At 43.2% G+C, this 71380-nt stretch overlaps 3 protein-coding genes across 9 annotated transcripts; 1 reads left to right on the forward strand and 2 right to left on the reverse strand.

The window, feature by feature from the left end:
* Positions 1–1457: 1457 nt before the first annotated feature.
* Positions 1458–6560, reverse strand: nutf2 (nuclear transport factor 2). The gene is made up of 5 exons (XM_037452231.2): positions 6453–6560; positions 5267–5388; positions 3887–3958; positions 3433–3531; positions 1458–2403 (listed from the first exon to the last, which is right to left on the reverse strand). Exons 1-5 carry the CDS (start codon positions 6526–6528, stop codon positions 2290–2292), a joined length of 483 nt encoding a protein of 160 aa, XP_037308128.1. The 5' UTR covers positions 6529–6560; the 3' UTR covers positions 1458–2289.
* Positions 6561–8521: 1961 nt separating this feature from the next.
* On the reverse strand, positions 8522–13447 carry tsnaxip1 (translin-associated factor X interacting protein 1). 3 transcript variants are annotated; one of them, XR_009956660.1, is made up of 11 exons: positions 13192–13447; positions 12835–12937; positions 12546–12686; positions 12359–12452; positions 11638–11834; positions 11346–11487; positions 10378–10544; positions 10176–10289; positions 9756–9859; positions 9443–9598; positions 8522–9232 (listed from the first exon to the last, which is right to left on the reverse strand). XR_009956660.1 is itself a non-coding variant. In XM_062563117.1 (11 exons), exons 1-11 carry the CDS (start codon positions 13245–13247, stop codon positions 9149–9151), a joined length of 1323 nt encoding a protein of 440 aa, XP_062419101.1. In that variant the 5' UTR covers positions 13248–13445; the 3' UTR covers positions 8522–9148. The 3 variants fall into 3 exon arrangements, 2 of the variants coding, with proteins under 2 accessions (XP_062419101.1, XP_062419100.1); XM_062563117.1 differs by having other exon boundaries at positions 9443–9566; positions 10378–10541; positions 13192–13445; XM_062563116.1 differs by having other exon boundaries at positions 9443–9566; positions 13192–13444.
* A 573-nt stretch (positions 13448–14020) lies between these two features.
* On the forward strand, positions 14021–40757 carry ranbp10 (RAN binding protein 10). 5 transcript variants are annotated; one of them, XM_037452271.2, is made up of 15 exons: positions 14021–14409; positions 21410–21521; positions 25968–26020; positions 32237–32404; positions 32530–32552; positions 33317–33501; positions 34019–34131; positions 34383–34554; positions 34715–34854; positions 34958–35177; positions 35652–35791; positions 35976–36127; positions 36255–36366; positions 36453–36594; positions 37564–40757. In XM_037452271.2, the coding sequence occupies exons 1-14, from the start codon at positions 14211–14213 to the stop codon at positions 36581–36583; spliced, it is 1920 nt and encodes a 639-aa protein (XP_037308168.1). In that variant the 5' UTR covers positions 14021–14210; the 3' UTR covers positions 36584–36594; positions 37564–40757. The 5 variants fall into 5 exon arrangements, with proteins under 5 accessions (XP_037308168.1, XP_037308170.1, XP_037308169.1 ...); XM_037452273.2 differs by having other exon boundaries at positions 14022–14409; positions 34961–35177; XM_037452272.2 differs by having other exon boundaries at positions 14023–14409; positions 35979–36127.
* The last annotated feature ends 30623 nt before the right edge of the window (positions 40758–71380 follow it).

A 71380-nucleotide genomic window follows, 5' to 3' on the forward strand; every position in this document is an offset into this window, starting at 1 on the left:
CTGAAAGTTTGTTCAAAAAATTCAGCTGTGTGCCATTTTCATTTACTCTTAACCACTAACACATCACAAACATTATTCAAATAGTGGTTGCAGAGATATACTTTTAAAATGGGTATGCAAATTGAGCAGAGGCCCAAAAAAATGGGAAGAATTTAACAGGGTAAGCTACTGTATTGGGAGTAGCTTTCTCTCTAACACACTAGTTTTATTTTGTCCAGCGGAGTAAAGTAAAAACAAACAATATCTGTTGATATCAAGGCTTTCCATCAGTAATTTATTTGTTACACTGTAATTTGATGTCCAGGTGTAAGAGCTGCTCAGTCACATCCCCGGGCTAACAGTTTAGTGGTTTACCGCTGAATATCCAGGGGCAAAAGTGAACTGCAGTCAACAGGCAGCGAGGCCCAATGTGGACGACATCCTAGAATCATTACGCAGCGCCGTGAGGGCCTGCCCCTGATGCGGCACTGACTGTTTATAGGTCATAGACACTAAACGTGTGGCCTACATAGAATCCCAGTGCACGTCCGTGGGTGCCCTGCAAATAGACCCACCGAGTGCAAAGGTTCATAATGTCTTTATTTTAATTTTTAATAATTCATAATGTACCAGTCAGAAGTTTGGACATACTTTCTCTTTGAATGAGTAAATATGTCTAAACTTTGACTGGTACTGTATAGACCTAGTGCTGTTAATAGTGGAAAAAACAGTGTTTTTAGTTTTTAGTGTGCTAATTACTGCTTTAAGAATATAAACGTTAAGCAGTCAAACCAAAACATTGGCTAGACTGCTTGGCTACCCGATTAGTAAGAGGAGGCCTCTATTACAGTTGACGGATTTTGTCTCCAAGGCTGAATTTGTTCTTAAAAATCTAAAAGTAGCGTCTCATGTAATATTCGATACCTGGCAGTGCCTTTTGTGGATGTAACACATTCATGTTTACCCAGAAAGTAGGGTGTGGTTCTGCTAACAGATACGCTTTAATTTCTTAGGTTGTCTTCCTCTGTTGTCAATGGCCAAGTCAGTCCTCTGATCTCAACCCAATTGAACATGCTTTTCACATAATTGGGATAAAACCGAAGGCAAATAGACTCACAAACAAGCAGCAACTGAAGGAGGCTGCAGTAAAAGACAAGGGAAGAACCCAGTAATTAGTGATGTCTACAGATGTAAGACTTCAGGCAGCCATTGCATTCGCAACCGTCTGCCCGATTACTGCCAAGAAAGTGGGTATGACTGTTAATTCCTAAAATGTTAATGGCGTGTTTTGTCCTATCCATTGAACTAAAGCTAAAAATGTATAGTTCAAAACAAATATAGACTGCTTCAGTTGAAGTCATTGGGAGTTTCATAAAAAGGAACAAATTTAGATAAATTGCGCCGAATCCTCGGCCGGGTTGGTGGTGGACAACGACAATCAGGTTAAGAGAATATCACGCATAGAAAAGGCCACACCATTAAGAAAAAAAGTCCAGGTTTTATTGTCTATCATGGCTGTAGTCCATGTTTACTGCCCGACATGTCTGCGTAAGAGAGAGAAAGACACATTGAGAGAGCGAGCGAAAAAGAGAGCGATAATATTCAGGAGCCAATCATACAGTGCGGTCAAACTTTGTACTCTATGACTCTTTGGTTTGCAAAAGCAAAACCAGTCATGAGAGTGAATCACGGCAAAGTGTAACAATCTTGTAAAAGAAGATGAAACTCAATTGAACACCAAGGCAACACACAAGTGGAATCTAAAAACAACTTATAACACGAGAAGTCAGACGCGATGGAAACGTCTCTGAACCTGAATATGGATCTACAAACCAGTCAAAACAGTGCTAACAGAAGGGATTTGATAGCAGTGGAGTTAACAGCAGAGTAGAATGGGGCTGATTTTAGAAGAGGGGGGAGAGAGGAGTAAACTGCGCCGGTCGACTGTTTGTCTCTGGTGCCGTGAGTGTAGATATTGTAATGGTGGGGGTGAGGCGTCCCGGCGTCATGCAGATCAGCAAAGTGGCAGACAGGGGCTTCAGATTGGTTGGTTGGCTGGCTCTCAGCGAGGGAACGAATCGCAGTTCTACTGGCTGGGGCGGTCTGTAAACCCACCTGGATGAGGTTCAGTGATTGACATCTAGAATCCGGCGTTTGCGAGAGTCAAGCAGGCGTAAATGAGACGGCAGAAGGGAGAGGCGAGTGTCCTCTTCTCTCCATCCCACACTCCTCCTTCCCCCTCCCTCCATACTTCACTCACGTGGTGTCCTCCACTACAGGCGCCCCTGCCCACCTGAGCGGGGAGGGGGGTTATCCAAAGTTGTGAATGGCCAGCCTGAACATGTCATTGGTGCACACCCACGCACTGTTAATGTTCTTCAGGAGGAAACTCTGATGGAAACCCATGACGGGGTCGTCGTCTACCTACAAACACAGAGAGAAACAGCAGGGGATCAGGGCACAGTCAGCAGTTCAATATCAGTTGCACACATCATAGTCAACAGACGTGTGATTCCGCTTTGCTAAGTGAGAGAAACAGCAATAAGGTCACTTTGACTGTCCTTAACCAGAGGACGTAAACGCTGGTGCACGGTTCTGCATCTTTATGCGCAGTCCTGTCGGACTCGTTTCAATTCATGGTTCTAAAAGGCTTGGGTGTTTTGCAAAGCAATTCACCGCCAGAACAACAGGTGGAGTAACTTTTTTGTCGAAGACGACCTAGAGAGTGGCGTCTTTGTGTGTGGACGTTGTTGGTTTGTTTGTTTATTTAATTATCAGATACTTTTTTCACGCCCTGCATCGCCACTGCTGCTTTTCGTCGCGGACATATTTGTCACGTATTTTCCTCCAGAACTTTGTACACCCCTCGACCGGCAAACCAACGTTTGCGGAGATCTCCCTCCATGAACTGGAGGCCATCCCCTCATCCTTATAGTCTGCCAATGACAGGTTGTATAAGTGGTCATATTTACGGATTTCTTCTGACAAAACCTCAAGTTGATTCATTCTCTTCAAAAATCTTCCTTTTAAAAATGGCGGTATTTATGCTATGAAACGGAAAATGTGAGTACGGAAAGGGTGTAGTTAGCAGACCAATCACAGCCTTACTTTTGACGCTAGTCTAAAAAGAATTGGTCAACGCACGCAAGAAGGGGTGAAAAAGGAGACAAGGGGCTCTTGCGTGTCCTTGCGTTTCTCTGAAAATGCAGAACCATAAACTAGGCCTAAGAGCTGCTAGCGAGTTTAAGCTAGCTGGTGCAGCCCAAAACACTTTAGGACTCATATGGTAACGAGTCTTTGCATGAGTGTTCCATCAATCTGTATTGTATTGCTAGTGCCCTTCTTTAGAAATGAGACCCTGCTTTTAGCGTTCTACAGTAAATGAAATGTATACAGTAAAACTGTGGCTGTAATAGAACAAGGTAAAACAAGGTGAATGATGGTGTTACTTACTTTTAGCTGTCCTACTACCATACTCAAGATGTTGCAGTCTGGTGTTGGCTGGTGGTCCTGCACTGTTATACTATGCACTATTTTTGGGAAGGGTAGACTCTGGCACGCACAGACAGGTAGGAGAAGAAACATAAAGGAGAAGGAGAAGGAATACAGTTAGCATAAACTTATTTTCAACTACTTTTATATACTAAAAATAATATAATGTGACAATAATAACCTAAAAAAATGCACTGTGGGCCTTTTACAACCGCAAAATGGTTACTTGACGGACCCTAGTTTACAAAGATTTTAGATAACATGTTACAGATCGTGCATGTAAATGGTTGTCCGATTACATACATTTTTGGATACAATCTGGTTTCTTGGTTGCACTTGCCAGTGTGTTTCTCAGTTGGGATCTCTGTTAAACATACTTGCCCCGTATTCAGAATATGTTACCAAATAAACTCACAATGAGCTTTCCAACGATTGCCTTTTTTCCCTGGAACTGCTGTCCTTCCCATGTGAGGCATGATTCGTCAATCTGTGCAGAGCAGAGAGGTGTGGGGGGGTGATAATCAGTTGCCAAGGATGCTTTTTTTAAAAACAATAATATAATTCATTAAATAAAAGGTATACCAAAAATGACATTAAAAAAAAAAACTCAACAAGTGGTAGCGGCTTTTCAGCTTGAGATTGACATGAGATACGAGAGTCCAGTTAGAAAGTCAGTGAGGTGAGTGAGGCGGTTAATAACATCAATTCTTTGACTGCTTTCCTTTAGCCGTTGGCTTTAGAAAAATTTCTACTCACTCAAAAAAAAGAATCCGATTTTGTGGTTGAATTAGTGGCGATTTTGTCTGCGGGCTGGAGCCCTGTGGTGTATGACAACTTCCTTTCAGTACTACTCTTTCTGAGACTTCCATCAACACTAGGATGTTTAAAAGACTAAAGTCTGGTTACACGCTCACATTTTAAGAGAATGTGTTTTTAGTCACACTGTTTCTTATACAACTAGATTTCTTATGGGACTCTCCCTGCCTGCACCAGGTGGAAATAGACTACAAGAAGAAAAGATTTTGAATGGTTAGAAACCCATATTCACCAAGTTTTTCAGACATGGTTAGCAGACTTAATCTCCAAAGAGTGACTAACAACCAATTCAGCCACCAATTCCGACTATCAGCGAAAAAAGGCAAAAATACATGTCATTGAAGTCATTGACTAAAAAATTAATATTAAAACTTATTTTAATCAGAACCACAAGAAAAAGACTGACCCCAGAATGTCTTTATAATCAACTTAAACCAAACGGTTTGGTAACAACTCTATTGCAAAACTCATTAATTAATTTTAACACATTTTCGGAAATTTGTCTGCTACAGTGAAATTGCTTCAAAAGTTGCCTGGTGGCCTTATTGGTAGAGTAGATTTATTTGTCTATTTTCATTAATAATTATTTTGATGATTTTGTGAAACGCCTCTCGGAGTCCAGCATTGCTCGTTTAGTGTGTCAAATTGCAAAGATAGTTTTTTTCTTACTGCCTTCACTTAAAGAAGTCCCACATGCTGGAAGTTGGAACAAGAGATAATTTTAGGCATTTTGGCTTGCGACAATGATGAAACAAATTTTGATTTTAAAATGATGGTAACAATTTAGTCCATTGACTAACTGATTGTTTTAGTTGATTATGTTGAATTGTTTAGTATAATAAATGTGTTATTCATGAGAACACGTACAACACTATTTTAAGCAGGCTCTGTCTTAAATTACATTGCACACCTAGTTTTGGACAGACTAAAGATCTTGTTGAAGAGTAAATGGACCAAAACCTTGTTCAGACGCACTCACATATATGGTTCCAAGTTGTGATCTGTCAGAGTCAAATAATTGATAGTAGTGCTGCACAAAGCTGGATCCTATCTGCTCCCACAGAGGCTGGTCCACCATTCTGAATGACCCTGCAACGCACACTGGGAACATGGAGCGACATAATAGGGGTGTAAGAAATATTCTATAAATAATTTACAAACAATACAATGTAAATTCATGATAAGCTTCAAGGTAGAGTATTTATTTAGAATGGCAGCAATACAGAGATGAATGCGATATCTACATTCAATCTCATGTTGTACTAAACTAGAAAACTATGAAGCTAACCTACGTGGCTCACACAGTTATCTATAAATAACTATATTCACTAAGGGGACTTAAATTGACTTTCTTTAAATTACAAACTACTTCCTTGAAAGGGTCAACAAAAAACGTTAACAAGTTCAAACAAATTAAACACTGCACCATTTAAAGAGCACAAAAACGTACGAGTACAACCACAATATAAAAATAAAAAAACATTAGAACAATTCACTAGTTAACGTTGGTTAGTTTTACCGCAGTGCTGCTCTGAAAGCTTAACGCTGGGTGACAGTGACAGAACGAGTCATGTGCTTCAACAGAACTATGCACTGTTACCGAGGAGGCAATCCGATATCTGACATCTTATAAAAGATCTAAATAGCAATAACGTCGGCTAAAGAAACGCTGGGGTAGACGCAGAGGAACATTAGCTTGTTTCGGAACGTCATTAAATGGGAAAGGTCTGTTAGCCGTTTGGCTAGTTAACGTAAGCTAACTAGCGTGCTGCTGCTAGCATGTGAGCCGTCTTGTTTGCTAACGTTAGCCTGTGTTGGCAAAGGCAGTATATACACTTAGCATGCTACCCCGCCGGCTAATGTTGGACGGGAGATACATTTCATTCCCAGGCGTTAACTCGCTGGCTGGCTGGCTTTCGTTCGCCATTTTCCTGGTTGCTAAAAATACCTCGTCTCAACCAAGTGTTGATGCTTCCTTCGGGCCCGCGCGAACAGCTACCCTACATAGGCGTGCCCAACGCTGGCCCTAAACCCGGTGGGAACAGCCAAGTAATACGTTGTACTCGTTCAAAAATCTGACTTCTTATCACTTTTTCTTTTTTGCAAATGTTTCAAGTCACTGTTCCTCAAGACGGCTTCTTAAAAAAGAATTAAAATAAACTTACCTCTAACCAACACCGAGGCCTCCTTCACGATGGCAAAGTGGAGTGTCCGCTTCTCTTTGGAGTCACGCTCACGCATTCAAAAGCCGGACTCGACCCGGTGGTTTGTGGGGATTGTAGTCTATTACATTTTAGAAATTTCTAGGCCTTACTAATAAAGCTGTTTGAATTTAGTGTATAAATAATAAGATGACATGGTAATGTTGTGTTTTTTTAAGGTGTGAAGCAAAACAGATATTTGATTATCTTATTATCTATGTCTTGTTGCATACATTTGCTTTTTTTCATATGGTTATATACAAATTCTAATAATCATGTCACTATTTTGATGTGAATTGTGATTGTGAATATGTAAATATTGGAAAGGTACATGACTATTCAACCACTCAGATGAACAAAATTAAGTTCTCCTCAAACAAGAGATTAGGTTAAAAAACGCAGTCCGAATGTTTATTTTGTTCTTTGTTTCTACTTTTCTTTCAATATTTATATTAATATACATATAAATTGCACATTCTTCCATATTGTTAACCTTCACATTGCACACTAAGAAATCATTGCATTACATGAACTTATAACTATGTATTGGACAGGATGAGGAGATTGTGTGGTTCACAAGGCTCTCTTAGTTGTAGTTAACTATTTTATATTGTTCTAAAAGTACTTTTTCTTAAATATGCATACAAACAGCACTTTGCCCTAAGCCTGTGCTGCTTGTCAGCAAACTCCTTGGACTTTGACCTTGGACTTCTATACTTTCCTCATACGTACCTCCCCCCTATTCATGTATGGGTAAATGGTTTGTGTGTGTGTGTGTGTGTTTTATACATTTGAATATTGCCACTCAAATAAATATTCAAATTTTGAATAATGTGCGTGTGCCTGAACTTGTGGTTCATGTCATTGTGAGTCCCGGATGACCGTGACTGTTTTGACCGCTTCTTTGTCCCTGTTTAGTCAGGTCATCAGAGCGTGCAGTTGTCATGGCTTTTGTTGCGCTTTTGCTTTTGTTGTGCGGAGTTTGTGCTCCAGTTTTTTGTGTGAGGAGTCTTCTCCTGTATTAGAAAATAACTTTAGCCATACTTTTTGGGTCTCTGACAATGCGTTTGACGCCCAACACATCGGTGTAGGAGGCTTCTGCATGCTATAGTGTAGTGGCAAGGAGCACTTGTTCCTCTTGGCAAGTCATCAAATCACACACTGTGGCACACAGGTCACTCTCTGTTCTTGCGCCATACCTCATGTATTGCCTTTTTTTCATCTAATTTCATTCAGTCATGTTGAGTGTTTTCTGTTTTATGTGGGATCAAGAGTTCTACGTTCACAACGTCAAACCCAACAACCACAAAACAAGTCATGGCTGGCCGTGACCAACGGAGGATTGTCTGGCAAGTGTAAGCCCAATTGAACTCTCAGCACTGCAGTTCTTTTTCTGTCATTTTATGCCGTTGTGCAGAGAAAGTATCTTTCAGAGATGGTTTTCTGTACCACCTGTTGACATGGCGACATATTTTCATGCAGAACACGCGCGTCTTTCAGTTAATGACTAACCATATTCATTGTGTGACTGTTTCTTGGCGAGGTCAGTTACGGATTATCCAGGAGTTTTAAAGTTGGAACTTATTGGGGAATAAACCAAAGGGTCTTGAGGAGAGTCCAATTGGAGTTTTTCTAGTAGTGGGATGTACGTTTTTGAGCTTCACATTTTTTGGACTGTGTGTGGTTCCTCGTGGTTTTTAGCCATCACAGTGCAAAGTCACCTGACTACTGCACAGACTAAAAACATTAAAACCCAAGGCCTCTATATATTCAACCAAGATGTGTGAATAATCAACTAACAAGTTCCAAAGTGACGACAGGTCAATGTTGTGTTCACAACACGTTTCTGCTGCCCCCAAGTGTCAAAAGAGCAACTATTTCCAGATTGAGAAATTGAATAAAAAAAGAATTATATGGAATAGTTTTTGGTTGAGTGTGCTCAGAGCTCTCAACACTTAGGAGAGAAAACAAAACAGGTTAGGTTTCGTATTTGGTTTAAGGAACAATTAAACGCTCAATACAGTACAATGTCCTGTTGAAATATTTATTTGACATTTTTGTAGATTGGTTTTGAGATAATAACCCGTTTCTGTGGCATGCACTTTAATTTTCAGCCTTTTTTACAAAAGCAATGTTGCTCAAGCTTTAAGAAATGAAAATGATCGTAACCAGTCAAAAGGCAAGGACACATTTTCTCATTCAATTCAATGAGAAAGTGTGTCCTAACATTACTACTTTATAAAAAAAAATATTTAGAAGAAACCGTAAAGCTGAAAAGAGGTTATCTTGGGTGGTCACTTTATCGAAAAACAGCACACATTCATTAATCTCTTCCTGCAGACCACGTGCTTCAAGGCCTTTTGAGGCGAGCCCGTTTCCACACTTTATGCAGATTCACCATCTGCACTGCTATCTGCTCTCAGGCTGTAAGAACTGCAACACACCAGAATGAAAAGTGTGGCTCGTTGGTGTTTCACAGGCTGTGGTGGATGTAAATATATATCAAATATATCATTATTTAGATACTGTCTTTGTAGAAGTACACATTTCCTGTTTCCCGTGTTCAATCTGATGAGGCAGAGGTTGTTAGAATTAAGGCCCCAAGTTGTCCTTGTACCTTCTTAACAAACAAAACATGAAATGTAACAAAAAACATTAAATCAGTCGCTGGCTGGACCGGAAGTTGATGCAGCATTTTTCTCTGACTCTCCTAGAGCTGGAGGTACGGCCCCATTTTCTGCTAGCTGTTAATAGAAATGGAAAAACAAATTGATATGCACTGTACATTTCCAATCACTTCTCTGGCTTCCAGCCACACTTATTGTAAATACCAAAATGTACCTCAATGTTATCTCATAATAAGAGCACAAAGGTCTGAGAGTGACTACAGATTCAGGCCAAATACCACAGTCGAGGAGTTATAGGAACTATAATCAGCCCCTGGTGGTACGTACCAGGCTGTGGAGCCTCTGAGTGGAGATGGTTTCATCGCTGTTGTCTGGGTCGCTTCGAGTGGAGTCCACAAGTTCATCTGTTCCCTGGTCTGACTTCAGAGGGAGCACGGTCCTCGAGGCCATCCTGTACAAACAAGTATGAACACAAAATACTCTCTTTTGACGAGAGAGAACAGACAATGCTGAATGATTTATTTGTAAAGTTTTCTTCTCAATTTAGGGTCAAATGATTGAGGCTGTTTGTCTATGTGAATAAATATCCTGTGACCGCAATTGTGTGTGTGTGGATCCGTTGGCAAATATTTTTTGGCACCTAAACTCCTGGACGGTGAGGTTGCCGCTCTCGGGGTCGTCAGAGTTGATTGGCTCTTTGAGGAGGTCGGACTGAATCTGTCTTTGAAACAAACTGCCCTCCATCTGAAAAGCAACAAACAGCTTTTTAAAGAAAACAGTTCTGGGAGAAAATGCTTTTTTGTTTCTAATTTTTCTACGGATATAATGAACAACATTGGCCCTGTGGATTAGTGAACTCCTTGTTGGTAAGCCGGTCTTCGTTTACCTTTGAGGAGAGCCAGGCTAAAGAGTTCCCTGTTTCCGCCTTTCATGCTAAGCTGTGGCCGGCTGAGCTGGCTGCGTTCCCTTACATTTAAGGTGTGCCAACAAACTGCTTAGCTTCCAATTCGGACACACAACCTAATAGCTGTTGAATAATGGGTGTCATGAAGTAGGCTACCTGCACGGCAACGGGGTCATGGGTCTCCATCTGGATGCTGCCTCTTTTATGGAGCTGCAGCAAGGTGTCGTACTCACTCTTCAGCTGGTCAAAGTCTCCCTGCAGCCTATTCATCTAGACGGAAAAAAACAATACCACGAGACTGTTTGAAAATCGTGCATTCTCTGTGTGTGTACATGCAGGTGTGTCTGTATGTGGCCACCTGTAGGAGGTTCTGTTTGTGTGTTTGTTCCAGGGTGTCCCAGTTGCGTTTCGGCACGACATCCCAATAGTCGGCCTTCATCTTGATGAGCTCCTCCTGGACTTCAGTCAGGTCTTTCCGACACACCTTGAGAGCAAGCTGCAGCTCCACACGGTCCTTGGCCCCTTCTTTCAACATGGAAGAAATACCAGAACAAAATAGGATGTACGTGTATTAGATTTCAAATTGTAGGTGGGAACTTATTCATAAAAAAATCCTAAAATGTAAGGTATTTTATTTTTATTGCGACCGTGAATGTGACTTGCTTTCTTGCAGATGGTTTCATAAAATCCAGAACGTACCGTCACACGCGGTACTACCACACCTTCTTTTTGAATGGATAAAACAGACTGAATAAAATGTTTTAATGAATGACCTTTATAGATGGTAGTAGGTGGGGCTTTTAACTTTGGACAAAGCCAGGCTTGCCGTTCCCTCCACTTTCCAGTGTTGGAGCTGTTCTGAGAATAATGACTGTAAGAAATTCAAAAGTGTGAAACTATCTGAAATCTGAAACTATTTATTTAGACTTTGAGCAAACCGCAAATTGTAAATCAGTGGACCGTGAACGTTTTCAATGATTATTAATATTTAGGGCCTTGAAATTGCCAGAATTCTCATTCTTATTATTTCGCCACTTCGATCGCACTTTTGGGGACTTCATCATGTTCAAAAACTCTTGTTTATTATTATTATTCATGTGTATATAATTCATAATTTGGTTACATTTCAGAAACTGGTCAAATGGGCACATCACATCCCAAGCAAAGTCTTCAATAAACTTTAAAAAAACGTAGTATGAAACCTAAAGAAACCTGGAAATATTAACTTTTGAAAAGCCTGCAACAGAGATGTAAAACAAAATTACTTTAATTAATAAATTGAATTTTAGAAATGACTAAGTAGTCAACGATCAGCTGCAGCTCTACCTGTGCTTTCATCGCTGGGATGGTCCCCCTTCACAGAGCCTCTTGTTAGATGATTGAGCTGACAGATCAGCAGCTGGCGAGCATCTCGCTCCTCCCGGTACTGCAGATACTGGTTGGACAGTTCAGACTGCAGGCGGTCCACCTGGAAAGAATAGAAGTAGCCTTTCTTTCGTGCTGAACCTCAGACAAAGCTTTTGAGATTAAGGGATCTCTTCCTGTGACTGTAAATAACTCTCATTTAAAAATAAGTTTAAAAATTCACTTGAAGGAATTTAGCATGTATAGCGCGTACCACTGCCTGCATGGCCTTTTCCTTCTCCCTCCTGGCCTCAATGTCCCTCTGCAGTTGCTGCTTCTCCCTTTTCAAGGCTCTAATCTCAGCCTGCTCCTCTGCCCAGCGAGCTTGAATCCTCCTGTCACAATCCTCTGTCACCAGCCTCAGGTGGGATCGGAGGGGCATCAGTTCTTGAATTTTATTTTGTTGATATACTGAACAGATGAAAAATCCATTAAAATTGTCTACGGTGAAACTTGCAGACTGTTTATGGAGTCAAATGAAAAGTAGAGCAACCGACATTCAACATCCTTCATGTAAGTATCAAGTATCTGGGAAGATGTTATCGGGACTTGCCAATATGTCACAAAAGGTATATAGGCTAAAACAATAGCTAATAGCATGATCAAAAGTACAAACTAAATTGACAAATTTTAATGTAGTTAATTAGAAAGACTCGCATTTTGTAATATTAGTGCCAATGACTGATGAACTAAAATCACTATTTTTTATTTTGATGCAGACTCAAAATAATTCAATATTTTCTATCAATAAATAGTACACTAGAAGATTGTGCAGGTTAGAGTGTTTCTGTGTTTCTGAAAGATTTGTGGTTTTATGTATGTTCCCAGTTTCCATTTTCTAAATTTCTAGCAGAACATTGTACCTTAATGGCTGCCTGGTATTAACCTCACATCAATAAAATCCAATTATCATTAAGAAATGAAAATGCTCTGACCTAAAGTGTTTTCATATTCCTTTTTGATGGCAGCAAGAAGCGGTTGGTAGGTTTTGAACTCTTTGATGAAACAACCAAAGACATCACGGTAGACCTGTGGCCAGATCAAGATATATTAGTATCCCCTATAACTGTGTATTGAATTTCCTTAGTGTTTTATAAGCAACAAAAAAACAAAACATGGCACCTGCAGTTTGAGTTCCTGGAATTTGGGCTCATGGGAGCCGATAGCATGGAGCTCCTTGTTCACGTAGTTTTCCAGGTGCATCAGGAGTTGAGGCTTCCTCCATGGGCCTGAATAAATGTAGCTGCTACCTTTCGAGCTAAACTACAGGGCGCCACACATGCACATTAGTTAGTTAGTGAATCAATTATCTTTGTAGCCAGCATGTTATAGTCCACTGCTCATCATTCATTAACCTGAAGTAGGCTATCTGCCATTGTTGAATGATTATCTAGTTACTTGGTTTTCTTACCTCTGTCACTGCAGGTTGGACAGAAACAGCCCCGGCACTTTCTCCTTCTTGTCCTTCCTCAGTCAGGAGCGTGTCATTTTGTACTCCATGGTCACATGTCAGTCTAAAAAAAAGATTTCAAAGATGCATTGAACACTGTAGTTTAGTTAACGCAAACTCTAGTAGCCCTGTTGGTAGCCAAATAATGAGCTAGTGAATTACAATATAATATGAAACATTTTAATAAGTTTACAAGGCTGCAATGTTTTTTATATTTTTTTATTCGAATAATATCCCAGATTTGTTACATATAATTTAAGAAAGAAAAAAACATTAATGTTAACTAACGTTGTATGTTTGGATATTTTAATGACTTGCCTTTGTTTTTGTGATGGTGTTAATGGTGGAAGTTTTACATCCTTATTTGGTGACATCTCTAGCGACTTTATTGAGGCTAGATAATAACGTTATAACTTCATATAACTCTTGTCCTGTAGATATTGTTGAATATGACCCGTCTAGCTCCAGTTTGACATTAGCATCACAAGTCACAACACTGTAACATGGTGTCCATGGTAACGAGGACGGACGACGCAGCAGGACCCACACAGCTGGCCGCGGCGCGCCTTGCTAGTATTCAAATTGTGAGAGACGAAAACTTTCCTTATAAAATAAATCATGTAGACTTTCTCCAACTATGGAAAACTGACGATTTAATTGTGAATGCTTCTATACAGCTGTCAACTCCGACTTTTACATGACAATGACTGAAATTTGATGATAACGACTTTCCATTTTATAAATATTTGATATGAACTGCACCTTCCAAAATGCCACAGTATAATAGGCCTAATATCCCAAAGCTAAAAAACACACACAAAATTCTCGAATCATTTAAAAACGTTTGAGGCACATATAGAAACATCGTTCTGTTGTTCAGGAGAAAACCATAGCTCTGTCAATTGATGTCCATGCATAGCAAAGCCTTAGTTCCACATGTTCCACATTCTCACGTGACACAGATGGTAACAATTCAGGGTCTAGTTGAAATGATATCACGTTAATGCTCTTTAAAAACGTTCAATAAAATGTAACTGCTGAAAAACTACATTTCCTAGCTGTCTCTCTCGGTGAAAGCCCTTAACCGAGATAACAGCGGCGGAACTGTGTAGTTCTTTCCAGAGACGGCCACACTAAAGCCAGCATGCAGCGGAACCACATTACCCAGAAGCCCCTGTCCCAGCCTACAGTTCACTCTGCTGCTTATCCGGGGATGTCACACCGCTGCTATTTTCTCCCCTCAGTCCTTCTCACTCTCAGCTTACAGCTCAAGCGGACTGACACGGGGCTTTGGATAGAAAGAAAAGGATACAATACGATACACAACAGGGGCGAACATGGCAGAGCTCGCAGCGGGAAGCCTGCCGTTAGGAGATCCTGCTTTTAACTACCAGGAACACGAACTGAACGAGCGGCTGAAGCGCCTCTACCCGGCTGTGAACGAGGAAGAGACCCCGTTACCCCGATCGTGGAGCCCCAAGGATAAATACAGCTACATTGGGCTGTCACAGAACAACCTGCGGGTCCATTACAAAGGTTAGAGAGCTAGCTAAGTCCCGATGGTCTGAGCAAGTAGCCACAACAGCTAAGAGGGTCTCAGCTTAAATCTGTCAATGTGCTGTTCGAGAGGGGGGGGGCGGGGGGGGGTCTCTTTCACTCCCATACAGTATGCGATTATGTTGAGTGTGCGCGTGTGTGTGTGTGTATGCGCACTCCTGTTAAATCTAGTCCGAGCGGCCTCTCCTGTAACCTTGCTTTGTGTCACAAATGAGCAGAGGAATGCCCAAAGTGGGGGACAGTGAACTTGCTAACCCTGACAGTTGGTCGTATTACCCCCCCCGCCCCCCCCCCCACGCTGAAATTCACCTTCAACAACACGACTCTCTTTTCGTTCGTTTACGTTCGTGCCGTGCATCGGACGTCCTCCATAGTTTGTACTCGAAGTGGACACTGGCAGCAGCAACGACGCATCGAGCTTAGCGAACTAATGGTATTTAACAAACAGGAGCTAGCTAACAGCTAACCGCTGTTCCCTGAGCAAATACAACAGTTAGCCCCGTGGCTAACGTCAGCTAACCGTGCTGTATTGATCATAAACAGCAGGACACGCTGGCTACAAGATGGATACGGGTCAAACTTGTTGTCAACACATTACGATGTAGCCATTGCTGTGGGCAATGCTGCGGTGGTTTAGTTTTTTTATTGACCGCAGCGAGCCACCAAAAAGAGAAGGGGGGGAAAAATAGCATTGTTTTGTTTCTCGTGTGATTTCAGTGGCGTTGTTCTAGAAGTCATTTCAAGAATTAGTAAATATATATATATATAATTTACCAAAGCCTGGAAGCAACTATTGCGGACTGTGTGTGTGCCCTGAGCTCAACAACAGTCTCCTGTCCAGCCTCCAGCGGGCAGCCAGCTCGCTTTCAACAGCTGTTGTGAGGGAGGAGGCCCGTGCGCATTGCATTAGGCCAAATCTACCCATCTTTCAATCAATCGGTCGGTATCGTATCCGATTTGGGTATTTCCCCAACAACGGCAACTTTAACGTTGCCCGTCAGGCGGCTCAATCGCTCATTTATTCAGCTAATCAGAACACCATGAGTAAAGGCCTCCCAGGCCTATCAACTGGATTAAAAACAAAAAAATACACTCCAACTCCTAAATCAAAAAAAAGTCCTGTCCACAGTCCTTTGCCGGCTCTGGTATTTTTTGACTAGCTCACTCTGCATCTCAGGCAAAGTCAAATCCCCACAGAGACATCGTGAGGCCTGCAGGCTGTTTACATCAGTGGAACATACAGAGGATGAGAGGATACAGGCAAGGCTCTGAAACCCATTTTGGAAAGCTTATTTGGCACCGACGTAGTGACGGTCCTGCGGTTTGAGAAAGACTGGGAAGGCCTTTTTTTATTTTATTGGTTCGAATCAAGACTCTCAGGCCGATTTGCCAGATATAACCCACACATTACTGGATGCATAATGCATCAAATCCCTGCTGTTGAATTTAATATAAGCCTGCGTTCGGTTTTATCAGTCGAGTAGATATTTTGGCTGCTGCTTTATTGATGTCTGTTGACGATGTGACAAATAGAAGTGTGACATATTTATTTTTCACAGAGCATTCCATTTTAATCAATACTATTGAGATCTATGCCTTCTCTCTTGTGTTTCCTTTGCACTCGTCACAGCTGTGGCATTGGCACAGAATGATGAATGGAGCCGTGAATGTCTGCAGATAAGACGTGTCCTGTCACGTTGGGGTTATTTCCGTCGGTCATTGAGTCTTTATGTCTATGAGAAATGCCCAGATTAAGTGACACTGCACAATTGCTCTGGGATGGTGTATAAATAGGTCTATTCTGGAGCGTGCAGGATCATTTCTCTCCTGATAGTTTTAGCTCCTGCTCTGTTCCCTCACCCTCGTGGTTTGAATGCTATTTTGACCAGTGTGCCAATTTTCTCTGTTCAAGGCCACACCGTGTCTACGTAGTCCTGCTGTGCATAGAGAGATTTGTATATCCAAATATATATGATATATATATATATATATGTATATATATATATATATTATATCTAATGTCAATGATATTGTGTGTTTGTGGTGCTGTCTGTGCCTCCTGTGAGTAGGAATGAATATATAGCGGATTGAAAGTTGAATGGCTACCATCCTGTGCATCTTTTCATCGGCGTCCACGATGACAAAGATGTTTAGAGACTTTTGATAGAATGAAAATTAAACCAAGGAACGTGAATAAAACCATGAGTAGGTTTTCTGTGGATTTATGTTGGAGAAACTGGCCTGGCACAGGAACTTTCTGGAGTCTCTGCTGGTTGACAAGAAACCAAGACTCCATGAAGCAAGGGACTACTGGTGCTATCTCCATTCTTTCCAGGGTAAACACCCCAGCCCCCCTGTTTAGCTAGGTTGCTGTCAAGGAGAAAAACAACAACAACAAAACAACAAACATGGCTTTTTGACACTGCTGTCTGATTTGCTAATGGTTGGTCCAGAAAGAGGCAGAATCAAAATCTATTGGGAGGAAATTTGATTAGTTAGAATTGCCTGAATTAAACAACGCCAGCAGTGAACATATCGAACAAGCAACTTCAGAGTTTAATGACCTGGCCTGGACCAGTTTATAGTTCACGGTATGGCTCTTTTTATTATGTCATGCTGCTAATCGTTTTATGTATTTTGGGCTGAAACCTATTCTAACATTGCAAGACAACCCCTGCAAGCTTGGGTTTAATTTGTTTCGGGCATGTGGCTTCAGACAGATTTTTGTGCCAATCGCTGCCTTTTATTAAATATGGGGCATGTTTGAGACATTGTCATGACTGGAGAGCGTCTAAAACAACCAAGATGGCTGCTGTGGTGTCAATATTAGAACAAAGTAAAGGGTCTGGTTCTTGCTAAAAGAAGGGAAAATCACCTTCACTTCTCAAGCTTTTAAGCTAAAGAGACACAATCTCAGCTTTTCGTCCTCATTTGTAATACTACTTTGCTTGATGTGTAAGTAAGATATTGTTTGCTAACAACTCTTTATGGTCAGTCATATGCAAATGTATTTTTTATTGCAACTTGTTGTACGACTGTCAAGGGGGCCACAAAAATCAATTAACGCAGCTTAAGCTTTTGCAATTGTGTCAGCGCTTCATTTTCATTCCAAAGCTGATAATTCACCTTCTCACGACAGGAACTATCAGATGCTGACCCTGATCCAAACCTCCCCGCGTGATGTAGGTCACGGCCTGACAAACTACATCCTCTAACAAAACCTTACATGCAATCTTTAGATCAACAAAGAAGGTTGGACATCCTCCAATGCTTGGCTGTGCCTTCAAAGTTCTGTCCTTGTGCAAGAAAAATAAATAAAAAATCACGAGCAGAATGACCAAGCACAAAGCAGTCATCTATTGAGAAGGTGCCTGTCGATTTGCCAAGAGCGAAGACAAAGCTTTTGGTCCAGTTATACAAGGACCTAATTTCTCATAGGAGCAGCCCCATTCGCTCATAATTCTAGAGATATCTCTTCTGGACACCTTGTACTTGTCAGGTTCAATAAACTTCTACTATAAGAGTCACAAGTGAAAGGTACTGTAGCAAAAAAGCTAAATATCTGCGCTGCTAGAAGTCTGAAATCTTAGCCATCTGCTCATTAAGACTAACACTAGTTTTTCTTTTGGCTGTATTTCTTTTTCATCAAGTGGTTAGTGAATTATGAAACCGGATTAGGACCACTGTATTTTAAGGTTGAATCTCCAGAATGCTCGCTCATCGAATGTCGCCCAGGGACTGATCCAAGTCCTTGCTTACTCCTCCTTACTCCTTGCTTTTTCAAGTAAACACAATAATTCATTGACCCCAAACAACTGTCCGCCCCTCGCTGGCCAAATTGCTTGCAACTGGCTAGCAAGTTAGCTTGTTAGCTTGTTAGCTTGTTGTTCGCGTGGTCAACTCGGCAGACGCTTAAATTTTAGTGCACGTTTCTGCTGACATTTACGGTATTCAACAAGTATCCGTAAAAAAAGGCTATTTAAATCGTAAATTCCGGACAATGATAGTGTGTATAAACAGGACCTCTCTGACTACTAGGGTGATGAATATGAAATCATTTTACAGTACAAATTTGGAGATTTCTTCCAAGTAAAAGCCCTAAAGTTCTTTAAAAACAGTTTCTCCACATTTGGACTGCAATAAAAACAGATTTCTCAATAGTTCCAGACCTAGACCAATGCGTGGGTGTTAAGGACATCGCTGATTACTAGAACGATAAATATGAAGCATTTTTACTGAACAGATTTGGAGATATCTCCAAAGTAAAATTCACATAAGTTCATGTTCAAAATGATAATTTTTCCATATTTAAGCTGAAATAAAAACATTCTTCCCAATAATTCCACATAAAGACCAATGGGCCGGTTAAGAACCTCTCTGACTTCACCTGTGTGCTAAAATTAAAATCCAAAGTTAAAATCCTATTTTTGCAATGTCAACAGGGTCATTTCTCAATGTTTGAATTACCAATGAAAATTCTTTGCTCAATAAGTCCAAACTATGATTGATGCATGTGTTCAGGACATCTTTTAATCTTCCATTTCACATTTTAAATATTTTTAAAGAACAAATCTTCCAGACAAAATGTTTGATGCAAGAGATGAAAAAAAATATACTCATATTATTAGTTATCAGATCATAATCATAATACCGTTGCTAAATGATTAAATTGATACCGGTGCCTGAACAATGCTTAAAACAATACTTTGCTCATTGAGCAGAAGCTGCATTAAGCACCAATAATCAGCCTGCGTCTGTCGGGGCGGTAGTGCCGTGCGCTGTGAAAGAACTGCTGCAAGGACGATGTCATCAAAGTGTGGAAATAATGTGTTTCAATCGGCTCAGGCACCAAAATCTGCGTTGCGTCTCGGTCGTGTAGGAACCGGTGCTATGTTGGTACCGGTTCTCTGTACCCAACTCTAGTTGCCACCAGAGGCTTGAAAGACATAAATTGTTTTATACTCCTATAACTTATGTCAGATTTTCCAAAAGCACAAACCCTCCAAACAGACACAGCTTCTCTCTTGGGCACAAGTTGTGTTGGTGCATCTCTGGTCTCTCGTTGTTCCTCCTGTATCGCTCTATTCAGTGTTTTCATGTAGCAGTTAACTTACTCTTTATTGTGAGCTGTACCCCAAAAATGTACATTTATTAGTGTTACAAAGTATTTGTCACAAGCTGTTGTGTTGTGGTGTTTTACCATGTAAGGAGCGTTTGTTGTGGCTTATTCATTGTTGTTATAAAGTTATAACCATGACTCAATTACTTATTTGTTGTTATTTTTTGCAACCCTTGACCTCTAGCGGTGAGGTCTGATGTCACAGCTCAAATGTTTTCCCGGAGGTCAGTTTATTTCAGCTAGGTTTCATATGAAAGTTTAATTTGGAGGGCTGGTTTAGCAACGTTTTATGAAATTTGTGTCTCTAACACACAACACCTGGCAATCTAAACCATCTTATTTTATGATTTATTTTTTTCCAGCTTGCCTTTTCTAAAGTCCACATTTTTCATGTTGACTTGTTTCAGGGTCGGTATGGTTGTAAGCAGCCAGTGTCCGACGCATCTATGCAGCAGTAGGGAGACCTGCATTTTCACAAGGAGCAGCTAAAAATAGACTAAACCAATGTTGCTGCAACCGTTGGACCAGACAATTGCACACGTGCACATGTTTCAAACACATGTCCATATTGTGTGTATTAATAATGTTCTGCAACTTCTAATGCCCATCAATTAAATATGACTGTAAGGGAATGTTTGTCTGAGATTGATCTAAGATTGATCCGCAAACGCTGTACCTGGTGGATGAGTGTAAATGTGTATAAAATGGGACAAATTGAAGTATGTCATGCTTAAATATAGAGCACCACACTTTGTGTCAGACAACTAGCATATTTGATTCTAACCGTTTGACCTGTGTGTTCCCAACCGGCTTGTGTGTTAGTCGCTGTAACCTTCACACTGCAACAGCTTCAAGGTATCTGCTAACAGCCATCTGCTTCGTTTAAGGTTACAGCCTTTCCACATTACACACACACAATGACTTTATTAGAAAAGGCGGAGTCAGTCACTGGTGTGATTGCATGTAACCGAAATGAGATGCACATGTTTACTGTAGGGCCTAGATTGCAGTTACACAACACGATAGTCTCTCGCTCTCCCTCGCTCTCCCCCTCTCCCCCACCCGAGGGATTGCATAAGCAGACATCTGAATATAGAATGACGGGCCGTAATGGTTGCGCCTGATTCTAATTCGTCCAGAGGAAACACATTTACCCCTCACTGTATGTAAAGTCTAATATCTGTACGCACGCACAAAGATCCATGTTTATTTTATAATGCGCACATAAAAAAGGTCACCTTAGCAAAAGTACAAGGTATTGGGAGTCTTTTCTGAGCTCATTGTTCGCATGACTCATCACTGAGTGTCATTTCAGGTCCCAGTGCGTCAAGTGAAATTGTTTGGGTGTGACTGTCTGATCTGTGGATTGATATACGGCCCCAGGAAACAAGATATGATGAGAGGAGCTTGTTGGTGAAATAAAGGCTCTCCATGGATCACATTTATCCAACTCTAAAACAAATCTCAGATGAGCAGATCAGTGGAAAACCCCCGTTCATGGCACATGAGTTTTGAAAATGTAAAAAAACAATTGTCCATTAACAACATTTTCTAAATGGTCCACTGCCACACGTGAAGTTTAACTGTTTAACTGTTTAACTGAGATTTCTCAAATCTTCGAATTCTGTGGCATATCATGAGACAAAGAAGGCCCTTTTTGGAGTGCTTTGGATTTCTGTTTTAACGAGCAGTCTGCTTTGCCACCGCTGGTTTTGGAATTAAACTCAGGCAACAAGCGAACATGTCTCGTCTGCTACAAAATCTTCCCACATGAAGAACTAAAACAGTTGACTCTTCGTATGAACTTCTGTAACCATGATGTTCATGAACACCTTGTAATTCTCCACCATTGTCTTGCAGGCCATGGTAAGAACCACAAGGACGCGGCCTCTGTGCGAGCCACGCATCCAATCCCTGCTGCCTGCGGGATCTACTACTTCGAGGTCAAGATTGTCAGCAAAGGTCGAGACGGGTAAGCGGACACGTTTGTTGTTCAACGTTCATAAGGTGGTGAAGGCGCGAAGTTTTTATGAAGTTAGCATATCACTGGTTACGTTGAGAGAATTACACCAAAAACCGGTGGAATGTCAAAGAGTTTATTTACACTACTCCGATGACGCCGCGCTAGCAGCAGCTAATGATAGCCTACCGCCTGTGTAGCTACAGTAGCCAGCCAGCTAGCCAGCTAGCTAGCCAGCTAGCTAGCTACCTTCTATTTATCCAAGTCAGTGTTTTCACGACCGTTATCGCACACTTGTGTAGTCCAGGCATTTAGGCTTTATTAGGCATGTTTTCATACCCCAATGGAGCAATTTTAATTTTTCACAAAGAGTTTGGATTGTTGTAGAAAATAAGCTCTGTGGGGGAAAAAAAAAACCTTGAGGACACCAACATGTTCCGCTCAACAAGATAATTGTTTTGTGGTCTCGGGGGTATTAACTGGTGTATTTTACATCATAGAAATGAAATGTTAAGCCTAACTAAACCACATAAAAGGCATCTTACCAAAAACGCATCAGCGTTTTACGAGGGAACCAGCTGAAATGGAGACTCATTTCACTGTTTTAGGATTATTGCAGCACTCTCTGGCAACCCGGGGGACGTGGAGGCAAGATCTCAGAATACATTTAGGTGCGTAGAGACCGTAATCATTCAACAAAAAGACTTGTTTGATGGGTAATGTTGGGAAAAGGGGACTGGAGTCCAATACAACAAAAGGTTCTTCCCGCTCTTTGGTCTTACGTCACTCGTCCTGTGTAGACAGAGGTGAGGGGATTGGGTTACCTCGTTTGAAAGTGGCTCCCCTCAAGCTGTTTGGGACCTCCGTGGTGTTGTCTCCTGCTGCTTCCCAGCCCTCTCACTTGGTTTCCCCTCTAATCTGACCGATGGGCTGCAGTTGTGCTTAATGCCAAGCGCCTGTTGGTTACGTTACGCGCACTGGGTAGTACAGACCCTCTACTACCTGCCCCAACCTGAACCTTTGGATCTTCTCCCTGGGTAACATTGGCTTAGCTCCTCCCGTCCGGTTGGCCACAACTCCCTTGCATGTGTCCTATGTGGTACGTTCACTTTTTCGGTATTTGCACAAATTTTTGCACACAGACTGACACGTGCGCGTGCATAAAGGTGAGCAAACTCCCAACACGGAGCGGACTCGGAGCGGGCGTCTGTCCCCCACTGCTCAGTTTCATGTTGAGCTCCATGGATTGGCTGCTTTCTTAGTCAGGAGCCAATCTCACGGGACTTACCCTTCAAGTGGACGTGCAGGAGTTACTGGGGAAAAATAACTTTTGCATATATGCATATTAGGAAGTTATTGCTAGTAGCAACCAAGGTCTTTAAAAAAGGCTTAAATTGAAGTTTAATTGATCTCAGTTACCATAGCAATGGAGGTCAGGCTTGACATTAACTTGAAGTACTACTGTGAAAATTGGTACAGATATTCAGATATCACAAAGGATGACTGATGAAGGCCTTCGCTCCCGACTACCTAATGACAGCGTTGCTTGGGAAGCACGTGGGACCCAGCTGCTTTGAGATGAATGTTAGCTTAGCATGCCAATGTTGTATAGAAAGACTTGATGGAAAGACTTGTTTTGTTGCTACTAGCGATACCTTCCGAATGTACATGTATTGCACTCTGAGTGTCAACCAATCAGAACGTCCACTGTCCATGGGAGGCACGTCCCGTGAGTTTGGCGCCTGTTGGCGTAAGACTCAAAAAGCGACCATTCCATGCATGCTGAGGTGCCAAATGTTATCTAAAAATAAAATAAATGTTGAACACGTCAAACATTAGCCTGTTGAACTAACATGCCAAAAGCATCGTTTTTATTTAGTCTCAAAAACATGAAACTACACCAGAAGATTTGATTGATTTTAGGTTAGCTACGTCTGTCTGGAGTTCTGCAAAAGTGACAAATATCACTTGGTCAGAGAGTACTTTCTTTGTTTCCATTGTTTTGAGGAGGTTAGTCTTTCCGGGGTCACCATGATGATTTTGTGAACTTGCTCCCCAGTCTGCAGAAAAACAAACCACTATCTATCTTGATATGACTGTTCCAAGTCCATTACCAAATAGTCCCACAGAACATCCGTCGGAGCAGACTTGTTGTCAACATCTGCATCAGCTGTCCTGTTCTCCAAACGTTTTCCAGCCCAGACATATGCACCAACAGTGGTGGGCACTAGTTAAAACTAATTTCTGTGTCAGTAAAAATAGGGTCCTTACGACCCAGAAGTGGTTTAGCGACATGCCACAAAATGATCCAAACGCAACATGTTTATTTTCCAGAAACTTACATATGATATATGTACATCAACAAACTGCAGACAACCAATGTAAAATATTTCTGGGTGATCGATTTTTATAACTATTAGAAAACACCACAAAACTGCATTTTGTATCACCTTTTATTCTCCAGGCACTCTGCTTGTTCACATCTGTTTTCACAGATTGATTAAGCTATTGCTTGTACTCATATGTTGACCCAGGTACACTGTGTGCTAACCGAATGTTTACCCTGTGATTAAACAGGTCCAGGCATTGTTTGCTCCAAGATAGCAGCCAGAATAGGTGACATCATTCCCTGCTCCTGAAGCAACTGAATTAAAGGAAAAAAAGAATAGAAATTAAATTGTACTGAAAGACAGGGTATTTTCCTTTTGGCTCAGGCTTTGCCGGGTACTGGCTTTTTATCTGTGCACTTCCTCTTGGGAACCAAAACTGTCTTCCAGCCTCGCCGGTAATGGTCTCCTATTACATCATCTGCTTTTAACACTCCCCAGTTCCAGTTAAGCAGATCAGTGCAAACAGACCAAACCAGTGCTGTAAAGAACCAGTGTGGAGTGGGAGTGTCTGCATGTGTAACTGCGGCCTCAGCTGTAAATGGAAAGTCTTCCAAATCAACTTAGTGGCTTGAGTTTAACCACTAACCGCAACCAGTGTGACTTCCTGGAGTGATTACCCACTTCCATTCGAAATATTGTTCAAACGCTCGGTTGGAATTATTGGTTTTGGATAAAATTATGATAATGTTAATGCCCTAATGATTTCATCGCCTGGTAAACTCTTATCCAATTTTTATGCCATGCTAGCAGCTTTAGGGGGTCAGTCTTTGGACCCAGCTGATATAAGTCAACAGCTTTTCATGCGTTGTTGTGGAATCTTGTGGAGACATTCATCGTCCCCAGAGGATAACGGCTACTTGCTTTGGTCTTTTCCTTAATTGTTGTCAAAAGGCAAGAGTAGGTCCAAATCCACCGATAAACAGAATGGTCCAGAAATTCTGTACGATCAATGCCCGCATAGCAGGAACCCATCTTTAGTGAGATTTCCTCCCTAGTTTTTTTTGTGATATTCCTAAACTGTTGGCTGGATTGCAGTGAATTGAGCTGCAGCCGTTTATGTTCCCTTGTAATAACTGCTGACCTTTTCATTTAAGGCCTTTACTAAGCCAATAGATAAAATCTTACATTGATTTTTGGGTTTAGCTCAAGGAGCAGCAACTCAGAGCAGAGGATGTCTTGTTTTAGACTGAATAAGTCAAACCCCCATCAGATGCACCTTTCCCTGGCATGATACTGACGTATCCCTGTCACTCTGCGTCACAGTCCTTTTCTCACTCCTTAGTCCAACTTATCCAACAACTTCCTGAAAAACGTCTTCCAGTTGACTGATGTGTCACCTCAAGTCTTTTATTCCTCTTACGCCCTAGACGTCTCTGAGGAAAAGGCAGGAAACTTGTGAATAATGGCGTCCGTCCGGCTTGGCCAAGAAATAAGTCTGAGCGCTAATTTGAGCGGTGCCATCGACATTTGCCGAAGCTCGCTGAGACTTTTCCACACGCATTGAACTGACAATATCGATCACTTTTTTTCTGCCCCCTGCGCGGTGCTTTCAAAATGCGGGTTCTCGCTCTGCCATAACTATGACAGTGGACTTCAGGCGGAGCCCCCCCCCCTCCCCCCTCCTCCTTCCCTCTCACTATTCTCACCAATCTCAAGTGGGCCACCAACATCGTCACCGTCAGGAAGAAGGCCCAGCAGAGGTTGTAATTCCCGTGCCTGCTCAGGAAGTTCAAACTCCCTCAGGAGCTTCTGGTCCTGTTTTACACCGTCATCGTCCAGTCCATTCTTTCCATTTCTTCCATCACCGTTTTACCTTTTACCTTTTTTTTTTTTTTATTTGTAAAAAGAAACTGTATGTACCGTATGTGGAGAGCAAAGGTAAACTAATGCATCAATAAAGCTGATTCCAATACCTGATCGTTCCCTCGTTGGGGATAAGAAAGGAGGTCAGAGACGATGGTTGATCTGCTCATATTTCACAGTTAGCCCAACCACAGGTGGTTAAATGTGACTGCCTGCTTTGTAAAATCTGCTCCAGTTTACATTCATCTTCTCTTGTTGTCTGCAGGTACATGGGCATCGGCCTGTCTGCCCAGGGAGTCAACATGAACAGGCTGCCTGGTGAGTGCATGTGCATGATGTCACCATAACATAACCGGCGGGGGGAGGGCTAGATTATTATTATTACTAATGAGTCATATTTGTACTTTAAGGATGTTACAGTGGGCAAAAAGGGGGTAGATGTCTATATAAATTGATGAAAGGATTGTAGAACAATAGGATGGAGTCTGTGTTTGGAGCAATCGGCGAGTTGGAAAGAAATAGGTATTCTAAACGGTTAACAGCTCAACATGACTGAGTATGGCAAGTACTCAAGTCATGCCAATGTTCAGCCTTATCGGCTCGCTGGGCCACAGCCAGAATCTTCAAACACCTCGCTTATCCGATTGTCACCACTGTAGCTTTATCCTCTTCATCTGATTTGGGATTTGGTTACCTACAAGTCTGTGGATGGGTTGGTCTGAACCATGAACCTCAACTTTCTTAATTTGTTATTGGCCCAATGTTTTCGAACCATTTGACCCCAGCGGCGAAGATTAGAATCAAGCGTTGGTAGTGCTGTGAGGTGTTTGTTTGCTTAAGCCTTTACATGTGTCGTGTTCAAAAATGAAGAAACTCCGGACGACGGCCATCACGTATTACATCATAGCTGTACACTGGAATTGCATTTGATTAATTAGTCTAATTTTTGAGGAGCTGGGTTGGCAGTTTGTCCGTTTATAATACTCTATAATATTTACTTAATATTTTTGGTGCCAGAGTAGCGGGTAGAGATGGTGTGGACGGATGAAATCTGCGTGGAGGCAAGATGCAGATGTGGATGAAAGGGATGAGGAGACGTGACAAGAAGCGGATGTTGCAGATAAGTTAAAGTAGCTGGAGAAGTTTCTGAGATGTGGAGATGAAAGCAGGTAGGAGAAGAGGACGGGTGGCGTTCCCATAGTGATTGGATGTGGCTTGTGGATTCCGTCTGTCAGCTGCAGAAAGAACATGTCTGGGCATGTCACCGAGCAGTCATGTGGATCCTACAGATGATGTTGATTTAGGCTTGCAGCCTAAACTCAGACCGCTCTGACTGTGTGACACACTGCTCTAACCTTTCTAGAACACCAAACAATATGAATATAACATGCATTTGTATACAGGAACACAATACAACACACTTCTACTCCAAACTTGTCGAAACTTAACTGAGTCAGAGCGCCTTGGTGATACTGACACATCCTGTATTTCAACTACCTTCCATTCGTGTCATTGTTAAACCGTCAGAGTAACTGACGCAGCGTGAAGAGCAAAAAGGTCTATAACGTATCTCTAAGTATCTCATAACAAAGTCACTTATTTTACCTTACTTTACATACTTAACATACGTGATTAACTCAAGTCGCGTGTATGCGTTATGTCAAGGGACCTTTTAAAGAACAAACTTGAACCCAAACCAATTGTTTCCTCTGTGTACTTCTCTGAGCTGGGAGGGAGAATGTGGCGACACCGCTTGTATCCTTAACATCACATGGCGAGCGCATCACTGATCCTATACGTACGGCCCCTTTTCAAGTGACTTTGTGTGGATGAAGTCTAACTCAGACCTCTGCCATAGAGTCCGCGGGCTGGATCCAGAGAACAAAGGCGCTGCAGGAAAGATTTTAAAAGAAAAAGAAAACCACCCAAGCCTCTTTCAACTCTCTTACAAACGTGTACTGTGTCCTTTCCGGTGACTTTCTGCATTATCATTTTTAGGGCTGCAACAACGAATCGATGAAATCGATTAAAATCGATTATTAAAAGCGTTGGCAACGAATTTCATTATCGATTCGTTGTGTCGCGCGACTATTACGTTTGAGTATTAAAATAAAGTTGAGCGCTCGCGCTGCAGAACAGAAGAAAAAAAGCTCCGCCCAGCAGAGCGTTGTTAAGAAAAATAAATGAAGAGCAGCGCTGAGGTAAAGGAGAGACCCGTAATACTGTTCAGAAACATGCGGAGGAAGAGAAGCCAATGCGACCTAAATCCTCCCAGGTATTTCACATTTAAATGGGGGGTGCGGGTCCTAGCGGGCAACGGGGGGGGGGGGGGGGGGGGGGGTGCTGCTGCTGCTGCGGTTTTCTTTGCAGCGCCAGTAGTTTTACGTTCTAATCGCCGCGCTCGACTTCAAGGTGTAACCTTTATTATTGTTCGGTCTGAAACAGCGCGCCCAGTGACGGATGGTGCAGCAATATTGTTGTCCGGGTGGAAATCAGGAGAAAGGTCGGTCCGGAATATTTTCGGGAGGGGCTTTGAAATTCGGGAGGGTTGACATGTCTGATTGTAAGATATGCAAAAGCGACATGGCCTGGCACGGGAGCACCACGGCAATAATTCATGATTTTGTGCCTAATATATTTAATTTGGCGGCTGTAAAGTATACATCATGCGATGTGTGTATGTTTTTTGTGTTAGTCCATTTTATTTGCTTACTTAGGGATGTTCACGGAGCAATCTGTTAGTGCAAAACATATTTAGAAAGTGCACACTCAGTTCTATTTTTCAATAAAGGGTTGGAAATTAATGTTTTTACATTTTTTATTTTTTTATCCGATTCATCGATTAATCGAACAAATAATCGACAGATGAATCGATTATTAAAATAATCGTTAGTTGCAGCTCTAATCATTTTGTTGACCATGTGAATGCCTCTAAGCTATTTTCCGTGTCATTTATTGCAGCAAGTTTAAAATGGATTTGGAATAAGACACTCACACACACACATACGGGGACACACGTGAGCGGTTTAGCGATCCCCGATGACCCCGGAGGAAGCGTCGTGGTCCCTGGAGCCTGAATAAAAAAGCCTCTCCCAACCAATCGGACCACTGCTTTACTCTGACCAATCGGGTTCTGGGGCTTCCGGAAGCCTGTTTGACCTGCTCATATTAGACGAGGCGACATCGGCCCAGTGGCCGCCATTTCTGAAATGCTGTGGCTACCGGTTCGGCAGACTGTGGATCTACACTCTTTCTCACACACACACACACACACACACACACACACACACATAGAGGTCAATTATCAGCCTGTCTACTTGGCACATTGAATATTCAACAAAGAGTGGAACATTGCAGAAGGAAGTGCTCTCCAAATCTGCTCCCCCAGTAGTTGTCTGGTCTGGTTGCTGTAGGTTTACAGATGGTCCGTGGCAGCGGTAGACGGATTAGTGGCTCTGACTAAACCGCTGCGTTTGTGTGCCTGTGTTTGTTTGTGTTCTAACTCTGTGGATTTATTTCTGTGTGTTTGTGTCCGGGATGGATTGGTCGCGTCTTTAAGCGTATACTTGTTGGTTGTCGTCTCCACTCGGCTGCGTGTGTGTGTGTGTGTGTGTGTGTGTGTGTGTGTGTGTTATACATAAATACACACTTGGGCTGTCAATTATTATTTGTTATTTTAGACACATGTGATCATCTTGGAGGCAGAATTCCCCCGGGGTGGAACATGTTGAACTAGCAGCTCTTCCTGCTGTCCTCATGCACTTTCCTCTCAACTCTCTAATTTGACGGATTGTTGGCACTTCAAACACAGCAAGTGACACCTCTGCAGACTGTGTGCCGCGCAGGCTACATGGTGAGATGGATGTAGCCTAGCAGCTAGCTTAGCCTATTCCTCTGCACAGTTCACCGAGGTATGTTGCGCCTCAGTTTGTTTTACTCTCTCCGATCTAACTTAATGCAGCGGTTTCATTTCCTTTCTTTGACGGTGAATATTCATGTACACTCACTGGCCACTTTATTAGGTCCACCTTTCTAGTAAAAGGTTGGACCCCCTTTAGCTTTTAGAACTGCCTTAATTCTTCATGGCATACTTTGAAAAAGGGGGTGGAAACATTCCTCATAGATTTTGGGCCATATTGACATGGGGGCTTCACGCAGTTGCTCCAAGTTTGTCGACTTCACATCTATGATGCGAATCTCCCGTTGCACCACATCCCAAAGGTGCTCTATTGGAATGAGATGTGGAGGCCATTGTACAGGGAACCAGTTTGAGCTTTGACATGGTGCGTTATCCCACTGTGGTCATAAAGCGATGGACATGGTTTAGCAACAATAATATAAGCTGAGGCATTTAAACAATGGTGAGTTGCTACTAAGGGTTCTTAGCTGACATGAGTGGCACCTGGTGTGCTCTTCTGCTGCTGTAGTCCTTCAAGGTTCCACGTTTTGTGCATTCATAGATGGTATTCTGCATCCCTTGGTTGTAACGAGTGGTTAGTTAAGTTAGGGGTTATCTCAAACCAGACCTCCCATTCTCCTCTGACCTCTCACATGAACAAGGCCTTTTCGTCCACACTACTACAACTCACTGCATATTTTTTCTTTTTCAGACCATCCTCTTTAAACCCTAGAGATGGTTGTGCTTGGAAATCCCATAGATCAGCAGTTTTTGATGTACTCAGACCAGCCCGTCTGGCACCGACAAGCACGCCACGTTCAAAGTCACTCAAATCCCCTTTCCTCCCCGTTCGGATGCTCTGTTTGAACTTCAGCGAGTTGTCTTGACCACGTCTACACGCCTAAACATATTGAGTTGAGGCTGTGTGATGATGCCATTGGCTGATTAGCAATTTGTATTAACAAGTACCCAATAAAGTGGCTGCTCAGTGTATATGTGTGTATATATATATATATATATATATATATATATATATACACACATATACACTGTATATATATATATATATATATAGATGTTTGTGAGTCCTTAACAGTATAACGTTCTCTACTGCTGACCTCTGTGTCGGATCCTGCTGTGGAGGCCTGCCCATTTCATTAGCATGTTGGAGCAGTGAGCCCGGCTTTAGAGGCAATATCCGTGTCAGCAGATTAATCTAATAGCTCGCCACAAACACACACACACACACTCTCACACAGACCCCAGTACATACATATAATGCATGGAGAGACAGCACAGTAGGCGCTCAAGTTCAAAAGAAAACACGCCACACAGAAACGGATCCCCACATTTAGGCTCAGGTTAATACTTATCACATGCTCACATACGAGTGCGCATCTCATATCACAGCTAGCCCACGACCTACTTTTGCTAACCCCGCTTTGCTTTTTTGGCAATGACTGGGGGGGGGGGGGGGGGGGGGGGGCTGGGATTGAGGAGAGGTTACAGTGTGGGATTCAGAGTCCCGCCTCGTTGTCAGCTCTTTGTGGATCCAGAATGAATGTTCTTTCCAGACGTTAGACAGCTGCTTTATTTCTGGGATGAAAGTGATTTCTGCCCTTCCTTGTGTTTCGTCTTCGGGGGGAGCATTGAGAGGTGTGTCTGCTGTCTTTGTAGCTCCATTGGAGGGATACGCGTAACCCTTCAGAGATCGCTCACAGCCCCTTTTAGAGAATGTGGTGTGTATTCATATTTAGGGCATATTTAGGGAGTTCAGACTACACCTTTGCTCGTGTTGTGACTACTGGGCCGTCTTCGTCTGTGCCGTCTTCTGTACACAAAGTTTTGTTTTGTTTCTCTCCAGAGGTTCTAATTTATTTCTGCTTTCTAAAAACTAAACACTTTTTCTAAATGAGGTCTTGTACCTTTGGGTGACAAAAAGCCACTCTTTTTTCAATAGGGGTCTTTTTTTACAGAAGACAATTCTACTTGTTGCTGTAGGACAAGCCCAGATGTCAATAATAAAATAAATGATTCTATTTTGCTGCTCCCGTTTCAGGGTGCTGGTATGGCGCTCGCTCTTTCCATTGTTGATGTTAGTAGACGGAGCTATTGTTAGACACGGCCTTCACTGCTAGGACAAGTAAAAAAGGCCGTCCCCCTCATAGTCTCGTCTTTAATTCGTACCAAAATCATGCTTTTCTTTCCAGATTAATTTCCATGAAAACTGTAAGCAAAAAGTGTACAGTCTGCTTGAATAAATACAGCTCAGTTACAGGCGATGCAACAATTCATGTGTGTGTGTGTGTGTGTGCGTGTGTGTGTGCGTGTGCGTGTGCGTGTGCGTGCGTGCGTGCGTGCGTGCGTGCGTGTTCTCTCTGTGACGCCTCGTAGTCAGACAGGGGAAATCTGAGCAGCCCAAAGTCTATGAGTAACTGTCTCCCCTCCTTCAGCAGCAGCAACTGCCGCCTCGAGCGAGTCGCTTCACCTCAGATGCGCCGCTGGTTGGAATAGGGGGCAGACTAATGCTGTGAAGCAACATGCGCTCTCCTTCAGCTCTGTTGTCAGTCACAGGGGTTCGGTGCGAGTTTAAAATAAGGAACGCCTAACTAATCCTTCTCACTCTCTGGTTTCAGGATGGGACAAGCACTCGTACGGCTACCATGGAGACGACGGCCACTCCTTCTGCTCCTCCGGGACCGGCCAACCGTACGGCCCGACGTTCACCACAGGGGACGTCATCGGTTGCTGCGTTAACCTCATCAACAACACTTGCTTTTACACCAAAAACGGCATCAGTTTAGGTCTGCAAAACCCGTGGTGTCCCAGGACATGAATTGATTACAGTTGTGTGCCCCGTTGTGTCTGATACAGCTTCATCTATAGCTGGAATGTTTCACTAATAATCGTTTGTCCTGTTGTCCCTCAGGTGTAGCATTTACAGACCTCCCTGTAAGTATCATTAAATCTTCATCTCAAAAATATACAAACTTATCTCTACCAGCGTTTTCTTTTTCTCATTGAAACTCTGCAGCCTGTGCCTGTTTGGTTCTGAGAAAGTGTTTAAGGCAAAATATTAATTTAGTTGTATTAGTTTTCTGCACTTTGAGCTAATTGCACCAACCCCTTATGATTAATATTATAATATATTATATTAACCACAACTGTAACTGTAGTGACAATGATACTACATGGATAGTGTACATGTTCTACATGCACGTCCGCCACTAATTGCAGCTTGTTTTGGCCGTCAGTTAGGAAACTAACCTTTTTGTGTCCAGTGGCCGCATTAGCTGGAACATTCCCCAGAAAGAAAACATTCAAAAGCCCAAACATCCACTTTAACGGTTTACCGGCCGAATGTTTTTGTTTAAGAATAGAACAAGAAGAACTCAAAATCACAGTTGTCAAACCAACCTAACCAGCATTTATGGTGCTGTTTCATAGCCTGTTAGTGTTTTTTTCTCCATCTAAAACAATGTCGTGTAAAAATTCCTAAATCCTTTAGCAACCTGTTTACTCACTGACAGCAACTTTACAATAATCTGTTAAAAGAACAAAATTCATTTTTACATTAAAGACAGGTTTTTAGGAGAAAAAAAAAGAAGTGGATCATTTGCAATGTGTCCCACTTCGTATAAGCTACTAAACTGATAACTATGCTTATGACTTTCTCATAATCCAATTTGATAACTTCTCCGTACACCCTCTCCCAGCCCAACTTGTACCCCACTGTGGGGCTGCAGACTCCGGGCGAGATCGTAGACGCAAACTTTGGCCAGCAGCCGTTTGTCTTTGACATCGAGGACTACATGAGCGAATGGCGGGCCAAGATCCACGGCATGATCGCCCGCTTCCCCATAGGAGAGCGGCTGGGGGAGTGGCAGGCTGTCCTGCAGAAGTAAGATGTAGCCCCCGCTGCTCGGCGGACACACACACACACACACGCACACAGGGACACATCCGTGTTGATGTTGAGTGATGCTACAGAAATGCAGCTAGATCACTGTTGCACTGGGTGACGTATTCCCTCATTACCTTGAAGATTATCACCGTCATTTATTTTGATTAAATCCCATTTACAAAATCCACTGCCGAAAGTACTCCCCAACAAACCATTTACTGATGTGTCTGCACGGTTTGCTGAACTACAAAGCCCAGCTGAGTTGGGACATTTCCATCAATGTTTAATGATCAAACCATTAGTCTGTGGGCTTTATAAAAAATAACGGTGATAACAAAGAAGAAGTATGTTGCCAATAAGAAGCAGTGTGCTCAGGGCCGAGAGCCACAGTGAGGAAGCTTTACTCAGCGTGGAGGGATCATCATCAACAACAACATAAATATAGAACATCACCTCATCATCTTTAAGAAATTCAACCTTTAACCATCTACCTTCTATTTTGTTCCGTCTCCAGTATGGTGTCTAGCTACCTGGTGCATCATGGGTACTGTGCCACCGCTACAGCCTTCGCCAGAGCGACAGAGACTCTGATACAAGAGGACCAGACGTCCATAAAGAACCGGCAAAGTGAGTGAACCAACCGGCCACGTCCATGTTATGACGTCACCCAACGGAAGAACGGTCCGGCCTTGGTGTCGTTCAGTTTCTTCTGCTCAATCATTCCGGCTGTAGCTGCCTGTCTTTACAACTTTTGTTAGTCGTGTTTTTTATTTCCACCATACATATCTGACAACATGTTTAATATCCCGTCAGTTTTTAACGGATGCTCTCTTGTGTTTTATGACTCGGTGGCCTCCTCCGAATGTTTGCTGTGTAAGCGTCGGTTCCTTCATTGTGGGTCATTATGCCGGTAATGGCCCTGTGTCTCTCCGGGCCGATAGGAATACAGAAGCTGGTGCTGGCAGGACGGGTGGGCGAAGCCATAGACGCCACTCAGCAGCTTTACCCCAGCCTGTTAGAACACAACCCCAACCTACTCTTCATGTTGAAGTGAGTCACAGTGTTTGGAGATGGAGCGCAGGGTGGAGGTGCCGTATTGATTGTTTCCCCCCCGAGAAACGCTCGCCACCTCTCGCTTTAATTATTTATTTGTTTTAATCCACCTCTGACGTCAGTGTGTTTTTTTTTTTCTTCTTTTTTTGGTTTGAAGGTGTCGTCAGTTCGTGGAGATGGTGAACGGCACAGACAGCGAGGTCTGCTGCTTGAGCGTTCGCTCCCCCAAGTCCCAGGAGAGTTACCCGGGCTCCCCCAGCCTCACCCCCCGCCACGCCGCCGGCAATACGCACGCAGGTACACGTGCTCACCGCCGCTACGCCTCTGTCGATTTTAAAGACTAACACATTGACAATGATGGAAACAACGTGTTTTTGTTGTTGGTTTTTTACCCGACAAGCAGGAGCCGACAGCCCGACCTGCAGCAACGGAGTGACCCCCCCCGCCAAGTCAAAGGGCCACGGCTCCACCGGCGCCAAATACCCCAGCGTGTCGTCCTCCTCTGCCTCCACCTCCTCCTCCACCTCCTCCTCCCCATCCTCCGTCAACTACTCAGAGTCCAACTCCTCCGACTCCACGAAGAGCCAGCCGCACTCCGCCAACAGCACCCAGGAAACCAGGTAGGGAGCGGCACAGCCCACAGAGGGGGGGGGGGGGGCGGGGGGGGCTGACGTACAACAGGAGTGGAGTGTAAGGGAACACATTAATGCTTATAAAGCAATGGAGATTGTGATCACTGTTGATCATTACGGGTGCCACATGGCATGGTTTCTTAATGGAAAAGAGGAAATCTTCTACTTAGATCTTTCTGTGTTGAGTGAGGTGCGATATTTTCTGTTAAATGTTTTTATCGGCCAAAGGTTTTTAGATGTTTCTCCTACCCACCTACGAAGAGCTTAGCTCTCCTTCCCAGTTGACATTCAAAAATCATACATGAAGAATCACCCCGCCCTGAGTTTCTTATTGATCAACTTTCTATGAGTAATGAATTCAGACAATGTTGTTGCATTTCTAGTTGTAAACATCCTGAGCGCAGGCTTTGTCGCCTCCATCACCTTTAGAGTTTAACTGTGCCTGCGTGTGTGTGTGTTTAGTGACAGTGAGATGGAGGTCGAAGCAGAGCACTATACCAACGGCGTTGTAGAGGGCTCCTCGGCGCGAATCATGAACGGCACGTACAAACACGAAGAAATCCTTCAACCTGATGACAACAGCATTGGCAATGGGGTGACAGGTAAATGCATACAGACACACACATATCTACACTCTGCATGTAGCATATTTGCAAAATCATGAATCTTTTATGTTGTTTTTCTCCTTTCATCTCTTTCACTTATTATTGTCCTTCCTTTGTGTACTTTGTTGCGTCAAAATGTGCTCTGGGTCTGTTGTGTCTAACGGTGTGTGTCTGTTGCCAGCAGATGAGAGCTGCAGTAACGGCAGGCAGCTGTGTGGAGGGAACCTGGCAGCCACAGAGAGGATGATCCAGTTTGGACGGGAGCTGCAGGCGCTCAACGAACAGCTGTGCCGCGAGTACGGCAAGAACGCCACGCACAAGAAGATGTTACAGGTATACACACACACGCACACACACATACAGAGAGGGGAGTACACGTATGAATAAAGTAGGCCTCGACCCAAACAACAGCATCTGTATTGATATGGGCTGTGTGTGTCTGTCCACCCTGTATGTGTAGGATGCATTCAGCCTGCTGGCGTACTCCGACCCGTGGAACTGCCCCGTTGGCCAGCAGCTAGACCCGACCCAGAGAGAAGCCCTGTGCTCTGCACTCAACAGCGCCATACTGGGTGAAGAGCAAACACCACTCAAACTACAGTTTAATCTGTGACTCCCGTGCTGCTCCCTCGCCTGACTGCGTTTCTTCCCGCCCCAGAGTCCCAAAATCTGCCCAAGCAGCCTCCACTGATGTTAGCGCTCGGCCAGGCCACCGAGTGTGTTCAGCTCATGGCCCGGGTCCGGTCCGGCTCCTGCTCCTTCGCCAGAGTAGACAACTTTTTGCACTAGCCCAGGTCCAGGTGAGTGAGTTAATGTGTTTTGCCCCCCCCCCAGCTTAACTAGCGCTTATGAATCTTGAAACGAGTATGAGTATGTTCATTCCGACTAGGCTTCGTGCTGCCTTTGTTCTTCCCACACTCATTGTGGAGATTCTGAAAGGTGGACAAAATAATAAGTACGTTTTGAATAAAGTTTTAAATGAATCCTTTCACTAAAACTGAGCGGAACCTAGAAGTTACCCCCCTGGATGAGTAATTAGCAAACTGGCTGTTCATCTGCAGTAGTAACCTACACATGTTACTTATTACTACGTATTCATTTAAACATGAACATGAAACAACAGGACAGATGACCGATTCCTTTGTAGGTGTATTTGCTGTTGCTTAGGTTGCAGAGGGGGATCCAAAATGTTTCCTCCAGTTGTTTTTTTGGAGGTGAAACACAGAGTCAACATCAAATGACGCTTTATCTTCCTCATGATAGTCCTCAGTAAACACTGCTATTATATTCTTGAAAGAAACTTAATCCCTTTGAGTCCACAAGTGTCTCCATGTGGTTGAAAAAGTTTTTTAGAAGGTTGGAAAAATAGTTTGTGTTCATAAAAAATAAAAAAACTACATTCATTTTTCAGGTTCACATTACCTGAATCTCTACTGCAGCCGTGACCTCAATTAAGAAAATACGATCCAGGAAGAAATATAGCAGCGTCCTGTTGGTTAAAATGTTATTTTGTATCCTGTGTAGCAGAAAGGAATATCATGTGGCAGCATAAATGATCTCATTCTCCGAGTTACATTCATGATAAAACATTTAGTTGACACATTTTACACTGGTCATACAGTGTATGAGGTAAAGGGAACTACAATTACTTATAAAAATACCAAAACATCACATCGTCACTGTGCAGGAATATGACAGCAAGCTGTTTGTAATCATGCTACAAGCATTCATTCATTACCTTGCTTAGATGACTACCCCTCTCTTCACAGGTTAATGTTAAGTGGCACCGAGAGAAGACATGTCCAGCAGATAGTTGTCATGGCAACAGAGGAAAGAGCATGCGTGTGATTGATGTGTTTGGCTGTCCATCAGACCGAACAAGTGGCACAGCCAAAGGAGGAAAGCAGCAGAGAAGAGAGCTTCCTTTTTAATTTAGTATTATCAAACAAAGAAATGTGTGACACTATTTAAGATCATTAATTATTATTCTGTTTATCTAGCCATTTTTATAGTTCTTTATTTTTATTTTTATTAGTTTGTTGTGCTCATTCTGGAAAAAAAAACAATTGTGAATCCCCTTTTTTTTTCTCTTCTGTTTTTTCATGGATGGATTTTAATTTCTTGCAATCAGTATTTTACTCACGTTGATGTTCACCATATCACAAGCATCGAGACCATCATCACGCTACCATGGTGACCTACAAGACTGTAGGTCAGCTTTACAAACCTGGAGGCATATTAACATTGTCTTTGATAAGATGCAGAAGACAAAAAGATTTGTTTACTATCCTAAAGAACTTGCATTAATGCATTCGTGTCTTGAAATAAATTCAGCCTGGGTCGAGCAATGGGCTCAGCATGAACAAAAAAACCATTAGTGGTGTGGAGCAGGTCAGGAGCACCAGTCAAGCCTGATTCCGTACACTGCTGCTGATATCAAATTTAACAATGGATTTATGTGAGAAAACAATAATTCCACAAACTGCTTTTCTATTGGTCACAGTTATGGAATGTTTAAAGGATTACTTTTTATTTTTGCTAACCACATCCTGGAAAAAAAAGAATATTGAATTAATAATAATTGAAAGGCCTCTCCGGTAACCAGGCGTAGGTTGATGATAAAGGATGAAGAAACCGTTTACCCCTAAATTCTAAATGATATACTATTTGTCTTACCTCCAGTGCTGTTAGTCAATCCAGATTCTTTTGGTTTCAGTTGCTGAGTGTTTGATATATCGTCCTTAATGATTTTGTGGTTTCTCATAAATAAAATGGGATTTAATGACACTTGGCTTGCGGTAAGATTAATTTGAAAAACTAAATTGTAACAAATCATGACCCAACAAATCTGCTGACCTTGTCGTGAGGTTCATGTACTCCTCTTCAAAACTATACCCACCAACTCCAGCGCAGAATTAAGCTGTATGTACTCATGGGGGAGAATCTTCTGCCTTGAGTGCATAGCACCTTCCACCACGCACCGCCTGGTCTCGACTACAAGCCTCTTGTAAAATAACTCTTTATTAGTCTTGCAGCGAGGGAATTCACTAGAGGATGTTGGTGGGTGTCGTTTGGTTAAAAGTAAATGTTTATTCCATGAAACCTTTCACAGCAAGGTCTACTGGAAGTTTTGCCTTTTTGAGCACCACAAGACAAGTGCTGTATTGTCCCATTATATTAGTGGGGAGAATCTGGACATCTCTACTGCAACTATCTCCAACCCTCAGCAACTAACACCAAAACCAGCTAGACTGATAAATAGCATGACCGGTAATGTGTGTGTGTCTGACGCGGGGGGAGAATTTTCCCTTTTTAAATTGGTAAATAACAGGTGCCGGAACCTTAGTTTTACTGTAACGACCAATCAGCGACGTCATAGCAGGTGGCTGAGCTCTGCACCAGCTGCATTTACCACACCTGTTATTTTGGTTGCCAGAGTAAAGGAAATCTGTATCAAAGGCAGACTAACAAGCACATCTGGGGACGGCGAGAAGGGAAGTCACTCCTGAGAATTTCATTACCACAGTTTTTCCATTGGCCACAGCCTGACCTGTCCGGTCCACGCGCTGACGCCTTTTAGCATACAAAATATGAATAACAAAATGGAATAATTGGACGAATGCAAAGCTTTTTTTTCATTTAGTGTGATAATTAGGTCAGTTTTTCTTTCATTTGTGACGTTTGATGTGAAACCGCTCTCAGGTTGTGAAAACCACCCGTGCGTAACGGAAGAAGGTGTTGTTTATTCCACTCCGATCCCTCTTGTTCCTCAACATCCAAAAACTTGACTTGATTATTATGTAGCCCCACTTGGTAAGTTTGTCCCAGAGTGCCTCTCGGTATGTCCAAAACAAAGACGTAAAAACCCAATCTTTCTATTGATCAGGTTCGCTGCTGACCACTGAGATTTAACCACATTGCTCCTGATTTGAGGTCTGACCAATGGCAGAAAAACGTCCAACGATCACTACAAGGCCTTCAACAGTATGAAATCACAGCTACAGCCTCCTTTGTTAGGCCAAAAGTGTTAGATATTAAATGAATAAATAAATACCACTGAAATAAATATATGAATAAAGCAATACGTTGTGACGTAATTAAATTACACATGGTGGTCTATTCAAAAGGCCATCTTTCAAATGTCTTATTCCCCAGTGCCCTGTTCACATTTTAACCAAGTCTACAGCTTATCTTCCTTCACAGGCTTAACAACTGCTATCAAGATGTAGGCAGCTAGCGCCTATCAGCCAGTAGAGAAGTTACTCGCTAGGAGCTAACTAGCCAGTTAGCCATTTTGAATCCACCAACTGGCTGTTGCTGCTCATGAACACAGGCTTTCTTTGTATCTAGCATAAGCAAAGCTTTATAACATATGCTCCCTACTGACCTAATGCTAATAATGCTACTAATGCTAACCCAGCCAGCTAACTGCAGCCCCAAAGCAAAGAGCTAGTGTTAGCAGCTACCATTAGCTGGTTCATTCAGTTACTTATTCACTTACTGTTCCTCATTTCCAACATTTAAAAGGTCTTAGTTAGCAAGCTCTGATTGGGGTGAGTTGGGTTTTGAAAATGTATTGAATTGTTTCAAAGTTTATTGGCTCTTTTTTGTCTGTTCATTAGATTATTTAGTTCATTATGTTGTGCTTATTTATTAAGTATTTGAGTTTGATATTGAGTTAATGATTTTGACATTATGATCAACTTTCTGTCTCTGTATTTAATCAGACGATTGTTCTTTGCGAAAGAGTAATCACACTGTACTTCACCCTCTTCCCAATCATATAATTGGATTTTGATTACAAAGAGTTGTTTTGTTCCATCCCTTAGCTTTCTGTGAAACATTTTAACTTTTGTTTTTACACCAGATTTATTTTTATCAAATAGCACTGATTTATTGTTACCTGACTAGTGGCCTGATGTTAGTTTCAGCTGCTTTGTTATGACCTGGCAAATATCTGGTGGAGTCACCCTGAAGTGTATAATTAAATTGACAAGATCATGTCCTTCTGATGTAGAGAAATATGGAATAATATGTGGCGTTTACTACAGGGTATATGTTCACACCTCTTACCAAGCTGGTGGTTATAAATAGGATATAATAGGAACTATTCTATAATATCCAAACGCATAGATCACACTTGACAACGTCTGCTTATTCAGCTGTAAGACTTCTGTTACACACACACACACACACTTTTACATGGAAGAACAACCTCTGTTGCACACCTGTAGGGAACAAGCCTCCCAGCTGTCCTTTGTGTTTGAGTCTGGGCTGCGCCTCAGCACTGTTACCACGCACCCTTCCTCTCACCCCTGCATAGACGTGACCACTGATGTGATCAGTGTTTGTTTTAAGGAAAGGAGGCGTGTGAGCGGCTTTTGGAAATGGGCCCCGGGGCCTCTTGGAGCCACATGGACTTCTCCCGAGAGGCCGGAGAAATGGATCGAGGCATCGCGGACGAGCTGTGCACAAATGACTTCTATCATGATTTTAATTTCATATTTTGACTTTTGAGTTTTAGCAACAACAAAAAAATTGTGAATGAGTTACCCTCTACTTAGCATGACTTTTAAAACAATATTAAAAAAAACGGAAAAAGAATAATTGAAAAAAAAACTATGTATTGGAAATATGTTAAAAAAAGAAATATTGTATTCTGTTTAATTTTGACAGAATTATTTTTATTAAAATACATCCATAAGCATATAATTGATCTACTGGTTTTATTTGGTGTTTTTATCTTCTCTTATAGAATCAAATGTGCTAAAAAGAAAGACCCAACCGCTATTATTTTATCTCAATATATTCCCTACAGATTTGCAATCAAGCATCAACAACTCACAGCAATCTCTGCAAGATTTTAGCAGAACCCACTGGACGGCTTGAAAAAAAATGAGAATTCAACTTTTGAGTTTTTATTGGTGATTCAAGGGTATTGACTGTACAAGTCCTGATGTAAACAACATAAAAGCATTGTACCTACAAAAGTACAATTGTGACTTCAAAACGGACAAATTCCTTGTTCAAGTGAACGTCACTGCAGCAAACTCCAGCTCATGTGATCAATCTGTCTTCTTTTATCATCATTAATCCAATTGTTATGTTTAATTTTATGTTTTATTTATTATCCATCAATAGGCCACAAAGAGTAGTTTTTATGAGACAAGGTTGAGCATTGTCCACAGTGAAGTAAAAGTATCGAGGGAGATGGAAAGAAGTTGTTCAAAGAGTCTGCCTCAAAACAGCAGACATCTTGTACGATATTATTCCTCCAAAGGCACCATGTTCACAGCAGCTTGTTTTTCTCAGGGTAGGCGTCACACATTGTGTGTGATCGTTGTGGTGTGTTTCTGTCATATCGTGGTTGGACAGCAGAGGGCAGAAGGATGTTGGGGAATACAACGTCACCATTGCCCATATCCTCTGGGGATAATTTTACCCTTTTTATGTCAGACATTTAAAAAAGATTATACATACGGCACTATATTGAGCTACTCTTACTTACAACGTGCCTCATATCACACCTACATAATGATAATCTGAAAAGTGCAATGTATATTTTAAATGTGTTAATTGTCTTGATTGAGTATATGTGGAAATATGGTTTTGATGTTAATCTTTGGTTGGAAACTAGAATATTGAGACCTAATGAGACCTGCAGCTTATAAAACATAACATCACAAATTTCTTCTGGGAAGCATTAAGCTTTCAGCTTTGAGGTTGAAGGCAAATGAAGAACCTTGAAGATGTTCAAAATCTGCCGAATGTGAGGTTAGTGAAAACCAGACCATAAAAGTTAATCACTCTTCTGATGATAGCTAGACACGGTGTCGCCTCACTGCACAAATTGAATTTGTTTGTTCCACTCCATCAGTCATGACTCCCGTGAGAGCACATCTCTGACAAAGTGGATACATTCTTAGCATGTATCCACTTGTTTTATCGTAATTAGATTAGAGCAGTGGGTAAATCTCTGTAGACAGATATTGGCATATGAATGCGGAATCCAACAGGACAACATTTTCGTATCAGTGATTCCAGGTTCTGTTTGTAGTCTGAGCAGTATTGATCCATCGCACACGAGCAAGCTTTGTGGTTGAATGCTGGCTGCAGACCTTAAGGAGAGAAAAGAGGCGGGACGCATTGGTCCAAGTGGAACGCAATTAACAGACCCGAGATTTAGCCTAGCTTCGTCGTAACACTAACCCTGACCCCAACTCCCACATTCTTGAGTTGCACAAGGTCAATCGGAGTGTACACGTCATGGCCTGGACACCAGCTGGCTTCATCGTAACACCCAAAATATTTTGGCCTGGGCCTCATAGGCTAAAATGGCCCAAAGTCGTTGGATCCCACGTTCAGCCTCAACTGTATTGAAAAAAGGAAATAAAAGACAGTCTGACACGTTCAATAATTAGAATACAGCAGTGATGCAGATAAAATATCTAACTTCGGAGGACATGGAAAAATGATGTTGTCCTATGTTGGCGTTGAAGCAGGTGCGGAGGATTTATCGTAGTAATTTTTAAGTGGTTCCAACAGATTTCTGCGCAAGTCCAACAGCTGTTGTTGGTCAATCTAATTTGAGTCTATTTCCAAAAATGTCGTCTGTCATTTATGTGACGTAATTGTGGTAAAGCAGGAGTCTGTAGTGTTATAAGGTTTTTATCTCATCCACATAGTCATGATTATGTGAGAAAAACTGGAATTGAAAGCTGTGTAAATGTATACATCTTTATGCATTCCTACAGCTTAAACACCATGGCTGATGCTGTTTAAGCTGGTGTCGTTCATGAGTGAGGGTAGGACAGATTGGTGAAGAGAGAGCTGAGCCGGAAGGCCCAACTGGTAGGAGGTCACGGGGAAGAACCAGGACACGCTGGAGGGGTCATGTCTCCCAGCTGGTCCAGGAGCACCTCGGCATCCCTCAGGGTCTGGGTCTGGATCGACGTGCTGCCACCGCGGCACGACCCCGGGTAAGCAGAGGAAAGTGGAAGCGTGGCTAATTGAATCTAAATGCTTAAGAAGAAAAAATGACCAGACCCATCATTCGGACTTTCAGTTGCTTGTTTGTCTTGCCGTTCTATCTTGAAACGGCTGTTCCAGTTGTGACTACATTGCATTACATTACATGTCATTTAGCTGACGCTTTTATCCAAAGCGACGTACAATAAGTGCAGGTCCACATAGAGATACAAACTCAGAAGAACAACTAACAAGAAAGTACAATTTTCATCAAATAAGCAGTTTCCAAACATGTTATAGAAAAGTGCCGTTATAAGTACATTTTAAGTGCTACCATTTGTTAGTGCTACAGTATGCAGTTTAATAACACATGCCTGCCCTCGTTCTCTTCTGATGCTGGGGGGGGATCTTCAAGTATTTACCTGTGCGTCAATACCAAACTGAACTTCGTTTCAAAGAGAAAACTTTAAAAAAAACTTCTTGTCATCGAATTGGAAATTTGATAAAAGGGCTATCCTCATTGTCTGTAGCCCTCGACGTGGGCAGTGCTATTCACATAGCTCCTTTCTTTAAGAGTAAAATCAATGCGATACACATTCAAATGGATACAATGACTGTCATTCATCAACATCAATCTACAGGAAATCAATAGAGTAAGTGAATGTGTTTTTCACTGGACCTTATGCTGGCTGTGGTCAAGGCTGGTAAACAAGGAGAGGAGTGGGTGCATGTGCTCAAAGGTGTACAGGGCTGTGTGTCCTTGTGCACATGAATAGGATGGAGCAGAAACGTGTTCAAAAGCAACATTTTCTGTGGTTCTTTCAATTCCTTTCCATCCAAATAACCTGCATCCAAACCGAATAATGGGGACATTTTAATGCTGTGTGGATGTTCAGAACGTGATATAAAATGATGCAGAAGAAGACCAGGAACACACTGACACAATATAAAAATAACATATGGTCCTGCAAATGTTTCAACCTGGAAGCTATTTAAAGGTGCACTGTGTAATACTCAGGATTCAATTCAATGTAGTCGTCATGAAGTCACACATTAGTTTGTGGAATGCAGTTTTTGAGCCTTGAGCATAATTTACTATACGGACATTTTTCTGTGTATTAGACTCAAAACAATTTGAGATCATACTGATGTATTAAATCCAGTGAGAAGTAGAGACACTACCATACAATCTGACCTCTTTATACACCATTGATTAGAATTTACAGTATAATAACAACATTGAATTATTGAGTGAATACTACTATATTCTGCATTATTACATATATGGTTAGATCCATGTTGCTTTCTACTTTTTTTTTTCTCTCTCTCATTTAATGCAGGGTAACCTGCAGACCAAGTAAACCAGGTAGCTTGACCAACACTGTCCCAGTGAGCATGGATTGTGCAGCCGGCCTGTGTCTTCACACCCATCTCCCCCCCTTGGTCCTCTCATGGCGGACGCCACGGTTGACCCACTAAGGCTTCTCATTTCACTAGAAATGCAACATGTGGCCGACATGATGTCAACCTGGTGACCTCTTCACATTCTGTTGATAAGGTCAATTCTTTTTATGTTTGGTTGAGAATTCTTCTCATATCACACCTTTGAGGGGAAACAAAAGGCTCCGAACTGGATGCGGAGAGGTCTAAAAGAAATCTTAGGAGTCAGTGGTTATAAGCCAACAATCATCACACACACACACACACACACACACACACACACACACACACACACACCCTCCGTCATCACCACCACACAGAGAGACATGCTGTTTGTACGCTCGCTTGACAATTTCACTACCACTATTGTTGAAAGCCTCCTCTTTCTTGGGCGGACAGAGAGCCAATCCTGTGATCACGCTGGAGGTGAGAGGGTGTGTGTCTGTCAGCGGCGTGGCCAATCACGTATATATGTCGCCCTCAAAGCCCGTAGACATCCACGCGGCGCCGCTAGACCTCTGGCCTTCACAACCGGGATCGGAAAGTTCATTGTGGTTGCTATGTCACACGTTGGTCACCATAGCAACGCGCTACAGCGTTGTCAGAAGGAGGGTTGTGTGTATGTTTGTAACGCAACACCCACTCTTATTGCCCAATAGCTGCAATGCATATTCATGGTCACATGCGAGTCATTAGGGATGCGTTTTATTAGTCCCTCCATCCATCCATCCATCCATCCATCCTTTCATCCCTCCATCCTTTTTGGCTTGACTAAATAGTAATTACTCTGAGGCCAGCTGAAGGATGCAACACCCGCCTGCTCTCAGCTAGATTGTAATGGGTTCATAAGCGTTGCTGATTGAATTGATTGCCACAGTTGGAGTCTGGCTGACATGTACAATGGGGTGGAATATGCACATTAATCAGCTCACACGAACCGGTCCCATGCTCTCAGTTTATTTCAGGTGCAGTTGAACATGTATACAGTAACAAATCATCTGCAAGAAATGACAGCAAAGAAAGAGACTTTATTCACAAAACGGCTGGTTAAGCTTGACGATTGCTTTCTTTTTTTCTTGTGTAGTTGTCCACATGTTACACAATAACATACACGTTGGCCATATACAAATATTATACTGTATAGGTCCTGGGTAAAGATTAAAAGGAAAAGCTTGGTTGTACTATAAAACATTTTTTTGAATAATTCTCTTCAATATCTTTCAGAATTATTTTGACCCTTTTCTTTTTCTTTCATGTCTGTCCGGCATTATTCAGGAAATAGACTTTCAATGTGTTTTGGTTCAATTTGGTTTGAACATATCTGGTTTCAAGTGGAGATCCAGGGAGCTGATTATAATTCTAGCCGCATGAATGCTGCTGGAGTTCAAAACCAAAAATAAGAAGAGCACTGGATGGAGGGGCGAGCGGGACTCGCTGAGGTAGACTGGGACTTGTTGTCACGGACGTGGACGTACAACAACAAAATCACTAGTCTTCCACAGCGCGTCGCACAAGGAAAAGGTGCCGTTTGATTTTTATTGCACTTAACTGCGGGAAAAAAAAACAAGTCAGGAGCTGAATCTGCAGAAAAAAAAGATGCATTATTGAATGGATCAAGGAATGAACAAATGATCATTTTATTTTTGTGTCCGGTCATCTTCACGCCCCTATCCCACGTGGAGTCACTCAGGCAGGGGAACATACAACACAAACATTATGGCCCGGCAGAGCACGATCACGGCGAACCCCAGTGTAACACACGGGGCAGGCAATTTCTCCGCACTGAATAATGAGCTCATGTGGTCACGAGTCACTTGGTGATTCGTGACCGTACGTCGAGGAACATCGAGGCACTTTGGGACCACATGTGTTCGATGCACAGCTAACACCATCGCACAAGTCTCACTGTGGACTCAGCTCTGCTGTAAGCTAGGATAGAGTGTGCAGAGGGATATCTAAGACACACACACACACACACACACAGCTGAGCAGGAAGTTGTGACAGAGCAGAGCGGGTTGCTTTAATAACAGAAGCGTAAAAGGACACTCGCGTAATCTCCTTGTATTGGTTTTCTAAAGCACTGGCAATAAAGGTGGATCTCTGAAGGATAAGGAAGAGGAGGGAAGACAAAAAAACTCAGGTAAGAAAAAATGTGTTGCTGAAATGAACGTGTAGGTAATGGAAAAGGGAAAAAGAAAAGGAGCAGAAGAGGAGGCAAAATGAGAAAAGGGGGAAAGCGTGAGGGAAAAACTAAAAAAAAAAGGGTACAGATATAAGAAGAGAGGAGATAAACAGGGTAAAGAGAGCTGAAGAAAGGGCATCAAATTGGGGATAAAAGGAAAGCAGACATTATGAGAAGACGGTGAAGGAAGTGAAGTGATTATAAGTATAAGGGTAACGGTTTTCTTGTTCACCAGTCGTTCTGTTATTCAAGTCAAACCCCACAACCCTTATTGTGGGTGTCGGTTGTGTGGTGAATGACAAATATCCTATAAATGACAGATAATGGCTTGTTAAGCTGTAGCCCGCCTACAGCGCCTCTGCTCCATCCTATTTCCTGTTAATATCGCCGGCCTCAGCCTCGCTGACCCCTCTGCCGCTCTACTATTTCTATTAATCTTTAATGGCGGGCCCACGGCCCGGCGACACACACACGAGGAGCGACGCGGCTTTCCCACCTCATTATTGTCCTGGAATGGGAGAAAGGGAACAACAACAACAACAACAATCACACCGTGGTCTGACACGGATCGAAAATGCGGACTCCGTGATGTTTGTAATGCTTCTCCATTATCGCTTTTGTCTGCAGCGAGCTGCTTTCAAGCCTTCAAACCCGGTTCTTTACTTACGGGACGAGATGGGGGCTTCTCGGTGCAGCAGCGGCCGTCCTCCGCGGGCTGATGCTTCCACCGCAGAGCGCAAGACTCCGGCAGTAAAGTTAACCATTCAGTGGGTTTTTTTGTGCTTCCCCCTTTTTTTCCCCTTTCTCCCTCTTTTTTATTCTGCATTGTCAGTCCGTCAGGTCTCACACACACGCACACACACACACACACACACACACACACACACACACACACACACACACACACACACACACACACACACACACACACACACAGCTTGCTGGTCTTCACAAAGGTCTGTGACACGGTGACATTTGGAAGTAGTGTGGAGTGCTGCGCTCCATGTTTTACTGCTTGTGGACAGCTCTTAAGACCTGAAAAGAACACACACACACACTCTTTTTAGGATCTCAATACCCGCTTCAATATGTCACTATTCATATGCCCGCTCTCTGGGCTCTCTGTGCTATGCGGAGCCTTTCAGCTCCTCGATGGCGTGGAGGCCATTAACAAAGCTTCACCTGGGGCTGTCCTACTGTAAAATCAGTTTCTTTTTAAAATCATTTTGTCATATCTCAAAGAAACCCCCCCCCCCCCCTTACCCATTCTTATTTTTGATATGGATGATGGACGTCTGAAATCACAGAACAAGGGGCAAATGGATTCCACTGGTTTGCATGTTAAAATAAACCGTCCAGGATTGCGGGAGGTTTAGTGTGATCAAAAACAATGAATAAGAAAGAACCCGCTCTAACAAAAAGACAAGAGCGTTTCCACAGACTTAAAAGCATGTGACTACGGTAAAGTCAACAAGGGTGGTGCGGTTGTGTCACCCCCTCCGCCCCCCCCTCAATAGAGGAGTGGTAATGCTTGAGTTCTGTCATCAATTGATTCTCACAAACTGGGTGCCAACCATAGCCGAGGCTCCGCTGTTTCCGCTTCGCACTTCCTACACTCCGACGTTACTTTTTCGTTGCGCTGTGGGGTTTTTCTCTCGCTACGGGATTACAGCATTCACCCCGCATTAGTCTCATGAGAGCACCACAAGCAGCTATGAATTGATCCAATCAACAGGTCAGTGTAACCGGCCCCCTTCCTCTGTGTCTCGGAGCTCCACGTCTACAAAAAGAAATGACAAACCCCAGTGGGCCACGCTGTTGATCTCGGTGACACATTCCTTGATTATGATGAACACGGCCTCTGCTGGATCCCACACTCAGCAGCCTGCTGGAAATGCGTTAGGTTTGCAGGGTATTTCCTTCCGTTCGAGTAACTTTTTCCAAAAAACTAAAATGTGGCAATGAAGCGGTTTTCTGAAATTATATAGTTTCGACCAGAAAATACTGTAAAAATACTATAGCAGTGCTTTGTTGGCGTTTTCTGAAAATCAAATCGTTGATCGTTGTTGCTTTTTTTTGTTCATATATCAAAATATACACACATTCATACATACATTACATACATAACACTGTAGCATTTACATTTACTTTTATGACAATGTCAAACGGGTTGCCTCATGATAGAGTTGGAATAAAGTAATTCCCAGACAAATAAGGGACTGAGCTGGTATATTTGTGTCTGCCCAAACTTCAATATCTTCATGGAAGAACAATAATGAAACCATCAAGGAACCGCCATTTAGCATATCAAACACCGCTAAATGTTGAATATTTGGAAGTGTTTCGGTGGTGGGAGGAAATCAACGCAAAATCAGGAAACTCCTCGCCCAGAACGGGGATCGAACCCTGAACCTCCTTGCTTTGAGGTCACTGCTCTCTCAGAAACCGCTTCTGGCCTCTGTTTGGCCTAAAAAAAAATGCCGCCTCCCCCCCGCTGCCTCAAACGCACACATCCGTCTTCACCATCCCTCGGCCCGCTCGCCTCACAGGCCGCGGCGGCTTCAAGTTTAAGTTACAGCCGCCTTGGATTCTCTGCGGGGGGGCGTGGGGGGGTCACGGCGCCGGCGCAGAGTGAGTGACAGCGTACGGCCGGCTATACGGGTTCATTAGACCTGGCCCGCTCTCCTCCCCTCGGCCCCTGCCTGGAGAGGCGTGGCCTTCTCGGTGCTCATTAACGTCCAGAACAAGCCACTGGGTTACAGGTATTAGCAGGGGAACATTGGGCGATCGCCGCGTAAGGGCAAGGCGCCCGGTTAAACCGCACGCCTGCACGCGGAATGACACATTACAAATTAGCTCCACGTCCGGTCCGCCTCTAATTCGCACATTAAGAAAGCACATTAAGAAATAATGGGCTCCCCGCCGTTCACATTACTCACTGGCCCTAGTTATCTCCGACTTTCTGGAGGACTTGGGTCACCGCATGTACTCAGACGTGTGTGGGGGGGGTGGGGGGGGGGGGAGAGCTTGGAGGGCGAGGGTTTTGTACTATTATTCTCCCTGCCCTGGTTCAACAATTATGGGCAGCCTGCTGAATACTTCTATGTCATTAGAGCGGGCTAAATTGTGCTCTTCACTCTGGGATGGAGGTCCTTTCACTCAGAGCCAAAGACGGAAATAACCGGGGGAAGACAGCGGCGTTCAGGGATGGCAGGCTTTCATTTCTCTTCTGGTGATGTTCTGTATTAGACTAATGTTCAATTAGGTTGTCAAGGCCAGCTAGTGAAATGTAATTCTTATAAAAGGGCAGTGGAAGAAAAAAAAAAAATCTTATTCCAATATATATACAATGTAACATGAATAAATTCCCTCTACATGTACAGAAAGATAACGAAATCGTCCATGATGGTGATTTCAAACGCCACGTTATTGGTGGGCCAAGAAAAAGAAGAATGGAAGAACAGAGCCTCTCAAGTTCACCTTAATTCACGCCGCCACTTCATAAGACTCTTGATGTCGGGCCGCTTGGAACGTGACGAAATCCGACTCGGGCAGGTGAAACTTTGGCGGCCTCCACACAGGCGTCGCCTTTGCCTGCGCGTACATCTTGAGCCTCAGATGGAAGCCGACGGCTAAACCCTCCTGTGGGTTTTTGAATCCTTGAAAAGTCTCGAGGACACTTGGGGCGTTTGGTTTTTTGCGTTGGCGAGAGGGACGTCTGACGACGGGCCTCGGTGATTGCGTAAGGTTTCTAACGTGAGAAGAAAAGGGATTCGGCTTTTGCCTTCGCATCAAGTGCCGTTGACATTTTGAGGCAACTCATTGAGCGAGAATACAAAGATTTTTAAAAACGCATTTTAGGGTCTGACAATTTATTGCTGGTTGCTGAGCGGTTAAAAGGGGTCCGACATGGCCGCTCCGATGGGGCTCGGAAGGGACTCTCCCATTTAAACAGCACATTGACTGGCGGAGCCGTGATGCTCGTATTTTTTCCCATTACATCTGACGGGTGACCGCCGGGCTCCCGGGACTCGATGAAACTCAAATGCCACGGGGGCAAGATGTGACCAGCCGTGAGAACACGAGGGGACATCGAATTTGTTGCCGCATGTAGCGGTCCATCACCGTGGAGACAGCTGAGCCTCCTTTTACCAGCTTACCTGAGAGGAAGCAGAATGGAGAAGAGTCCCGTGGACATAACCACATGAAACTAAAGCCAGACATCCTTTGCTCCTCCGTCCTTTCCTTCTGCCCCCCCCCCCCCCCCACACCCCCCTCTCACCTCATCCACAGTTCCGGTGCTCCCCCGTTTTGCTCCACCTGTCCCCATTGATTTTGCGTTAGTGAATTTGGAGCCGCGGGGAGTTCTGTTTGAAGGGTAGGGTGGGGGTTAATGACTGCTGAGCGGAAGTGAGCAGAGCCGGACGTGGCTACTTCCTGCACCGCGTGTCATTCGTCTCACGATCCCCCTGCGCCCCGCCCCGCCCGCCACCCCAGTGGTCTTCTCCAGAACCTCCCCGAGCTCTTCCTCTATTCTATTTTTTCTTACCACGTCCCTCTCTGATTTTCTCCCGACCTCCGGGGTCGCTCTAAATACCACGCGGCGCTGCAATAGGGAGAGACGGCCACCCATCAGGGGTCACCGCAGGCCGATCATTAGCAGGGCATCGCGGCTCACTTCAATTAGCCCGCCGACACGCCGAGCTGCTGTGAGAACGCGCGGGTCAGCCGGGCTTACCGGCTCCTTAGAATTTACAGTTGGGGGTTTTTTTTGTCGTGTTTTTATCTTTTATTCTTTTCACCACAGACTCAAGCGCGCCTGTAAATAGACGGAGAAGATTTCAACTTTTGAGTTTCATTTTGTTGTGCTTAAGTCTCCCCACAGGCTCTCGAGTGTGATGTTGTCAATAGTAAGATCAGAATAATTATAATAATTAATCATTGTAGTTATTATTATGAACTCCATGTAAAACCAGCATCGGTTGATTCCGGTTTTTGGAGGAGCAGTCAGTCACTCGTCTGCTTTCATTTGGGATGTTGAGAAGCTGTAAATAATCCTGATTGACCTGACAAACTCTTTCTACATATTTTGACTGCTATTATTGTACAAACTGAGTGAGGGAAAAATGTCACTGAGCACGGTGGCAGTTGACGAGGAGGAGAAGGAGGAAGAGGCGTAGGTGAGGAGGAAGGGAAAATATGTGTGCTGTCCAAAATGGCGTGATGGGGAAATGAAAACAAGAAATTGAGGGCGAGATAAAAACATTTAAAAATACACAAAATAAAAAAGGGGAGCAAATGTGAGCTCAAAAACTGCACGGACAACTCTGGATTTAATCAACAGCGGTGAATGATTGTCGGTAATGTACGAGTGTGCATGGGGGTGGGGGGCAATTATATATAACTCCCCTCTTTTCGCTCCCTCTCTCTCTCTCTCTCTCTCCCCCCTACGGCGGCCCTGATGGGACCCAACCTTTCATTTGCTCATTGCGGTAATTGGTGTATGTGAGGGGGAGGTACATGTGTTCGGCTCCCCCTCGGTGTCTGTCAGAGAATTAGAAAATGGAATTCTCTGAAGAGCCGTGTGCGCCTGCCTTCCTCATCCAAGATGACACATTTTCATTATTCACCCTGGCGACAGCACAGATTTCTCTCTCCTCCGGCCACCAGCATACATTATGATTTGCAATTCTGGAGATAATTTCAATTATGATTAATTTTTGCAAAAGTACATTTAAACAAATTGATGTTAAATTAAAAAAGGTTCAGCAATTAAGTCTTTTGTGTGTGTGTGTGTGTGTGTGTGTGTGTGTGCCGTCTCAGCTGGGATGAAAATAATAAATGATACCATCACTTGAACATAGTTCAAATTGGTTTACAAATTAATTATCCTTATGGAATGTGCTGAAAATGAAATACTTGTTTTCCTCAAGTACATTCATGCCACCTGTTCCCTTTTTCAAACCAAACAGCGGCGTGGCCTCGTGCAGAAATCTGCATTTTTCTAAAGCTGCCTTTTAAGAAGGCATAGAATTGTTCTATACACATGCAGCATTTGCATCAATGTGCTTTAAATCTATACACTCTTGTTTCCTCAATGCAATATCTAAAGCTTTTTTTATGCAGAATTACCATCACTGAAGGTACATGAAACATCTGGGTGGCCTTCTGCAGTTGAGCTTCGGAATATGCAAAAGGGCTTTAAGGAAACACTTTCAGAAATGAGAGAAAAAAGAGTCATACTAAGGAAATCTCACATGCATTTGGTTTGATCCCATCGAAGGCACCAGGAGAGGGACATGCTTCTTTGTCTGTAATTGTTTTTCGCGGTGACTGCGAGGGTTCGCGCTTCTATTCGTGTCTACAAGCCCGCAGAACCACGCCGGGGGGGGGGGGGCCTACGCGTTTTCTCCGTGCGACTGAAGGCCTCAAAAGCAGAGCACAGGACGCAGCCGTCCACCGTAATCAGGGCGTTCGAGTGCATCTGTGAAACACTATCAGACCTAGAAATAAATATTCAGCCCATTTGGCAGCTTGTGGAAGGGGGAATGAAAGACTCTGTGATCTTCTTTTCATGGTCGAAGAATAGCTGAGGGCGAGGACAGAGAAAAAACAGCCAGACCACTGACCTCTCACGGGGCGAGCATCCTGTACACAGCGGCCCGAGGCGAGGGGCTCGCCATAGGGGAGGAAAAGCAGTGAGAGATGTGTTGGGGCGGGGGGGGGGGGGTTATCGGGTTAGGAGCGGAAAGAGCAGAAGAGAGGCAGGGCCGGGGGAGAAGAGAGAGAAATAGGAGGAGGAGGAGGGGTGCCTTGTACAGGAGGGGAGAGGTGGGGGGGGGGAAGTGTTGTAAGAGAGGTGCGAGGGAGAGAAGAGAGAAAGCAAAGGTGCTATGTTGGGATTCTAGTTGAAATGAGCAACATATGGAGAAAGTGAAAGGGAGGCGCGAGGGAAGGAAGGAAAAGAAGGGGGAGCGTAATGTAACATTTTCCTCCCGACCATCCTTAAGGTCCCATCACGCACCTGGCGCCCGACTACAACCTAATTAAATCACCATCAGACGGCGCCAAGCCCGCTCAGGTGTAAATGCGCGCGTTCAACGAATCCTTCCAGCACAAAAGATGAACTCACACCAAGCAGGTGGGTGGCAGTCCACTTGTCACAATGGATTCCCGAGGATGCGGCTGAGCGAGCGGGCGCTTCCTGTCAGCGTTAATCTTACCGTAAACATTACTGGTGCACGAGTAAAGTGAAGTGAGAGGAATCCGGGAGGCGAGTCTATTGCTTCGTCAATGGCAGGCGGAGAGGAGGTTCAAGAGGGAAGGGGCGTTCGTTTCCTTTTGGGAGCTTAAGTCTGTCCTCAGATTTAGTGGGAGGGGAAGCAAAGGTTTAAAGACAGAGCAATACCTCCAGGGGACCTGCGGGGGGGGGGGGGGGGGGTTAAAGAAGGAGCTGAGAGGGGACAGGGGGGGGGGAAGGATAACGGAGGGATGAGGTACTGAAGTAGGTCAGGTCAAAGAGTATGTAAGTGTAAAGGAGGGGTCTTTTGAAGAAGCCACAAAATAAACTCTTTTGTGCCCTTCTTATTTTGACAAAGAACATCCTCCTTTGAGAAGAACTACACCTCACTGTCTCCAACGAGGAGATCGGTTCAGGCCGGGACATTAAGACAATGTATTAAGGCTCCTGCTGCTTCTCACTGGCGGGCAACAAACACTGCGTTATGTGCAACAATGGCTCCTAGCAACAGTCGTCGGGGAGAGACATTGTCAGGATGCACACCTGTTTGATCTGCCGGGACCCTGTGTGATAAGTGGCCCTGGTAACCATGGCGACCTGGATATGGGATGGATTCCATGTGGTGCAATTGAATGGCCTTGGGTTCTAAACCCACACTCAGGAGATACAAACAGAGACACACAAACTTAGGAAAAAAACACATAATGCTTCAAGTCGTACGCCGCACAGCAAGCAGCACACACAAAGAACACAAAATCACGTACGGAGCGGGAGGCGATCACCTCAGAGCACGCTTTCACACCTGCATGCAGACTCGTAACAGACTTCACACATGGAGGAAGTGCAAGGAACGTTCAGGCCAACAGAAAATACAACCCTTCACTAAGAGAAGGAAAACAGTGATGCATTCAGGGGCCGATGGAGAACAGAAAAGCACGAGTGCGGCGCATGGCCGACGTGCCAGGCACTCGCTGCCTGCAGGTGGCCGAGGACGCTTATCCGGCTCCTTGCAAAAGAAGAGAAGTGTGGATCGTGAGCCGCAGAAGTCATTCACGCCGACAACACCCAGGAAGGCAGGAGTGCGCGCGCAGCGACTCGCGATGAGCCTGCTAGCTGAACGCGGTGAAACGTGAACAACGCTCCGTGAGCTTTTTCCCCCTCCGCAGCGCGCGAAGTGAATAGTTTCCAATTAACGCGTGCGAGTCTCCGTGCTTCGGCACGCGGGCTCACGTGCAGTGCATTCACGTAGATGTCACGCGTCTGCACGAACGCTGATCCGTGTGGGTGAATATTTACGCGGGGCATGTAGCACATGCGTGTTTCTGTGCATTGTTAATTGGCAGATCTTTAATTATCCTGAAGGTACCTGCTATCACGTCGGACAACGCTCCACAATTAAATGCGATTCTAATCTCGGGATTCTTTTTCTCTGGATCAATAAGAGGAGAGATTAGAAATAAATTCAACAAAATGAATCAATAAAATCATTTTTCTATTTGTATTTTTTTTAAGATGAAGGAGTCAGCCGCCTTCATTCTCACATGCAGCACTTAGAATAAACGCTGCCAGTAGTTTGTACCATAACAACGCGCAGAGGCACTCGCGTATGAAGCAGATCCCGTCTCTGACCTTCCACTTTTTACAGCGTGAACCTTTATTTGCATGAATCCGTAGTTCCCTTCATGCTGACAGTCCTTTGTCTGCGCTATTGAAAGGAATCTTTTCTTATCGTTGTGCAGCGGGGCGAGCCTGACAGCTCAGATGCTACAATCTGTCAGAGGACAGAGAGACTGACAGACAGACACGTCCTTTATTCTAGGAGCCAATGGTGATTCACAACCTGCATGTCATGAGTGTTGAGCCACTTTTTTGGGCTCCTTTTTGAATAACTTGTCTTTCATAAAGCAACACTTGTCCTTGTGTTCATTGCCGTTTCCTCTCAGGCCGCTCATGGCCAGGACGCCTGACCACCTGTCAGTCAGGGATGTGCTCGGTTCATTCACCTTTGAGATGAGTTCACTGAATATGTTTGGTCTGGTCAGATTGTTGCCAAGAAAAGATTTGTGATCAAAACATAACCACCTTCAATGTATTGGCTTTTAAAGTAAAATAACACGTTAAGTGAAACAACTTGTTGTAGAATAATGTGAGCTGTTGCCCCTTCCTAAAGCTTAATAGAAAAGAAACACTGCCAATGGAAATCTCACATCAGAGAGTACATCTTTACATGTGGTTTGTTGAATTCTCTCAGTGTTTTGTATATTCCCCTTTACGCACTGCCGCCCTGTTTTCCCGCTCGTCACTATATTTTGTGAAACCGTTTCTGGGTATTTTGGCTTAGAATTCAAATATTCTGACGCAAAACAAAGACCTTTTTACCTTTTTTTCTGAACTTTTGGCGTTGCGTATGAAGGAAAAGAGGGTGGTTCATGTGGGTCGCAAAGGACATTTTACAAATATAACTCTTTTCAACCGTCACAAAGATACCAGATTTACTTCTTCCTTTCTCAACTTTCACAATAAAAGCCCTAGAGCCGTGTGACTGTTCACCTGAGTGAACTGCTGCTGCCATTGAATTGTGATTGTGAAACCCATTCACTACATATCATTTCTGCAAATGATTCTGTGAAGAAGTGAGTTTCTTTTTTGGTTTGATAAACCTGTAAATGATTAAAAAAGGACATGGATTGATGGTTGATGTGTGCGTCTACACCGTGAGACTAACTTGAAATGGCCTAAAAAGAACAAAAAAGAAGAGATGAATTCATTCCTTTCGGACGCAGCAGGTAGATTACTAGGCACGCTATTCACAGAGCGGGAATATATGGTGCAATAAAAAAGAAAACCACATTTGAATTTTGGTTGGACGATAAACATCACCAGGAAATCCAAATAAAAATACGTCGCAGGGGAAATCTCTAGGAAACAACACAGCGTTTGTTTAATATTTGACTTCCTGGTAGAAAAAAAACTCATCCCTGACAGTACCTGACAAAAAAACAACTGATCCACTAATCCCTTGTCTCTCGCATCTTTTGAACAAACACCCCCACCACCTCCATCCCCCCTCTCCGCCTCATGTGAATGAAAGGGGCCACTTCAAACCGTGGATTTAGCGTGCTCCCTGAGTCGATGAGGTGAAGGAACCCAACGGAGGAAGTTGGAGAGGAGAAGCTGCGATAGCAGAGGGTGAGGGATGGTGGTACGAAAGAGAAAGAGTGGAGGGGGAAGTGAGCAGCAGGTGTAGAAAGGCAGGGTGGTGTGAGATGGGAAGATCAGTAATGGGAGCAAATGTGATGTCACATGTTATACACATATGTTCAATTGTTCAGTACACTTCCCTTATTTCCTTACAACCCACATTACCGTTCTTCATATAATCTGTTTACCCTGCAGTCATTTGGAATTTATTTTATTTAGTCAAATCATTGTTGATGTCGGTTTAAAAAAAATGCAACAATAGAGTAAAATAAGCCCCCTTATCGAAATTACCCTCATCGGAGTCTTTTAATTATTTCTGTACACCTTTTTTCGGTATCTCACTATGCGCGTTGTGTCACGCACCCTGGTTTGATAATTAATGTTTGTTTTTTAATTTAAGATTTTAGGCAAATAAATATTGTATCAGAGAAAAACTATCCAAGTCCAAAAGTTAAGGGACACATCTCGAGATACAACAGTGGAGCAGTGAGAAAAGGAAAAGCAGCACATACATCTTTTAGCCCAACTCAAAACTGCAAACACCTCGAGTGACACAGACAAAACACACATGTTCCACCAAATCATTGTGTTTTGAACCATTTTTCCTTTTCTTCATCCTCTCATACTGAAACAAGCCAATTTCCCTACATAGAACCCCTGAAATGTAATTTGTCCCAGGTAGAGCGTAGCACTGCAGAGGTTTCTCCTTTTCTCCTTACTTCCAGCCAGTGTGGAAGAAGAGCAACACGAGGCCCCACGAGACCTTCACGGACTATTTGTTGGTGCGGACCAACGGAGACGCTCTGATTAAAATGGGATTGAAACACACCTTTGGGGGAGGAATCAATCCACCGCTGACTGGACGAGAAGAAGAAGAAGAAGCGACAGGAGGTCGACCGGAAGTGAGGGGAGGTCGGATTGGGGGGAGGGGGCGGGGGTCTGTCGCCGCCACACGCTCGGCTGCTGTTGCCTCCGCCACTGATTGTGATTGCTGTTCAAACAGGGCCGACAGCTGCCACAAACATCCCCTGCCTGACGCGACGCGCGCGCACGCTCACCTACAGCACAGACACGCACGCGCGCGCGCCGATGTTATTGCTCAGATGTCCCCCTTTATGGCACGCTGTTATCTTCCTGTCTCGTTCTCGCCCCGCGATAAGACGCGCGCGGCCCCACGTGATTGCTCTCTGCTCCCTCGTCCCCGTAAAGTGGGACAGCTCAATCAAATCAAATCGGGGCGCGCGCTCGTCCGGATGAGCGCGCGCCCGAACATCGTGTCATCATAGTTGTCACCCTGAACTACAGGATATCACCGTAGAAAGAGGAAAAATACGTCTTCAAATATCTTAATAAAATTTAATGAAAATTTGAAAGTCTTTTATATGTTTTATGTTCCTTCAAAAGATGACAGGATATGTTCCCCCACAGGAGGAGATGAAGAGAGAAGAAAGAACAACTCTGATGTTTACAAATTGTTAAATCTGTCAGTGGGCCTTTCGCACAACATCCACAACTAAATATCTTTGAGTTTTCGGACAAAAAAAAACAAAACAAAGACGTTCTCCGGGGGAGTGGGGGGCTGTCACCAGGAGGATAATCAGCAGCATTGATCCATAATGAATTTAATTGTTGTATTCTTACTGTCCAATAGCTTCCCTCCACTCCAACCTGCATGCTGTGCATCCCCACAAACACACGCACGCGCGCGCGTAATGGCAACCCGTTTATCTAAAGCGCACCGATCACCGTCTTTTTTTAAATATTATTTTTAAATGTATTTCATATCAAACACCGCTGCCGGCACCATAGCCACAGCTATTTAATAAACAATCATGTAGTTTCTAGTCAATGTGCTAAAGCTGATAATGACTCGTGGCAAAAGGGAGATTCGTTATGAATTCACAGCGCGTATATAAAGTATTGCATGCACACTGCGCCTTTCCCCCACCTGCTTCTTCTTTTCATCCTCATAACAACAATACGACATCATCACACATGCACATTTCTCTCTCCCTCTCCTGCTGTTTATCCTTCTATTTCCGTGATCACACTCACACACGCACTCCTCCTCAGCAGTTGTACATGAGTGGTAACCAGGCAGCATCTAATTGCAATAATTGGAAGAATTTAGCGAGCAGCTTGTTTGAACACCTGTTAGCACTACATTTCTCTCATAGCTACAGATTGTATGTGCTGTGTCACACCATTTGGTGCGCGCGCGCACGTGTGTGTGCGTGTGTGTGTGTGTGTGTGTGTGTGGGGGGGGGGGGGGATGTATGTACTTTGTGCGTGCATCAGATCGGGAGTGGGGGGCCGGGGTGCCTGACTAAGACCCTGCCAGAGAGACGCTGCCTGTGACTGACTCATCCCGATGCGATTCACCCAGTCATTTGGGGAAAAAATGAAACACTGAAACACGTACTGAAATAACACGTATAGGGTTCAGTTGGAGAAGATAAAGTGAGCCTGTGAGTGTGTATGCGTGTGTGTGTCCTCTCCATCTACTGCCCTTGCTGGGGGGGTGCATCTGATGTGTGGAGCTGTCCGTCGCTCGGGGTGCTGATATTCTGCAATACTTTTCCTTTTCTTTTCTTGTCTCATTCTATTCACTCTGTATTTTCACCAGAGCATTATGAAGAAAAACATTCAAGGACAGGCTTTGTAAGTCCTGCATAGTTTTTTTCTTCTTCTTTTTTTCATACCGCACTTTAAAGTCCCCCATTTTTATAAAGACAACTCTCTCTCTCTCTCTCTCTCTCTCTCTCTCTCTCTCTCTCTCTGTGTGTCTCTCTCTATGTCTCTCTCTCTCTCTGTCTCATTCATCCGTCCAAATTACAGGAGACAAGCTATTGATTGAGTCAACATTGAGCTGTTGTCATTTCACCACATGGTTCCCAAACAAGCTGTGAGAAGGGGAGATGCAGATAATCCATTGGAGGGCGAGGGGACAGCAGGGGAGCTCAGAAGAAGCCCCGCTTTCTTCTCCCCGTCAATCTAATTACGCTGCCATTTATGTGACTTGGAGGCACCGTCGTCTTCACTTTACTTTACTTTTTTTTGTTTGTTTATTAGATGTGTGAAAAGCATACCCACCCCCCGCCCTCACTCACTACTCACTGCTCATTAGTTTAGACTCCGAGTCTTGGAAGTCTGTGATCGGTGTGTTCACTCACCTGTTGATATCCAGGTCAGTCGACGCCCAACGCACGCTGCGCGCGTCCTCGTCGTCTTCACATCTAGAGCACGAGGAAAGAGAATAAGTGGATGAGGCAGGAGACGATGAGCGCCCCGAAGGGAAATTGTCATTTTTTACCTAAAATCTATTATCTAAATTCAAATTGTTTTACGACCCTGCTCTTCCCCCTACTCTCTTCCTTGTTGCGCTTCTGTCCCACCGCGCGCGATGCTGAGAGTCCTCCCGCTCACCTGGTCGCTCCCGGTGCGTCTCCGCCGCCGTGCCGGATGGAGAGATGGAGGAAGTGCGGTGAGTCTAAATCAGAGAGCCTCCGGAGCGCTGCTGCCTGCTCCTTTAAAAAGCCTCCACTGGTCCAATAGGAGGTCTGTCAGCCCGATGGGACCTGACGTCACTCAACACCCTCCCCCCCCCCCCCCCCACACACACACATACACATTCGTTTTGAACTAGTGGAGAAATCCTATTTGCATCATTTGCTTGACATGGAAGAAACACTGAGGCATTCAAGTCACTCTGAAGATTTTCCTGCTCTTATTCGATTTTTAATTTCAGAGATGTAACAACAAAAAACTGTCAGTGCAAAATGAAAAATATCTGGAACCAAAGGCGATGTGGAGAACACATTTTGCTGCTTCCAAGATCCATGTTGTCCACTGATGAAGTGAACCCAAACACGTTTCACCTTTGCCATCATTTGTATCAGCAGGAAGACTCACAGACAAAGAGAGGCAGGTGTCCCATGGGCCCAGAGAAGTGACTTGTGCAACAGGCTGCTGTTCAAAACTTCTTATGCATTTCAGAGTTGCCACTACTGGATTAGCCCTGAGGTCGGAGCTCCCGCTTCTCCTCATTGCTGTGCAATCACGTCGCGGAGACCCGGGCCACGCTGCCGAATCTCGCTGGAGGGAACGGATTCTGTGAGAATCAGAACAGAGGTAAGACCGTCGCAGAAAACATTCAAATGGAATGTGGGGCTATAGAAAACACTACCGCTTTTGTCCATGGGGATCGCCAAGTTCAACACAAAAGGAAAATTTGTTGCGGTAGCTTTAAGTTTGGAATACAGAAGAATGTTTATTCAGGATTTTTGTTCAGGATGTAATGTGCACATATATTTCTTTCCAATTGTTTTCGTTGGTCAGTCCTGATTTAGTGGTTCAGTGGATGGAATAAAGCGGAAGAACATCTTGATTTAAAAATGGGTTCTAATTACAAATCTGGCATTGCGATCCCATTATAAAAAATATGGAAAAGAGGACCCCATTGATTAAACAGTTGCAAAGGAAAATTAAATAACCACTTGATACCAAAGACATCTACTTTGTATTTAAATGGCAACATTTTAACATTGTACTGCAGTAATGGATGTATCAGCACACATTTTGTACACAGCGGCCCACTCTCCCATTTGACAATCAAAAACCCAAGGTAAGCAAACAAATAGTTCCATCCTGCTTTACCAGGTACATTATCATCCAAGGCAGCATCATAGTGTGAGTGTTACAGCCTTGAGGGTCAATTATGATTTTTTTAATGCACCAATCAGCCTGTGTGTGAGATAACAATGCACATATAAATGCATTTCTTCTATACTTACTGATTATTGTTATTGAATGTTGGATGTGTTTAAAAAATCTGAGCAGTAAATTGGATTTGTTCTGGTACTAAGCACTTATTAACCTATTTCTTTCTTTACTGCAAAGATTGAGCATTGAAGTGCTCAGCAAATTGAATGCTGTACATACATTTCAAATGCATATCAATATAGGTAGCTTCATACATTATGTGCATGTGGCACACTTAGAACCTTCACTTCACTGCAGCATTTAGAGCCAATAAAGAAATTTAAAAACAATGTTACATTTCATATGAACTCTACTCACCCAGAGGATGACAGCTACACATAATCTGTCAGTGTGTGTCTCCCTGATGGAGAGATGGCACAAACGCGAGAAAAGAGCTGTGTTTTCTGACACAAATGAGCAATTTGCAAGGCCATTGTGTGCTGCGTGCATCATTGTGCTTTATAATTCCCCAGACTCTAAACCATTGTGGGAAAAATGCAATTGTGTTGAGTGCTTGTTATTTTTTGTTGCTTTCTGTGGGTTTTGTGCCGCTTTTGAAACAGGTCTGTACACAAACACACACACACACACACACACATTTCTTTTTTTATTTTAAGTCTTTTGGGGATCTTGAATGTTTGTTTGTGTTCTTTTTCACATACATCTAGGCCAAGTCCAAGGCCTTTCACGCAAAACTGGGAGTTTGACAAAGGCTGTGACAACAGGGAACAGTGGGGGCACGAGAGAAGGCTGTAGCCCCCTACCAGTGTTGTTTCTTTATAGCTTAGCAAAGCTAAGAAACACCTTTAGGAGCACACTAATCAACAGCTCGGATGGTCCTGCCCGGGTCAAATGTGCTCATTATGGGATTGGGAACATTGCTATTGCCTTTAAATGGTTCACAATATGGTGACATGCTGACAAAGCCAGCAGTGTGTACCTGGGGGGGGGCGGAACCAGGGGAGCTGCGATCATGTGACCTTCTGTTTGAGCACAGTGCAGAGCGTCCGCCATTAGCGGTCATGTGGGACACGCTAACATGCCGTAGCATGCACTGCATTTATTAAACACGCTGGTAAGGAGGATTTGTCACATTTGGACATAAATCATCTACCTGTTTCCGCCTGCTTTCCTGTCTTTGTGGTAAACTATGCTGACAAATAGGAGTGGTATAAATCTGGTCATCTGCTTCCAGGTGTGCAATGTAAGAAATTTAAAACAACTCCTTCAGCAAAGAGTACCACGAAATTCAGAAGTTACTGAATAGTGTTTTTTTTAAAAGAACGAATTTTAATCGTAAAACCCGCAAAACCAATTACGCTACATACAGTATTACAACTGATATTCAAATCAGACCAATCAAAGACTAACCCTGTGTTGTAGGCAAACTCTCAAAGGCCAAATGTAGAAATGAATGTAAAAGCATTTCCTCAAACATTGACATTAACAAAAAAATATAATGGTTGCATCCAGTACAAACCCAAAACACACTCAGCCAGGAATGATGTGACATTTGTTGAATGAAATAATAGCCCAATGGTCTCCCGGGGGGGGGAATGTGGATAATGTTTCAGTTTAGTGTGATTGTTTTTCCTTTTTCAGATGTTTTGAACGACCTGCTGTTACATGTAATGTTGACAAACAGTGCTCAGGCAACACGAAATATATTCATCCAGTGTTCTCAGATACAAACCCGCTGCGGAGCTGTTAGTAATAGCTCACCTTCTTTTGGTCGACTCCCCCTTTTATGCCTTGCATTTCCAACATTTGAATGACTGTACTAAACCAGTATCTGGTTGACATATCGTAATCAATTTGATCTTGATTAAAAACAAAAGGTTTGGCCCTTAAGCTGCACGTCCCCAGAAAGATGAAGCGCATTAGAAATACGAATATTCTGCTACAATGTGGAACAAATGTGTTTGCACTGCAGCTGTAAGCGTGCCGTTGAATATCACATATCTGTGTAATGTCACAACATAAAACACATCAAGTTTAAATGGCAGAAACTGGGCATTACTCACATTACCCTCTTGTCATTTTGAAAGACTACTCCGAGATTTGAACACAAAGGCACAGCTTGACAGAAGCAGGTCCAAAGATCGTTGAGAGACCTTCCAGATCTACAATTCCGTCCCGGCAGTTTTTACAGAGGGCCCCGTAAGCATGGCAACCACTCCAAATATCGCACATTAACACACACACACACACACACACCACATCAGGTACGGATGACACAGCTACGCTCCCAAACAAGTGAACAGATAAACACAACCACAAACATGCGCAACTCAACATTCAAACTCCAATAGGATCTTAATTAGCCCTCTGAAGGAAGAATCCTCATTTAACATCAGTGTGACAGAAAATATAATGTACCCAAAACTACATAAACGACTGTAGATTTCATCTAGAAATATCACTGCTGGCCAAGAAAAACACCTTTGAAATATTCAGAAATCCAGTACCAGTCAAAGGTTTAGACACATTTCCTCAGTCAATTCAATGAGAAATATAGTAACTTTGTGATTTTAGCCACAAAAAAAATCAGAATTGATGGAATGTCACTTTTACAGTTTTTACAATTGCTATCAACCATTGTTCAATACTGAAACCTAATTTTCAGTACTCTTCATTCAGTCTGCATTACCAAAATTACACCATTTGTGTCAAATTGTTAATCTAACCTCCAAAACTCACTCAATCCAACAAAATACTTCATACATGTCCATGTTCCACCGATAACTTGCAACAGATTCTCATTCAGAAAACATTCGTGACCTAAAAAACACATAGAAATATTATTTCAATATAGAATAACTGATTTTTAATTTATTGAGTGTACTAAAGCATATGTGTGTAACAAGAATGAATCAGAAATGATTTGTTTTCCTGCACATCTGAAACGTTTCAGCCTCTCCCTCCTCTCTGGGGCAACCTTTGGATCCTAAAATACAACAATTCTTGTATTGTAATAGGTTTCAAAATTTTGACTATGTATTGTAATATGTTTCATCTCACCTGTTGTTTTGCCGGATAATTCGTACTATCGACACAGCTATTGAGTGGTGCAGATTTGGCTGCAGCCTCCGACCGGCCTCTCACAGTGAGACCATGCTCACAACATTTATTTCATCAGATTTCAACACACACTCTCCCTCATATCACTACTTTTTCCCCAACGACTTGTCTTCTGTGAACCATATTTCCAAACTAAATCAGTTCCAATCACCTTTTACTGAATTATGGTAATGAGACTCAAACGGGACACCTTGGTTGGCTTTGAGCTAAACTTGCAATTAGCTTGGACTGATATTTCTATATTTCAAAATACTTACTGCAGCAATGTTTGAAATTGGTCATCATTCTGATTTGAATGTGTTTTGAAAGCAGTGTGTCAGCATATGAAAAATATCCTGCATATATGATTTTTTTGTGGTGATGTTTGAATTCATTTTGTCTGACAGCAATGAAAAATGATTCACAGTTACGTCCGTACACACTTGTGTGTCACTGAATGTGTGAAGAGTTTCGAAAATGTGGTTTGATTATTGAACGATGCTCTGACAATGACTTTAACGAGGTGTGCAGAAAGGTGTCTTGTTTCTAACTGGGGAAACAGCTATTTTATTTAAATAACACCTGATATCGACACATTTCCCAAACCACAGACAGATGAGGTCAGCAACTATATCTGGGCAGCATTGAGGAGCATTAAAGCGACGCATATTTGCCTGGGGACCAAAATCGAGCTAAAAGAAAATGAACATCGGACTCACAGAATGTTGGAGCTATCTTTCTCATCGCGCTCATTCTTTCCCACTTATCCGGGGTCAGAAGGTGAACCAGCTCCAGAAGGGGACCCCGAACCTCCCTTTCCCGGTCGCATCTGCCAGCTCTGTAACCCTGTTAAGCTTCTTAGCTCCTGCCCTCTTTTTTGGGCATTTTCTTAAACAGCCTTTTTTTAAGTTGTGTGTACCTGCTGGTACAACATTGGAATCAAAAGTGTCTAAAACCTGACCAAAATCATTTTTTTTATTAGTACCACTTTATTTTATGTAAGTGTCAAAAATGATCCATATCAGACGACCTCTTGGATGTGGCTTCTCTTTATTTTATCCTCCAATCACTCTGCGTCTGTGTGGGTGGAGGTTGCTGCCTTTTTTTTCCCCCCCCTCCTAAAGTGGATAATCTGAGAAGGATAAAAACCAGTGCAACCACACAATGCCAGTCAATTTATATTTTGAGTGACTGACGTTTGACCTTGCTCCTTCCCTAAATCTGCCCACACACACGGTGCCCTCGCATTGTCTCTTTACAAGCGCGGACACACGGGAACACACATGCACAAATCCACACGGACGATTGTGCAAGTCCTGATGTTTTTCAAATGGTCGGTGGAGCCCCACCCCGGGCAGATGAGTGTCTGGTTACGTGTCTGTAAACAGCAGCGGGGAAGGCAGAGTCACCTCGGCAGATGGCCCTATCAGTGTTGGGTAAACCAGCGGCCGGCGCAGCCGTGTTTGGCTTAACGGCCTATAAGTAATTCATTGTGTTCACTGAGAAGGAGCATCTGTCGACCCCTTTGGCCCCGGAGACACACACACACACACACACACACACACACACACACACACACACACAAACAGTTATGCATAGATAAACATACTTACATGACCATTCGCTCACATGCACCAACGCAGGTACACACACACACACAATTAGGCACACACACACACACACACACACACAGGGCTTTCAGGCTCATTTGTAGTGGGCAGTGCAGGTGGCTGAGGTCTTTGTTCCATGTGACCCTCTCTGATCAGATAACAACCAGTGATCTTAGTTAATACTCACTAAGAACTCATTTACCTGCGACCACGGAGGCCGGTCTGAAAACAGACCGGAGCGATAGAGGCAAAGGGAGACGATGCAACTACAAAAAAAAAGGGAAGCGACGTGCAGCTGCAGCGCAACAGGAGGTCCAAAACTCACGACTGAAAATAAAAATAAAAAAAATACCACATTTACATTTTTACCCAAGTGTTTTAGTCAGATTTTGTTGTCTGCCGCTTATGGTCGTTATTGAATAAGCTCTTGTACAATCACACCTTCCCTTTCATTATATGTCTGCAAACAATTGTACACCCTAACAGCGAGCGCTATTACAATAATGATATGCAGAAGCTGTTGCTTTCAACACAGACATCAACTTGTATTGCATTTCTTTATTCAACAACATGGCTGCAACCGGAAGCTTGGCCAGTCATCGTGAAACAGGCGAGCTAGTGATGTGATGGTAATTTCAAGAATTGCTTTTAATCGGTGTGAGGCCAAAGACTAATTTAGAACATGGGCCCAGAAGGTGAGGAAGCTGGAGAATCGGAAATAAACGACATGACATTTGATTATTGGAGGCCTGTGGTATTCTGTGTTGTTTACTTGCACAAAGTCCCTTAAAAAGACCAAAGACAACAATGACGTCAGCATCACTCAACGTTGTATATTACACTGTTTGAGCCACCTTTAGGCTTTTATGACTGACTGTAACCCAAAATGTTGGCTTTGCATCACCTGCAACACATGCGTTTGCTTTGTTCCAGACGGCCATGTTGTTTTGGGGAATTCTGCTGTGTTGAAACAATTAGATCAAGTGAAGATGGTAAAGGACCAGGAGCTTCTGTGTGTGCTCTCTTGACTTCACAGGTTGGTTTGCCATCACTAACGTGGCCCAGCATGCGGAATTGTGATTTCCCAAGAAGCAAACACGGAAAATTCCATTTTAATAGTAACATTAGCACGTTAATGTGGCTGTCTGGCATGCAACAACTTCGGCTTTTTTTATGATTCCTAATTTGGGGACAGGCACTAAAACGGAACGTTCCAGACTGAAGGTGAAAACAGGGATATTCACAATACATTAAAAAAAATGTCATGCCTTATTTAACATCAAAGCATGTGAACTTGTCAAGGTGGAAACGCTATATACAAGTGTGCGTCTTAAAGTGAGCAGGATACGTCTCCTTTAAAAGGCAGTGGAATCCAGCCAATACGTCTTTTTGGCTGCTCCTTCTGCACGGAGGTGGACTCGATAATCTCATAAAACCTGTTTTTCAGACTATTCAGGAAATGTGAGAGTGGCCCAAATCTTAACTAAAAAGATTATATTAAATACTGTTTAGAATGTTATATATAAGAATATAAATTGCAAAAGAAATCCTCATGGTTCAAACCGCCCTGATTTGATATGGGTTTATTATGTAGATGCAACTGCCAGCGGTTGTGACTTTGCAGCCATCTTTCTCGCCGTTTTTTGTTTTTCTCGTAGCCAAGTGGGAGATACCGTAGCTGTCGGAAAGACCCGCCACTGCCGGGCTCGGGCCGTAAGAATAGGAACCTGAAGCCTGAGTGGTTTTCTCCCACTTGGCGTGAGGCCCCACAGGCGGCTTGGCCTTCAAGGTTAATATGGCGAGGCTTTTTTTCGACTAAAAAAGTATTAATCAGATGCAAATATGCACCCTGCTGAACACTGCTGCTTTTATCAGCCTGGTGTTTGTTGGGGATCTGAGCGTGGAGCGCACGAGGCCTCGGGAGGCCAGGCGGACCGGCGCGGGCAGCGATGTTATATGCCGCAGAACGTCAGACCCAATGGCTTTTTCAAAGTTACCTACACAACGTAACAGAGTTCCTTCCTTACAAATACCATCTCCAAATACTGCCAGAGGCTGACGGACATGTTCTTAAAGCATGGTTGTTTCCTTCAGCCAGCACTCTGGAGGAAATAATAACTGAAAAGTGGCCATCACTCTGCTTTTCAGCTCACACTCTCAAATGGCAGAAATTACAGGCTTGCTTGGCTCCGGCTGTGGAGACTCCGCCGTAATGTGTAGAGCAGCTCAGCCCCCCCACCACGGCCATTCTCCTGCCAATGAATTGGGAACGTTAGAGGGTAGTGGGGCAAGTTTAGGTGACCTCTCTTTAAGCTCTTTTCTTGAGCTTGGTCTCCTTTTCTTTTGGGGCTAAACGGCAAAATCATTTGTGTCCCTGACTTCTCGCCTCGCACCGGCAACCCGAGAGGAAGGAAGGGTCCGGGTCCTGCTCCTGATCGATACCGCCCTAATGTCTAATGCTATTTGAGAAAAATACTGAATTATAACTGTAAATGTGAAATGACAATTTTTGGCTATTCGCAGTAATCAAGAGAAAAATAATGGATCATTTAAATTGTTTGCATTAAATAAGCAACAACCCCCCTTAGACACACATGCGTACTGGCTGCGGTTTTTTCGCCATTCTTACTTTCCCCTGGTAGCTTCTGGGTAAAATTATGCCTCATTTGAAGAAAATTGAAATTGAAAATGCAGAACATTTTGCAGGGTTCCCTTGAAACCAATTAGACACAAGAACCAGAAAACGACTTCCCGAGGCTGAGGAGTTATTTTCAGAGTAAACAAAAACTGGGACGTTGATTTAAATGTATATGAGTCATTGAGAGTTATATATTTATTTTTTAAATGCTAAAATGGTACAAAAATCAGTTATTGAAACAGACACTCTGAGAGAAAAACCTCAGCTCTACGAAATTTAACACATTTGCTACTGACACTTTTATGAAACACATGCACACTACATTAGTCATTTTCTCTGAAAAAGGAGAAATGTTAAAGGTGCATTCAATTTAACTTTTTATGAATTATTGTGTAGTTTTGAATTAAACTGTGTGTGTGTGTGTGTGTGTGTGTGTGTGTGTGTGTGTGTGTGTGTCATCTGGTTGACTAATTGATTCCACGTTTCCAAACTGCTCTTTAGAAATCACGAAAAGAAGATATGGACTTTGATCAAACTTCACCAACAAAATGAATCTTAATCTAACACATTGAATTTGTTGCACTCAACAGTTTCACAAAGTGATTCAATTTGTCCGTGATTGTGTGTATGTGTATATACTTAACCTTTGCACCATTAATAAGCAACCCTAAACAACGTAGGATTTATGTGGGAGGAAAGAAAAGGAAGAACACATTTCCATGAAACATTCAAACAGCAGCAGTGGTCTCTTGTCCCACTTTGGTCTGGGCCTCGACGCTCCCACACACGCTGTCTCGGGGCGAATGTGCCGTCGGAGGTCTGGCAGGAGACACATTTAAAATGCCGTTGGCTCAGATTCACAGTTGTATGTCCGGTAATGTGTCTCTCATCGCATGCATGTGAATCTTTTCAATCATTAACACGCGTGTACCTTTGGCCGAGAGGCCACGGGCGGATCATGAGACGTATTATGCGTCAGCGTGTGCTGTGATATGTTTCTGTCTTATTCATCCCTCTCTGTTCTGTTCATGTGTGCTGGCTCTTGCATGCTTAATGTTCTGTGTACATGTTGTTGATTTTATGACCATTGTCTGCATTTTTTAAGTGGAGACACCGCAGGCAAAAACAGAATTTGGTCCTAAATTTTCATTTAGTGGTCAATTTTCTGAACTGGTTGATTCACATTTGTGGATTTCTTCTTAATTCATCAAAGGTTATGACTAAGAAAATGCCTTATTTGTACACTTAAGTACAAACAATGATTTCCTTACTGATCATGGGGAGCAATTGTGGGGACATCCGTTGCTTTATTTTTTTATTCAGCTGTAATGTCTTCCAATAGCATGGCTTTTATTTTGCATATTACTGTCACATTTTGAAACAGTAAAATATGGTTCATATTTAAAGATTAAAAGTCAATTTGGGTGGAAAAACATCAAAGTTTGACTTCAAATGACTACGAAATCACAACAAAAACATAATCAT

This window comes from Pungitius pungitius, chromosome 6 (assembly GCF_949316345.1).
Source record: "Pungitius pungitius chromosome 6, fPunPun2.1, whole genome shotgun sequence".
Lineage (NCBI taxonomy): Eukaryota > Metazoa > Chordata > Actinopteri > Perciformes > Gasterosteidae > Pungitius > Pungitius pungitius.

Coding starts and splice junctions, on each gene's coding strand:
- ranbp10 (XM_037452271.2), top strand. CDS start 14,211: ATGGCAGAGCTCGCAGCGGGAAGCCTGCCGTTAGGAGATCCTGCTTTT. Junction 34,132..34,382: donor GTCCATAAAGAACCGGCAAA/GTGAGTGAACCA, acceptor TTGCTGTGTAAG/CGTCGGTTCCTTCATTGTGG. Junction 36,367..36,452: donor ACTCAACAGCGCCATACTGG/GTGAAGAGCAAA, acceptor TTCCCGCCCCAG/AGTCCCAAAATCTGCCCAAG.
- tsnaxip1 (XM_062563116.1), bottom strand. CDS start 13,247: ATGTCACCAAATAAGGATGTAAAACTTCCACCATTAACACCATCACAA. Junction 12,938..13,191: donor ACACCATCACAAAAACAAAG/GCAAGTCATTAA, acceptor TCTTTTTTTTAG/ACTGACATGTGACCATGGAG. Junction 12,453..12,545: donor TCCAGGAACTCAAACTGCAG/GTGCCATGTTTT, acceptor ATCTGGCCACAG/GTCTACCGTGATGTCTTTGG.
- nutf2 (XM_037452231.2), bottom strand. CDS start 6,528: ATGCGTGAGCGTGACTCCAAAGAGAAGCGGACACTCCACTTTGCCATC. Junction 3,959..5,266: donor CACAACTTGGAACCATATAT/GTGAGTGCGTCT, acceptor TGCTCTGCACAG/ATTGACGAATCATGCCTCAC. Junction 2,404..3,432: donor TGGTAGTAGGACAGCTAAAA/GTAAGTAACACC, acceptor CTGTGTTTGTAG/GTAGACGACGACCCCGTCAT.